Genomic DNA, 72,089 nt, shown 5'->3' on the forward strand with positions numbered 1-72,089 from the left:
CTCCAGCATATTGTGTGTTGTTCCAGACTCCAACGCTTGTATCTTTGGGGTCCGGTTGATATTAAATTGAAAGCCCAGTTTCCAAAAAACTACATTGGAAAGTCAATGAAAACTATGTGTCAAAATATATTTATAGAGAAACTTAATCGTATATCATTACTTTTAATGGAAGTTATAATATACTTATCATTAAGTTTTGAACTTGCATTAGGTTTTCATAATGAATACTTGAAACAAATCTGAAAGATGTTCCATTTGGATAAACTTCAGTATCTTGTTGTTCTTTCAGAAACTAACGGCTGGAAATATCACCTACACAAGAACCAGTAAAAAACTATAAAGTGGTTTGTCTTGAAGTGAACATACTTGTCTTGTGTGAGTCACTTCAAATAAAATGCAACGGTTTGGAAAATTCATTTTATGTTGTCATTTGTCAAAACTAGGGAGATGTTAATTTGGCTGCAGTAATAACTAAATGATTCCTAGCTATAGCTGTTCAAATCGTCATCTGGATGTAAATGTAATGGTTTGAACTCATAATTGTCAGCTTTTATCTCTGGTTGTGTGTGGAAGAAAACAGTGAAGAACTGGGCAAAAAAATACCTAAACAGTCAGACAGCAACTGTGGGAAATGAAACAGAATCAACAATTCAGCGCAAGGGGAAAAATGAGAAAACAAGCTTTAAGCTGCGGGGATGGTGGAAGAGCGACGGAAATGACAAAGGGAATCTATATATCAGGTTGAAGCCAGTATTCCTCTAGTTTTGTTGTTTCATATGTTTTTCTCTTCACACTCTAATTTTTTTTGTCAAGTGCCATGGGTGCACACAAGTGGGAAGGTTGGCTTGATTTATGATGAAGTCTGGTTCGCGAGGAGCAGACACGAGTCTGTTCGTTCGGGAGCCAGGGTTGGATCAATCTTCATCTGGTATCTCGTCCACAGCCGTTCCAACATGGGTGGCGTGAGCTGGCATTGCCTGATTGAGTCCTTGAAGCACGCAAGCCTCCGCACGACATCAACGTGTTGATCGAGGTCATGGAGGATTGCTCTGGGAATAACATGTTGAGGGAACCATCTGCTTAAAAAGTTTATGTGGATTGTTAGAGAGAGAATGTAAACTAAAGGACATCTGAAAGTTTTGAGCTGGAGGGCAGGTACACAGAGAAATAATGCAAAGCTGGCCTGTTCTGATGTAAACAGAAAGAGTGAGTTGTCTGTAGCAGAATTTGATATTGAGTCCAGAAGGTTATACGATCCCCAATTTAAAGATTAAATGCTTTCCTTCAGGTTACAAGATGCCCAAATGAAAGATTAAATTAAACCCTCAGGCTTACTTAGGGTCCTGTTATAAAAGTGCAAAGGTTACAGATAGATAAGTCAGAGTGAGAATGGGGTAAAGAATTAAAGTGACAGGCAGTAGGAAGCCCAGGATTATCCTCACAGACCGAGCGTAGGTAGTACACAGAGCATTCTCCTAACCAGCATCTTCCCAATGGAAAGCAGAACCAGTTCTGAGAACTGGATGCAATACATTAGATTGAAAGAATTGTTTTACTGTGGAAAGAAAGTTTGGGTCTGGGGTGGTGAAGTGATGTCACTTGAGATAAAACTCCTGTCTTTTACTTCTTCCTTTTTCTCATGTTGATTCTTTTTGTTCTTTTCTCAGTTGTTGCCTAACCTGCTGGATGTTTCCAGTATTATCTTTTCCAGATTGCCAGCATCTGCAGCTTTTTTTTTTATTTTCATGGTAACCAGTGGGCTGAGCATTGTTGACACCAATGCTAAAATATTTGTGGCATACAAAATATTTCAGGAAAGAGGTTCTTTCATTACAATAATAGGTTATTGGAATTGGCTGAGTTAGCCAGAAAGATAAAATCTTGAATTACCTACTTAGAACTTCAAAACTTTGTTTATTAGGACAGAATAACAAGTATTAAAACACTTATCTACACGTGCCTGGGCCCTCTGAAGCACCTTCAATAACTCCAAAAGACTGAGGTTTGGTAAAATACCGAAAGGCTTTTATTCGCTGTACAATACGACCTCCACAGTGAGTGTCTGCTCCTGGACTGAGGGGGAGGGGCAAGGTGAACACCTTTATACAAGACTCTGTGTGAGGAGCCACAGGGGCAGTCAGCAGAGGGGCGTGTCCAGACAGTTAACCCAGTTACAACATATACATATGGTTTACCACATTCACCCCTCCTTTTTTTAGAAAGAGTCCCGCGGGGTGAAGTGACTGACAATATTTACAAGAAGTATATTTACAGGTTAAGTCTATCAGGCGGTCGAGTCCGTCGCTGTGACCTACGTAGCGCCAGTGGTGATTGCACCGGCGATGGCGGTTGTGCTGGCTCCGGCCTGACTTGAGGTGCCAGCATGTTAGGTGTTGTTAATCCCTCGTGCGTGTGCGTCGTACCCGGTATGGGAGTGTCGTGTGGTGTCTGGGTAGGGTTTGGAGTGCGCGGTGTCTCGTGGGTACGTACATCGGTGGGTACGGGGTCAATAGTCACCATGGAGTGTTCAGGGTAGGGGCCCGGTGCTCCTGCGGGCGCCAGGTCGCGGATGGAGACCGTGTCCTCCCGCCCATCATAGGATATGGTTTACCACACCCTCTCACTGCAGCACCCCTCCCATTTGATTCATTGTGGTGATCACGATCAGCCCGTCGGAGTGGCCTTGTTGATCTAATCCCAAGGCCCAACCACTCTAATTTTATATCCTCTCCATTGATATGAAACACTGCACTGCTCAAACCACCGAACCCCAGCCAATCATTACTTGTTGCCACTCTTCGCAAGTCTCATCCCTGCGTTCACCTAACATTCACGTTCCCGTGCTTATACTCCCATAGTCATGCATTCTCCTGGTTGTATTGTATCCCATGGCCGTAACCAAAGCTCCTGCAGCCAGTTCTGGTATGTTCAAGGCCACAGTGGTGAGGCGTTTGACAAGCACAAAGATTAACCCTTTACAATACAACCATGGATCACAAAAACAGGAGTAGATCCTTGTCAATGATCCCCGATCATTCCCCTCTACATTCACCTTCAACAATACAATGTGCATTAGCCTACCCGCACCACCCACCCCTCTGCATGGGTGCAAAACTAAGCTAATCCAGCCTCATTATTGAAGGCAGCAATTCCCAAAAGTGGCCAATACTTTAAAGGTTCCCTGGAAATTAGCTGGAATATGCACTTTAATATTTACATTTATTGTACATCTTTGTTTATAAACATTTTTAGCTCAGCAGGATGTACCACACAATAGATCATAAGATATAGGAGCAGAAATAGGCTATTTGGCCCATCGAGTCTGCTCTGCCGTTCAATAATGAGCTGAAAACACAGAACATGGAACAGTACAGTACCTTCAGCCCACAATGTTGTGCCAAACTTTTAACCTACTCCAAGATCAATATAATCCTTTCCTCTCTCATAACCCTCCATTTATCTATTATCCCTGTGCCTATCTAAAAGTCTCTTAAATATCCCTAACGTATCTGCCTCTGCCACCACCCCTGGCAGTGTGTTCCATGCGCCTACCATTCTCTGCGTGAAAAAAACAATCTCTAACATCCTCACCTTCCCACAATCCTGATTGAGAAGTTACAGAACCTGGGCCTTTGTACCTCCCTCTGCAACTGGATCCTCAACTTCCTAACCAGAAGGCCACAGTCTGTGTGGATTGGTGATAACATCTCCTCCTCGCTGACGATCAACACTGGCATACCTCAGGGGTGTGTGCTTATCCCACTGCTCTGCTCTCTCTATACCCATGACTGTGAGGCTAGGCATAGCTCAAATACCATCTATAAATTTGCTGATGATACAACCATTGTTGGTAGAATCTCAAATGGAGATGAGAGCAGCACCCACAGCATGCCCTTTTCTCACTGTTACCATCAGGGAGGAGACACAGAAGCTTGAAGGCACACACTCAGTGATTCAGGAACAGCTTCTTCCCCTCTGCCTTCCAATTCTTAAATGGAAATTGAACCCATGAACACTACCTCACTTTTTTAACATATATTATTTCAGGGTTTTTTTGCACCACTTTTAAACTGTTCAATATCCGTATACTGCAGTTTATTTATTTGTTTATTTATTTATTTTCCCCTCTTCTATATTATGCATTGCATTGAACTGCTGCTGTTTTTTTTAACCAAAATATACTTTATTCAAAAATAAAATTACGTACAATAAACCTTTCAAAGTCTGTCAATCCTTTACAGATGTTTCCATTACGGTCTATACATTTCCACACTTTTAGCCACCCATGTGGCATTCTGTTGTTTCACCTTTCCACACCATTGTTCCACACCATTGAATCTGGGTGAGCATGTGGTTGAAGAGTCAGGGGGAAGCAGAGATCACAGGGGCGAGCAATAGGGGAGAGTGTCACTGAACTCCTGTGAAAGAGAAGATTAAATTTCTTCAGGGTAGGCATACCTCGAAGAGGTCCCCACCACCCAACCCCTCCTACTCCCACGGGAGAAGAACCCTAAACTGTGGTCCTTCCCCACCGGGCCCTTGCAGTGGCTGCACCAAGTTTGAGTGCGTCCCTCAGCACGTACTCCTACAGCTGAGAATGTGCCAGTCAGCAGCGTTCTCCCACTGACATCTCCAAGTTCTGGTAGATCAAGTTTCAGGCTGATCAAAGAGCGTCTTTCACCAAGCTGCTGAACTGCTGCTACTAAGTTAACAAATTTTACAATACATGCCAGTGATAATAAACCTGATTCTGATTCTAATTCTGACTATACTTTCTTCCCAACACCTTAAAGTTATGCCACACCTTCACACCGATGTCTTACATTGGAGTAAATAAGACCCAGGCAGCCGTGAATGAAACCAATACGATATCTCATACAAAGCCACATTAACCAGGCGTTTCAAGTGTGTAAGTAATTCCGGATCTCTGTTTTTATTACAAAATGCTATCCAAAGATTGATTAATTGACACAATTTGCAGTGGAAAAAATCCTGTCACTTACGCGAGGCAAAAACAGAGGTACATGGCTGCTTTTGTTCTTTATTCTGCCTGGTAACAGTTCCTCCATTAGATTCCGGCTCTTAAAACTGCCAACTTTTCATTTCACCTAAACAATTACTTTCCTCCATCTTGTCATGAAAGCATCTGAGTTATAGTCTTCATCTGAATCATCTGACTCAGCTTGTAGACATGGGCGGACTCACTCCATTCTTCCAGGAACACCATGCACAAGATTCACACACCCTGGAGCCAGAATACAACTTCATCCATAATAGGCAAAATACCTTTAGGAGCAAGGCTGTCATTTGTGGAGACTAGGGAGATGCTAAGGTTTCTGCAGTAATAACTTGCATGATCCCTCTTCGAGGTATGCCTACCCTGAAGAAGTTTAATCTTCTCTTTCACAGGAGTTCAGTGACACTCACCCCTATTGCTCGCCCCTGTGATCTCTGCTTCCCTCTGACTCTTCAACCACATGCTCACCCAGATTCGCCACTCTCCTCTTCTGTCAGATTCATTCTTCTCCAGCCCTTTGCCTTTTCCACTTATCACCTCCCAGATTCTTACTTAGTTCCTCCTCTATCGCCCTTCTAGCATCACCTAGCACCCTCCCCCTCTTATTCTTACCCCTTCCAGTCTTGATGAAAGGTCTCGGCCTGAAATGTCAGCCGTTAATTCTTTTCCATAGATGCTGCCCGACCTGTTGAGTTCCTCCATCATTTGGTGTGTGTTGCTCTGGATTTCCAGCACCTGCAGGACCTCTCGTGTTTATGACCCTAACTACAGCAGTTCAGACCTGCAGCTGGATATAAATAGAATGTTGTTAACTCATAATAAGGCATCAATAAAGTGTACAAAGACACATGCACCTTTTTAACCCAGTGGGAAATGGACAGATCAAGTTACACCTTAATTGTATATCCTACTCTCAACTTCACTCCAGATCAGACAGGGTGTAAAACTTGCATTTAGCCTGAGCCCAGTAGACTGGTCGGAAAAGAAAAGAACCCTCTTGATTTCCTAACTTCTGGTCAAGATGGGCTACGAAACGTGTGCGACAGCTCACAGGTAGTTATGGAGTTAAGAAATCTGACTAAAAACATCACTAAAACACCTTTGCTGAAATAAATTGAGCTAAATTATTGCCGCAGATAGTGAGGGGAAGAGCGACAGCAAGGTGAGTTCAGGGTTGAGCTGAGATGGCGTGTTGCAGAATCAATGCGGGGGAGTGAGCCATTCAAAGAGGAGGGATCAGGACAGTGGAGTTCCGATGCCCATACAACTGGGCCAGGTGCAAGACTGGATTGCTCTGGGTGCCGAGAGAAGTCGAGGCAGAGTTGATCTGATTCCCATACAACTGGCCTGGGTGCAAGGTTGGATCGTTTGGGAGCCTAAGCTGATTTGAAGAGCTTGAGAGCAGCTTTGGGCTGGGTGGCAAAATCTGAGCCCGGAGCGAGTCACTGGGCAGTGTAGTCCAGGCCCTGACCCCTTCACAGTAGATGGGTTCTAGTGCAAGGTATGATCCATTGTTTAGACAGTTTAAACACTGGTCCAGATCGAAGGCAAGAGCTGATTTCACTCGCACTCCATAATGTTCACATCTCTCTCCTGGGAACCAGAGCCTTTTGTTGTTCCGTCGTTTGGTCAATTTAAACACTGGCCCAGATAGACAAAAGACAAGGTATTGGGATCTGAGGCGAGAGCTGATATCTCTCGCTCTCCACAATGGTCACTCCTCTCTCCATAGTGCTGAGGCTATGAAGACTGCCCTGGCAGCTGTGCTCTGTGCCAACTAATATAAGTGAGGCTTTAGGCCTACTCTGGGCTGCTTTGGAGTTCAGATCTGAGGACTCAATTTGGTCCGAAATGTTGCTGTCACTTCAATTGTTTATAAGATTTGTGTTTTTTTTTCTTTCGTACATTGAGTGTTGGTCATGTATTTTCTTCCTTTAATTGGGTTCTTTCAGGTTTCTTGCTTTTTGGCTACCTATAAGCAAACAAATCTCAAGACTGTATAATTTTATACATTCTTTGATAATAAATGGACTTCAAATCTTTAATTATTTTCACTGTTGATTACACAGACGTTTCCCATCTGGACAGTTAGGTGTATATGAGTCCTTCCAGGTCTAGGGAAAAATGGGTATATTTGCAGTCCAGTGTCAAACACAATGCAAGTCCAGTGTTTCACTTCTTCTTAAAAGTCAGTTGTATTTGCCTTTGGGACATGGTAGAAAAGTAAATATATTTAGAGGATTGTAATTAATTTCACACAAGAAAGATCACAATGTCCATAACAAACGGTGTCAAAGAGCTTTTCTAGGTAGTGGTCCGGAAACATGGTGGGGAAAGTGGTGAAGGACTCCGGGTTCACGGGCATAATGAAGGAGATTCTGCAGGAACTTCTCAGGATGCTCTACCTTAAGTACAGAGGCCACCGGCGATTTCTTGCTCCTCTATGGAGTGTGCTGTGCAAATTTCACAAAGGCAGTCAATAAAGAATCAGTGGATTGAGAAGAACCCCTACCTTTTCTGAACTATCCTCACTGTGAAAAGTACTAGAAAAGTCTTGTCTTGTATAATGGGGGCTTAAATAGTGTGCTCATACTGTTTCCATGCAGTGTCGCTGGCCCAGGGAAACCAGCTTGTGTCGACTGTTGGAGACACAGAAGATGCTGCAGATGCTGGAAATCTGGAGCAATGCACACAGAATGCTGAAGGAACTCAGTGGGCCAGCCAGTATCTAAAGAAGGAGATGAACAGTCGGCACTTCAGACCAATATCTTCCATCAGCACAGGAAAGGAAGAGAGCAGAAGCTAGAATAAATGGTTGGGGGAAGGGGAAGGAGCACAAGCTGATGGACGATCGGTGAATCCAGGAGAGATGGTGGTCCTGGTGTGGCCTTTTCTATATCAATAAGGCAGGACACAGACTGGGCAATTGCATCTTCGAGCACCTCCATGCCATCTGCCCTAAAAACCAGAATCCCCTAGTGGGCAGCCATTTTAATTCTACTTCCCATTCCCACATTGAAGTTTCAGTCCATGACTTCCTCTACTGCTGAAGTAAGGCTAGCTGCAGAGGAATAATATCTCATATTCTGTCTTATTAGTCTCCAACCAAAAGGCATCAACATTAATTTCTCTAACTTCCAGTAAACACTTCCCATTGTTCCCACCCCTCCACTTTTGTTTTTCCTCATCCCTCTGGCCCTTTTACCCCTTCTTTCACCCTCTCTTGCTCTCATGACCTGCCTATCACCCATACCTTTCTTCCTGTGGTTCGGTACATCCCTTATTCCATGGTCTACTGTCTCTCTTGTCAGGTTCTATTTTTTTCAGCTCTTTTCCTCTTCCACCTATCACCTCCCAACATTTCACATCCTTCCCATTCCCTCACCCAACTCTCACCTGGATTCACCTGTCACTTGTGCTTGTGTTTCTCCCCCTCCTACTACATTTTCTTTACTCTGGCTTCTGCCCACTTTCTTTCCAGTCTTGATGAAGGGTCTCAACCTGAAATGTCAACTGTTCACTTCTCTCTATAAAAGCTGCAAGTCCTCCTGAGCTCCTTCAGCATTCTGTGTGTGTTGTGTCAGTTACTGTTTCTTCAGACAGTATTTTCAGACTTCCATCAAGTAATCTCATTTTTTTAAGTTTCCATAAGTTATTTTTGCTCCTCGCTTAAATGGGTGTATCTCTAACACTCTCTGTAAAGTAATTAAAGATATTTTTTAAAAGAATAGATCATTCTCTTTCCTGAACAATAACAGGAAATGCTGGAGGGACTCAGCAGGGCAGGCAGCTTCTATGGAGAGGAGAGGAATAAGCAGTCAATGTTTCGGGCTGAGCCCCTTTATCGGGACCTGCTTTGCTATTTCTCAGAATCCTTCAATCTGATTTGCTGCTCGGCGAGCTTGATGACCTACTGTTGTGAGACACCAAACTCTCCACTGCAGCTGTGTAATTGTCAAGAAAAGTAGAATGAAGGGCTCACTGTAATGGAGCATTTCAGGCAAGTTTATTTAAGGCCAATTTCTGTGACTTCACAACTCAGTATTTTTGGTATTCTGGCCCATTCCTCCAACTGAACAAAAATTAGAAATGTGCTCCTTTCAAAAGTACTCCCTTTCCAGATTTTCAATAATAATATGCCTGACAAACAACTGGGGAGGAATGGAGCCATAAAAAATATTTCATCAAGATTGTTTATCTGGAATCAGTGAAGGGAACATTACATTCCTGGCAAAAAAAATGAAATAATAAGTGAAAATTCAAGGGGTATTGAACAAACCAGGTAACTCTTGAGGGGGAAACGGACAAAAAGATACTTTCACAGCTTACATGATGAAATTTCTTGACCTGAAGTTTTAACTCATTAGCTCACTCTCCTCAGACACTGTCTACTCTGCTGAGAATTTCCTGCATTTTGATTGAAAGCTTGGCAATAATTGTATAATGGCATACTTTCTGATTTCCCCTTAAATCACAATCGTCTGGTAAATGGAACTAATTGTTTAATAAAACTATATCCTTTAACATTTCCTATTTACTCTTAGCAAACTAACGGCACTGTATTTCTGTCACATCTATAAGCAATCTTTATCCCGGAGGTATGGGACATTTTCCTTTGAAATACCAACTCCTATTAGTAATTTCTCTAAGGCATTACTGTGTACTTTTAAACAATACAAATGATCTGAAGAGCACAGTTTAACAAGGTTGGTTTTGCAATTACCTGAATAGAATAAAAATGAGTAACAGCAGGGTTAAGGATGGCTAAGTGCATTCATAAATAATTCAAATGTTAAGGTATAACTTAGTTAAAGATATCTTTAATTTACAAAATAAAAATAATTAATATTGTGTATGGATTAACATCATTAAACTAAAAAAGAGAACAATCTATTACACTAAAATAAAATACTATTTTGCATATTTTCCTTGAATAAATTCAGAATATAATAATAAAGTCCATTTTGCAAATACAATTAAAAGTGAGAATTATGCATTTAGATCATTTGCATCAAATAGTCTCATTACAGAGTGTGGAAGCTACAAAAGTAGCTCTAATAGGCCTTTGAAAATGGACATCCAGTTTCCACATTTTAAAAGGCAATTAAGTTAAAATAAAATGAACATTACAGAAATCTAGAGCTAATTAATTTGATTTCCGTGGTCCTTAATTGTTGTCATTATTCAAAAACAATTTTTAAGTTCCTATATTTCTAGTTTAATACATGAGCCATAATTTCTGGTTAGAAATTCAATAAAATGAATATAATAGTGAATATATTAATGATTGACCTCTTGATATATTTCACACTTTCTGTCATGATTTAATAGATTGTTTATTACGCTTGGATAAATATTCGAGTTTTAATTCTGATCAGCTTAAGTCATTCTACTTTGGAAGCAAAGTATATAAACTAGAAAGAACTTCCATATCAAATTTGGTTTCTTTTCCGCCCCCCTCTCCCCACTAGTGATGAATAGAGGCTATTCTAACCAGATAGTAAAATCATCTCCAACATTATCACTGTTGCTCCATAAGAGCTGCAGTGACTCGAACAGAGTATGTTGAATGATGATAGGTGCAGCATAAAGTACTTACAAAGCAAAAATTCCCCTCCTCCACTCCAAAATTTTGAGCTCTGCTCAGACTGCCCTTCAGAAAATTAGATGAGGTCATCTGATAGGATATTAGCAGGTTGTAATTATTGAAATAAACACTCTCCTTCAGCTATTAAGTTAGAATCAATGTAGGTGATTTATATCCTTTTTCATTTGGAGCTCTGAAGATTGTGTAGCCCATAGGTACAATTGCTCTCCTTTATCACGGTGCCACATAGGTCAATGAACAACGAATCTTCTTTGCATCTCAATTCATATGCAACTAAAAATACCTGAAACTTACTTACAAAACCACGAACAGTAGGTGTAAATTAGAGAGGAGAAACAGATAGTGTCAGAATATAACATCATGTGTTTTATTTCATATGTGGAATTAAAGAATCCTATTGCTATGTTGAGTTTTCTGAATGAAGTTTCTGGCTTGCATTCAGGAACTTCATTCTAACCTTTTAACTGTAAGAAAGTCATAATTTAAATAACATATACTGTATATAATATAAAGTCATATATTAAAATCTTATTCAACTGACAAGATAGCAAGTTGAAAAGTTAAATCATGATCCATTTTGACCCATAAGTTATAAGCAATGCCGTTAAATACAAAGATATTCACAAACTCTCATGAGAACTGCAATAACATCAACAAAAAGCTCTAATCATTAAAAATACAAATTAATATTCTAAGCCCATCATTAATTAAGTTGTAGGTTAAAACATCTCTAACGTAGAATCTGACTTATTGGTTATACGAGCCATATTATGATATAGAAATTCCCTGAGCATCTACTTTGACTTCTCCCATAATACATTTCCAAACCTGCCCCAAACAGACTTTTTGTCAGGATGTTTACAATCACAAACATGGACTTCAGAACATCTTCTGCTATAAATTCTGGTCACAGTCATAGAATAAAATCAGTTATAACTTGTAACAGGATCCAGGAACAAGCTGCCTCCCTTGATGTTTTCAGACAATGATCTGGAATATAATATTGACATGTGCAGTTCATGTCATCAAAATGTGATTGCATGTGATTCCTCCACAAACGGGAACCCAATCTCCTTAATTTATTCTGCTTATTAAATTATCCGTACTGCCTGTAGCAAAATGATTTTATTCTTAGCAATAAGATCCTCAAAGTCTAAAAAGACCAAGAGGATGTAACTCAGGAGCAATAGAATGTTGCTATGTGGTTTGCATAAAATGCTGATTTGAGGCATTAACAGTGGAAAAAAATACAGCAGCTGCTTAATATAATGACATTGAACAAACAAATGAAACAATTCAGCATTAATGAAGAAATAGAATGTCAGCAGAAGCTATTATAAAACTTGGGGGAAATTTGGAAAATTGGCAGAAAGAAGACAATGATGAAATGAAGTAATTGTGTATAACTGAATGCAGAAATGCACCCCTGCTAAAAGCCTGTGATGCTGTCTTCATGTCCAAGGACAGAACAGCTCTCAGCACAGACAGGAGAAACCTCAGCTTAAGCACTAAGAGGGCAAAGGCACCCGACGCACAAAAAATTCAGGAACACCTGATCGATAACAAACCCCGGCGTATGCGGCTTGGTATCAAGAGCATTACTGACTACATTAGGAAACTCAGCATTGACTGTACCAGTAGCGCCTCCCTCTCTGATGTTCCAAGCATCTTTTATGCTTGCTAACAGGCATGCAACACAATGCCAGGCATGAAAGCAACCCCCCCCTGCCCCCCAGGTGAGCAGCCAATGTTTGTAACAGCAGAATCAACACCCATAAGGTGGAGAGGCTAGACAACATTTCAGGCTGAGTACTCAGGAAGTGCGCACACTAGCTCACTGACGTCTTCGCAGACATCCTCAACACTTCACTTGTCCTGACTGCTGTTATCACATGCTTCAAATCAGCAACCATCACCCCTGTTCCAAAGAATTCTACACCTTCAGAACTAAACTCATGTCACCTGGTGGCATTGACACCAATCAAGTGCTTTGAATGGCTAGCATCAAAAACTCCATCCCTGCTGTAAAGGACACTCGCCAACATGCTTATTGACAGATCCGCTCTATAACAGATGTCGTAGCGTCTGTCATGCACCTGGGCCTGACGCACCTGGAAAACAAGGACACTTATGCAATGTTCCCTCTAATTTTTAGTAGTCAGTGTGCACAAAAATCTTATGTTGTGCAAATATTTTTCCTGTGGCAAAAGTATGTGCGCACTGAATGCACACATGGGATCGATTATGTAGGCTTACAAAATACTTGACATAAAACTGCACAGCATAACAACAAAATAACATACATATTTAAGTCACACACACCAAAATGCTGGTGAACATAGCAGGCCAGGCAGCATCTCTAGGAAGAGGTGCAGTCGACATTTCGGGCCGAGACCCTTCGTCAGGACTAACTGAAAGAAGAGATAGTAAGAGATTTGAAAGTGGGAGGGGGAGGGGGAGATCCGAAATGATAGGAGAAGACAGGAGGGGAGGGATGGAGCCAAGAGCTGGAAAGTTGATTGGCTAAAGGGATACGAAGCTGGAGAAGGGAGAGGATTATGGGACGGGAGGCCTAGGGAGAAAGAAAAGGGGGGGGCAGAAGATGGGCAAGGAGTTATTGTGAGAGGGACAGAGGGAGAAAAAAGAGAATAAAAGGGAAAGAAAAAAATCATAATAGTAAATAAATAGATAAATAAATAAATAAATAAATATGGGATGGGGTACGAAGGGGAGGAGGAGCATTAACAGAAGTTAGAGAAGTCAATGTTCATGCCATCAGGTTGGAGATATTTAATTTTTATCATATTTAAGTCACTCAGTTATTTTTTTCTCTCTCCTGTCTTTGGCATTTACCCATTCTTTGTAAACTCTATCTAGACTAATAGAACTTCCATCCCATTGATAGCTTTTGATTCCCATTAACATATCCAAATGACATTCACCTAAACAGTTTCTCAGCTTGTTTTTGAGTTGATTCATTAGGCTAAAACCTCGTTAACAGTCCGCACTAGACGCAAGGTTCCCCCAATGTCCATCAACTGTGTGAGGTTGCAAAATGCTTCATTTTGAAGTACAAATGCCACTTGAGCCAAGTTTGAAATCGGTTTGGATTTAATTTTTTCTTGCGCGGAAAATCTGACATCTTTAAACTGTCTAACTGTTACAATATTTTCAGCTAGAAGATCATGATATTTTAGACATAAGGCATTAATTTGTTCATCGCCAAATATGAAGTCACAATCTGCAGTTGTGGAGAAATCAAAAGCTGACCATTCTTGTACCTCAACTTTGATCTCCTCTGGGTTTGATCATTTTCACTCTCGCTCATCTGCACTCAACCGTAACATGCATAGCACTCCTGTAACAGGTAGTGACGGGTTCTGTTGCCTGAGCTTTTGTACACCGTCCAAATGCGATTTACTTGCCAAATGACGCTTCAAAAAGTCAAATTTCCAAAACTCATCCCATTTCTTTCCACTTGCAAATTCTCCAGCAACTTTTGCATCACAACAATACAAACAGATAACTCCAGTTTCGGAATCATTCATAAATATTTCTCGTAGATGAACATTCAGGACCTCATGAGCTTTCGGTGTAACAGTTTCTACTATTTTGTTAAGCAATTCAACTTTAAACAAATTTGCTGTTCTTTTGCGCTTCACGCCCTTCACTTCTTTTGAATTCGACATAGTGAATCAATACTTTTTCCAATAAAAACTTAGTAAGCTATCTACAGGATTTGAAACAGATCTTTGTAAACTTTACGATATGAACACTGTTCGCCAAACATGGCTGCTGGCGTGATGCAGCTGTACAAACCGGAACAGGATAGGTGAGGTGACGTACATTAGTGACGTGCATTGTGGTATTTGAAATACCGACTAACTAGTTAACAGAAACATTTAGCTAAAAGATTATTTTCAATAAGTGTAATTATTGATTATTACATTATTTTAGATAACTAACCTTTTGTGCGCACATTAATTTCCTTTGTGTGCTGGTTGAAAAACGTGTGTGCCGCACACACACACACAGCTTAAAGGGAACTATGCACTTATGTCAGAATGCTGTTTCTGGATTTCAGTTTGGCATTGTCCCACAGACCTTGGTGAACAAACTCCTACTCCTTGCTCTAAATACGCCACTGTGCAACTGGGTGTTAAACTTCCTAGCGAACAGACCTCAGATAGTCAGGATGCACGACCACTTTTCCCTCCCCATCACCCTCAACAACGGGTGTCCCCCAGGGCTGTGTGCTGAACCCATTGCTGGACACTCTGCTCACACATGACTGCACAGCCAAACACCTGATCAATCACATCGTTAAGTTCACCGACGATACGACAGCCATGGGCTCATCACCAATATTGACACGACCTCCAGAGGGGAGGTGGAAGAGCTCAAGGCCTGGTGCCAGGCAAGTAGCCTCTTCTTCAATGTCAAGAAGACTAAGGAGATGGTTATCAACATCAGGAGAGCTTGCATCACTCAAGCTCCTCTTTACATTGGTGGCACGGCAGTGGAAACTACAAGTAATTTCAAACGCCTGGGAGTGCACATCACACACAACCTCTCATGGCCCCAGAACGCATCCTACACAGTCTAGAAAGCTCACCAATGCCTCTACTTTCTGAGGAGGCTGAAGAGAGCTGGAATTTCCATATCCATACTCACGTCATTCTACAGATGTGCAGTAGAGAGCATCCTAACCAGTTGTATCACCGCTTGATACAGAAACCGCACTGTGGTGAACAGAAAGGCTCTATAACGGGTAGTCAAAACTGCCCAACACATCACTGGCACTAGCCTACCTGCCATCAAGGACATATATACAGAAAGAGAGGTGCCGGAAAATGGCCAATGAGATCATGAAGGAACCCAACCCCTCTGCACATGGACTTTGTCCCACTCCCATCAGGAAGGAGGTTATGCATTCACGCCAGGAACATCGGGTTCAAAAACAGTTACTTTCCCCAAGCAGTAAAACTGATCAACACCTCCACCCACTAACTCCACCACTACTACATTACTTCCTGTAAGTTACTTCATGTACAGCTTAGCATCACTTTATGGACATACAATCAATCTATGTGTATAATCTATCTTATATATTAATATGTATTGTGTTTATCATTATCGTTTTCTACATCTTTTGTGTTTTTTATGCTGCATGGGATCTGGAGCAAAAATTATTTCATTCTCCTTTATACTTGCATATTGGAAATGACATTAAACAATCTTGAATCTTGATTGTTTTGATAGTGAGGAGATCATCAAAAATCTATTGTGAAATGACTGCAGGATTTAAAAGGTCAGCCTTTTATGATTCCAGGATGCCATAGCCAGGTGATTATAGTTCAGACATAGTTTATTGAAGTAAATTAGGATGGTACTTATTATATGATTGATATATATATGTATATTACTTGTATGACGGAGAGGAAAGTGACCTATCAGATCACAAGCAATGCAAGTCAAGAAGGTCCCAGTTGTAATTTTTATACTGAACTCTACCCCAAAGTCAATTTTCATGATGACATTCAGCAGTGCTCCATCATAGTTTTCTTAAGTTTCATCAGCAACACTACCACTATAACTCATGTCCCCCACTCACCACCACAAACAACCACTTATTTCCATTCCCCACATTACTCATAGTCCAAGGACTCTCTACGTTATCTTAACAATGTTTGGGTCATGTGGGTCAGCATATTTCCAGTCCAGCTATTTGTCTGGTTTACCATGCCAGGGCAAACGTCTGAAATGTACGGGATCAAATTCCAAACAGTTTGATAAGATAAAACACAAGGCATACTGTAGATGCTGGAAATCCAGAGCAAACATGCACAGAATGCGGGTCTTCAATAAGGATCTCAGCCTGGAATGTTTTTCCTCACCACAGATACTGCCTGACCTGCTGAGTTCCTCCAGCCTTTTGTGTGGTGGTGTTAAGATAAAAGTCACTTTCCTTTGCAATGACTGTAAGATTGTACTTGAACTGATTGAGAGCTGAGTGCTGTTGATGCAGCAGAGAGTGTATTCCATCGCGGGGATTAAGTGATAGTGTTGAAATTGAGCAGCGTCTATCACTAATCCTGTAGTATAAGTGACATAGGGGTGTGCGAATGCTTAAAACAGATTCCTAGAATGGAAAATCATCTACTCCCAATAATGGTGTAAATTATTGTCATTTTCACAAAAAAAATTCAAATGCTGTGCACTGATCTTGCTGTTGTTTATTTTTTTGTGTAAACAATTCCAAATTAACAATGGCAACAAAATTCAGGATGCAGAGTGCATATTTGCAGTTTGTATTTGACCAAAAACATATCATGAAATCAGCAATACACAAATACAATTTTATAACTTTTGTGATAATTACCTTTGTTTTTCTATAAACTGCATCAGTGAAGCATTTAAAATGTCAAAGCAGATGTCAAGATTGTTTCAAGCCTTGATTAAAGTTGGAGCTACTTACCATGAGAAGCAATATTCAGTACTACCCGATTATTCTACAGGAACTGATATTTAAGATTCAATAGTACTCACTCCCATTTCATCAGTCACTATTTCTATAAATTGCTTATTTCACATATTATGGTAAAACCATATTAGCTGGTTCATCCAAATGTTGCCTCTTTATTATTGCTACAATAAAATGCCTATAGGTTTGACCAAAAGTCAGAAGGTTTAGCAACTGCACCTGCCCATTCACCAGTTCCTCGTGCAATTTCTAAAACCGAAAGCAAAAATCAAAACAAAACTGAAGGAGAAAGAGAAATAGAAAATGCTGGAGACACTCAAACAGGTCAGGCAGCATCTGTGGAAAGTGAAAACCAGAGTCAAGGTTTCAGGTTAAAGATTTGTCAAAACTAGGAAATTGAGAAAACAAGTTAGATTTAAAGTTGCAAGTAAAATGGAGAGGATGGATATGACAAAAGAATGGTGATGGTGTCTCTTCATCTTAAAAACTGAAGTGTTTTCTCACATTCCCAGTCCTGACAAAAGGCCCTCAACTTGAAACATTAATTCTGCTTCCTTTTCTACAGATGCAGTCTGACCAGCTGAGTATTGGAGGCATCTTCTGCCTTTAATTCTAAAGCGCCAGGCATTCTAACTAAGGAAAAATTCAATTAAGAAAGGCAAGGTAAGAAATCAAAAGAAGCCATGGAATGTAAATAGTTAGCAAGGTTGCGCAAAATAACTACCTGCATGGATTCTGTAAAACGGACAGCAATTCACAATAACATTTAACTCCATTATGTTTCCTTGGCTAATTGAAAATTTTAAAACTGCAGGTGATAGAAATCTGAAGTAAAGACATGAAGTGCTAGAAATATTTAGCAGATCTCAGTGCTGATCAGGGCATCTACTGTGCATCTCTGCAGATGTTGCTTGATCTGCTGAGCATCCTCTGTGTTTTCTATTTTTATTTCATTTTGCTTTTAGCTGACACAGCCAGGTCACTGACAGCTAAAATTTCCCTGTTCTCTTAAAGAATCAATGGGCTATGGACTGCCATTGTTTTTTACTGCTTTGAATTTCATAACTTTATCCCTACTTCTCATATGAAATAATTTTTAAAGCACAGGCTCATTTTGTTCACAAACAACAGGAATTCTGCAGATGCTGGAAATTCAAGCAACATACATCAAAGTTGCTGGTGAACACAGCAGGCCAAGCAGCATCTACAGAAAGAGGTGCAGTCGACGTTTCAGGCCGAGACCCTTCGTCAGGACTAACTGAAGGAAGAGTGAGTAAGGGATTTGAAAGTTGGAGGGGGAGGGGGAGATCCAAAATGATAGGAGAAGACAGGAGGGGGAGGGATAGAGCCGAGAGCTGGACAAGTGATAGGCAAAAGGGGATACGAGAGGATCATGGGACAGGAGGTCCGGGAAGAAAGACGGGGGGGGTGACCCAGAGGATGGGCAAGAGGTATATTCAGAGGGACAGAGGGAGAAAAAGGAGAGTGAGAGAAAGAATGTGTGCATAAAAATGAGTAATAGATGGGGTACGAGGGGGAGGTGGGGCCTTAGCGGAAGTTAGAGAAGTCGATGTTCATGCCATCAGGTTGGAGGCTACCCAGACGGAATATAAGGTGTTGTTCCTCCAACCTGAGTGTGGCTTCATCTCCACAGTAGAGGAGGCCGTGGACAGACATGTCAGAATGGGAATGGGATGTGGAATTAAAATGTGTGGCCACTGGGAGATCCTGCTTTCTCTGGCGGACAGAGCATAGATGTTCAGCAAAGCGGTCTCCCAGTCTGCGTCGGGTCTCACCAATATATAAAAGGCCACATCGGGAGCACCGGACGCAGTATATCACCCCAGTCAACTCACAGGTGAAGTGATGCCTCACCTGGAAGGACTGTTTGAGGCCTTGAATGGTGGTAAGGGAGGAAGTGTAAGGGCATGTGTAGCACTTGTTCCGCTTACACGGATAAGTGCCAGGAGGGAGATCAGTGGGGAGGGATGGGGGGGACGAATGGACAAGGGAGTTGTGTAGGGAGCGATCCTTGCGGAATGCAGAGAGACGGGAGGAGGGAAAGATGTGCTTAGTGGTGGGATCCCGTTGGAGGTGGCGGAAGTTACGGAGAATAATATGCAGGACCCTTACTCACTCTTCCTTCAGTTAGTCCTGACGAAGGATTTCGGCCTGAAACGTCGACTGCACCTCTTTCTATAGATGCTGCTTGGCCTGCTGCGTTCACCAGCAACTTTGATGTATGTGGCTCATTTTTTTACTCATTTGAGGATCTGTGGGCCAAAATAATTAAATAGTCACAACAGAACTCATGGAGAATGAGAGGCAACCTTATGGGAATGTTCAGAATTATGAGAGGTATAGATAGTAACAGTCTTTTCCCTAGGGTAGGGAAACTACAATCAGAGGGCATAGATTTAGGGTGAGGTGGGAAAGAATTAAAAGGGATCTGATGGGAACTACTTCACACAAAGGGTGGTGAGTATATGGAACAAGCTGCCAGAAGAGTGGTTGAGACGATAGAATAGTATAATTCAAGAAGCACCCTTAGATACGTATAAGGAGGGATACGGGCCGAATGCAGGGAATTGGGACTAGCATGGTGGGAGCCATGGTTGATTTGGGCTGGAGAGCCTGTATCCTTTGTGTATTGTGTTATGACTCCATGACTCTAACATTTATCTTGAAATGTGAGAGGAAATGCAACAAAAGCTGAATTTATTGAAAAACTGACAAATAGGAAAGAAATCAATTTAATTAAACTGCATGTGCCATAGACAAAAACAGATTACTCATGTTAGCTTCATGTTCTGTTCTACTTTCATCATCATTAACTTCAGTAGAACTGAATTTCATAGCCAGAGTAAAATGCTGTGCTCCTACTCTGTAACCTATTTAGTCCATGTCTAGGCAGCCAGCTTAATTTTTTCCCCTTCCAGATAAACACAGAGTAGAGGCTTTTCTGTAATTTTCAACATCGTCTCAAAATATAATGTTTTTTAATTCTTCTGCAATACAACTCAGACATTTCCGAACTATAGTTTACAACTTCAAAACCTGTTTCACATCTTGGCAGCACAATGCCAATTGTACAAACACATTTTATGAAAGCAGATTGATTGAGTGAATGCAAAGGAATATCACAGCACTTATCTTAAAACACATAATATCAGATACAGGAAAGTGAGTGTTTGTGACATTAAATGGAAGGCATGGAACTTCTTGAAGGAAAATATAGGGAAACAAATCAGAAAAGAACAAACAGAATATTACTTTGGCAAGGATAGCTGAATGCTATTAAACATTGAGATTAAACAGTATTTACAAAGTAACCAGGATGATTTTATTCACTGCAAATCAAGAAAGAAGATTTTTTTTAATCTTTTAAAGCAGAAACCTGTAGTTTTTATGTTTTTTTGTAACTGTCCATCAGATGTTCTGTTAGTTCTCACTGCTTGCTTTTATCAAGAAACCATTAAAGGTGATATAGGTATCAAACCCATCACTGAAAATGGCATTCTCTCGATCTCCTTTGAACAAGCGAACCCAGACTTCATCATTCTGATCCAGATCCATCATAATACTTTGACTTTGCATGATGCTGCGATCACTGGGTTGTGCATATAGGATAACAACCTCCTCATCATTTTTCATGATGTGCATGTAGGTTTCTTTCTGATTCCAGGTGTGTACGTTTAGGCTAAAGTGATAAACACCTGGGATGGAGCAATAAAACTTCCCTGTGAACATATTAAACTGATCATACAGATTGACATAGACAGTATCAAACACCAATATCTGATAATAATTATCACTGTGTAGTTCCTTCTTTCGGCCCACTGAGAAAGCAGCATAGTATAATTTGCAAGGATCTCCAAACCTCCCTGTATTTCCCTTTGCACCTTTTAAACCTGCTGGCCCTGGAGGTCCAGGAATTCCAGCTCTTCCATTCTTTCCATAAGTACCTCGTGTCCCTCTTTCACCCTTATCACCTAAAAGAGAACAAAGCAGCGTGTTAATAATTAGCTCATTGTTGTTGATCTCCAGCTTACTGAAGTCACGTTTGCAAGTCTAACGATTGCTTGAATTAAAAGTTGTGTATAATTCAAACTCTTCGCTTTGCTTCACTTAAAACTTTGACAATCTTCTATAGACTCCAGCATTTACAGTTTTGTTTGCTTTCAATTACTAGTATGGCTTCTTTTCCTGGCTGGCTGCAATTCAGCAATGTAGAATGTAACAAAGCAAGGACTACTGCACAGTTGGAACAACTGAGAAGAGCTATTGGAATGATGCTTTCAAAGCCAATTTAAAGCTATATCTAGGCAATGAAGAGTTCAAAGAACTCAATTGCATTTTTGATCGCATAACACACAGACAGACAACAGAAATGGGCTAAAATCCAAAAATAACTGATGACAAAAAATTCCAATTAAGAATTCATTGAAGACATGATAAGTGCATATATCACACCACATTTGTAGTGTCTCAGGTCATGTTATTTTGCAGCTTTCTCGCTATAAAGCGCAAGGACTTTGAGCTCCAGGATTGAGGATATAATCTTCACTGACATATTAGCATATTACTGAGGTTTTAGAGCCGTTACCTATCGAATGAGATTTTAAATCAAAATCCTATCCTTCAGTGGTTTAATTGGAGGTCAGGACAGTTATGAGTCAACCATACTGGTGGCTCTGGGATCCTATAATGGACTACCAGAAGGATGGCAGCTTTCCAATATATATATACTATAATCTGCAACATACTGGTAAACCAAATGGGTTTTTAAGATAACCCAATGAATCAAATCAGTATCTTTGTGGTCACTGTTATTGTGGCTAGCTTGTTAAAACAGATCCATATTTATTTATTGCTTGTATTCCCCAGCTGCCATGCTAGGAATTAAGCTCATTTCTCTGGATCAAAGGTCCAGGCAGCCTGATAGTACTTCAGTAACAACCATTAATGTAACTCATTTTAGTCATTGTACTTTATAAGCACCTCTCAATTCGTATATCCAAAGTAGATGAAAATGATAACCTGGAAACATCCACATCAAATCATATGCCATGCCTAATTGGACAAGTAATATTATTCCCTCATGATCAGTCCTCACTGACATTGTTATGCCAGACTTTAGTATCCTAAAAAGATCCACACCCCAATTTTCGCAGGGCAAATTGGATAGAGAAAATAACTGCTTCAATTCATCAGTTCAGTCCAATCATCAAATGAATCATCAATTCAATATATTTTATTTTAGGAAGTGATTGAGGATGGCAAATCTCTGAAATTCTCTGCCCCAGAATGCTACATAGGTAATATCATTGGGGATATTTAAGGGAAGGTGTTTGAAAGAATGAATTGGTAGCTATGGCGGACTAGTACCGAAAAGGAAATGAAACAATAGCAGGCAGTAGGAAATGCAACTAATTTTATTTTTGCGAATTTTTTTCCCTCAAGGTCACTTTAAGGAGTTGTGAAAATTACTGAAGCAATGTAATTAAATCAAAATAATCTTCATCAATGTGGAGATATAAAACATCTCAAGTCAGAGATGATAATAGGCATTTCATTTCTTTATAACACAAGGATAAATTGGCTGAAGGTTGTGGAAACTAGATCAACACACACAAAATTCTGGAGGAACTCGGCAGGCCAGGCCGCATCTAAGGAAAAGAGTACAGCATGGGCCGAAACGTTGACTGTACTCTTTTCTGTGGATGCTGCCTGGCCTGCTGAGTTCCTCCAGCATTTTGTTTGTGTGTTGCTCAGATTTCCAGCATCTGCAGATTTTCTCTTGTTTGTGAGTCAATTAGATCAATTAAATTTCAGATTGTAAAAATAATGTAAATTCCTTCCAAACCCTGTCCCTCCTGCTCCTATTTCTTTATGTTCTTTGGCAGGTAAAATAAAATACAGAGAACACTTTCCTTTATAACTTGAGGGAAACAGAGTTTGGAAGGGATTTACATTATTTTTACAAGCTAAAATTTAGTTGATCTAGTTGAACTAAATTCTACAACTATCAACCATTTATCCTTGTGTTATAAGGAAATGAAATGCCCATTATCACCTTTGACTTGAGATGGTTTTTATCTCCTCATTCATGAAGATGGTTGAAGTTTATTTTGATTTAACTGGGTTGCTTCAGAAATTTGTACAACTCCTTAAAGTGACCTTGAAGGGGAAAAAAATCACAAAAATAAAATTAGTTGCATTTCTTACTTCCTGCTATTGCTCCTTCAAGCATTATTGGAAGGAGAAGAATTCTAAGAACTTTGCTAAGTACAGAGGTATGCTCATTATTCATATTTTACCATTTTCATCTCCAACTATGCTACGTGAAAGAAGTAGGGTCTCCTTTCTTGCTTAAAAATGAGCAAGTAACTGAAGCTTAAGTGATTCCATTCTTTCCAATGATCAGACACAGGGCTTAAGCAACAGGCTGGAAATAAAACATTGAAATATGTAGCTCTGGAAAAACGCTTTCTGCCAACACGCATCAACTTTATAAAAGATGCCTGGCACTTAAGTTAAAGTGCATTTCCCAACTCTGTTGGGGAAAAAATGTTAAGTCTGAAAGAAAGTGAACACAACTGTCTGCCTTTTGAACTGTGAGAAATCAAAATCACCTCTGATCCCATGTGCCAATGAAATATAAAATAGCATCTGGGTCAATCAGTCAAGTATGAAACAATAAAACGGCAGATCAACATTGTGCTCCTTCAGACAAAATTGAGAAATGCTTAATAGAGAATATTTTTTAACTTGTTTTTCTGGGGAAAGGGGAAAGAAATTCACCTTGCTTGGTTGTTCTAAATGCACAATATGCAGTAGATGCAACTGAATCTTGTTCTGCTAAAACTGAATTCTACTGCAATCAAAAACGAAATACAGCTCAAAAAGAAATAGAATACTGAATTTAAAACAGAATATAATATGCTGCAATTACTTAACTGTGCATTTATTAAAACTTTCCTCAACCAAATAGCTTCTTTATTCACTCATAGTCACAGCCAAACAGCTGAATAATAATTATACATTTAACAAAACATTTAAATAAAGCCTCACAGAGTAGTGAACTAAAAACTGGTCTGGCCCTCACTCTCAGCCTCAATATCTTACTCTTTTTAATTTGACTGGCTTGGTGCTTAAGTCAGCTCTTGGTCTCAGGCCATGCCACATCAATCCTGCCCAAAGTTTCATGAGAACAAGTTCGTCCCTTATACATTTATGCCACTGTTTTACTTTCAGGATCTGGTGAAGAATCGAAAATTGTGCCTCTCTAGAGAGGCAGTACAAGTACTTTGTTCCATTTGTTTCTCTCTCCAGACATACATTATTGGTTATCCAGAAAAGAGTCATATTTCTAAATTTGGATGCTAGCTTTCAGCCTGTATTTTTATTGGCAAGCTAAGCTAAAGAATAGGCGATGTAAGGGGAGACACTGGCAAAAGCGAGGGTTGCGTTCATTTCTCACTTTCCAAATTGCTTTGTAGCTGGTGCATTACTTCTGAAGAGTAAAAACCCGTAGATGCTGAACGTCTGATGAAAGTGGTTTGTGAAAGATCAGTCTGAAACATTAAGTTTGTTTCTCTCTCCACGTATACTGACTGCTCTGCTGAATATCACCAGCAATTTCAGTTTCTCTTTCAGGACTTTTGAAATTCTGTCTCCACACTTAGTGGCCTCTTTATTAGGTAACTCATATATACCTGATAAAATCAGCACCGTCTGTATGTTTTGTGGATGTAGGCTATCCAAAGTTCAACATACTGTCCATTCAGAGATGCTCTTCTGTATATCACTGTTGTAACATGTGGTTATTTGAGTTTATTGTTTTTTTATTTATTGAGCCACAGGGCAGAATAGACCCTTCCGGCCCTTTGAGCCACACCGCCCAGCAATCTCCTGATTTAATCCCAGCCTAATCATGGGGCAATTTGCAATGACTAATTAACCCACCAACCAGAACATCTTTGGACTGTGGGAGGAAACCGGAGCACCCGGAGAAAACCCACACAGTCACAGGGAGAACGTACAAACTCCTTACAGGCAGCAGCGGGAATTCAATCCGGGTCACCTATACTATAAAGCGTTGTGCTAACCACTACACTACCATGCTGCCTTTAAGTCTGCTTTGTCATTACTGTATTTCATTTTATCCTACAGAATACCTTTGTATCCCTTTCTCCCTCATGCACCACAGAACTGCCACTCACTGGATACTTTTTGTTTTTCACACCGTTCTCTGCAAACTCTAGAGGCTGTTATGCAAGAAAATCTCAAGAGATCAGCAGTTTCTGAAATACTAAAATATCCCATCCGGCAAAACAATTATTCCACAATCAAAGTCATTTAGGTCACACTTCTTCTCAATTCTGATGTTTGGTCTGAACGACAGCTGAACCTCTTGACTATGTCTACATGTTTTTATGCATTGCGTTGCAGCCACATAATTGGCTGATTATACATTTACATTAACAAGCAGGTGTACAGATGCACATAAGAAAGAACCAATGGCTGTATATCAAAGACAGTCCCAACAAGGAAATAGGTGATAGGTTGGTTACCTTGTTAACTATGCCAGGACATATTGCCCTATATTCTTTTTTTTTCTGCAAAGGAACATCATTACTATTCTGTATGTACAGAGTACAACACAGAAATCAAATGTCAAACCAGCGTAAATTGTGCGCTGAAGACAGGAACTAGCCAAGCAGTTGCCAAGGTGCTTAAAACAAAACAGTTCCCCTCTGCTCCCTTTCTTTGAGATCCATATTAACCTGCCCTTTAGAGCAGAGAAACTTCAACAAACTCCAACCTCTCATTTCGGCAGTCTGCGGTACCCACCTGCTTCAATCGGGCATCAATCATGCCAGTGCCTCAGAAGAGCATGATAATCTGCCTCAATGACTATTTGCCAACAGCACCTGCAACCACCATGATGAAGTGCTTGAAGAGGTTGGTTACGAAGCATTTCAGCACCTGCCTGAAGGACAACCTGGATCTGCTCCAACTGACCAACCATGGCAACAGGTCAACAGCAGATACCATTTCATTGGCTCTTCACTCGGTTCTGGTACAGCTGGATCATGCATACATCAGAGTGTTCTTCATTGACAACAACTCAGCATCCAACCTCATGAAACTCAATACTAAGCTCCAAAACTGGACCTCGGTACCACACTCTACAACTGGCTCTCAAATTCTTCACTGTCAGACAGTACAATTGGCAGGAACATCTTTTCCACAGTCACCATCAGCACAGTTGTATGACAGGGATATGTGTTTACCCCATTGTTGTGTTCACTTTATACTTATGATTGTGTGGCTAAATGCAGCCCCAATTTTCATATTTAAGTTTACTGATGACACTGATGTTGTTGGCTGAGTCAATATATAGGAGAGGTATACAACTACAACCTCTCACTCAACATCAGCAAAATGAAAGAGCTGATTATCAACCACAGGAGGAAGAAACCAGAGGTCCATAAGCCAGTCCTCATGAGGGGAACAGAGGTGGAGAGGAACAGCAGCTTTAAGTTCCTTGGTGTCAACATATCAGAGGATCTGTCCTGGGACCAGCACATGAGTGTCATCACAAATAAGGCACAATAGCACCTCTAATCTCTTAGAAGTTTGTGTAGATTTGGCACGCCACTGAAAACTTTGACAGACTCCTACAGATGCACAGTGGAAAGTATCCTTACTGATTGCACCACGGCCTAGTATGGAAACACCAATTCCCAGGCATGGAGAAGACAGCAGAGGGTGGTGGATGCAGCCCAGTCCATCACAGGTGAAGCCCTCCCCTCTACTGAGTACATTTACACGGAGCGCTGCAGCAGGAAAGCAGCCTCCATCATCAAAGACCCCTCACATCCAGGCCATGCTCTGCATGCGCTCTTCTTGCTCCTACCATCAGGCAGGAGGTACACAAGCCTTAGATCCAATGTCACCAGGTTGAGGAACATTTATTACCCTACAACCATGAAGCTCCTAAACTGGTGTGGATAACTTAATTTTCCACTATTCTGGATTGATTCTATGGCCTACAGACTCACTTACAAGGACTCTTTACAACTCATGTTCTCTGTATTATTTTAGTTGGACAATTTGTCTTCCTTTGCACACTGGCATTTGTCAGTTTTTGTTTATGCGTAGTTTTTCATAAAATTGTATAGTACTTCTGTTTTCTGTAATGTCTGCAAGAAAATGAGTCTTAAAGTAGTAAACTTTGACAATGAAATTATCTTGAACTTTCAACTGGGAAACTGCAAGTGAAGCCCGGTTTTAAATAATTTGATCAACTCCAGTATCATAAGGGCCTGATTCATAATGTTTTAAGGGGATATCTGGTTCCTTACATAGAACATAGAACAGTTTAACATATAACAGGCCCTTCAAACCATGATATCTGTACCAATATGATACGAATTCAAATTCTACATCAGCCTGAACATCATCTATATCCATCCATGTTCTACCAGTCTGTTGTCGCCATTGCAATCTTCTATGTGGTGGTGTGCTGGGGCAATGGCATCAATATAGTAAGATTAGAAAGGCTGGCTCTGTTATAGCAGTCAAACTGGACACACTGGAGGCTGTGATAGAACAATCGACACTTCCCCCCCCACCCCGAAAATCCCGATGATCCTTGACAATGTTTCTCACCCTCCGCATGCCACCTTGGTTGAACAGAGGAGCACTTTCAGTAATAGACTACAACAACTGTGATGCTCCAAAGAGCGCTTTATGAGGTTATTCTTAACCTCGGCCATCAGGCGCGATAATGAGTCAACCTATATCCGGGGAAATGATTGTGTAATCTTTCACTTGTAAATCTTGTACATCTTTTTTTTAAGGTAACTTATTTTTATCTTTTCTTACTTCTTCTTTAATATTTGTATATCTGTGCACTTGAAAAGCTACTGTGGCACTGTAATTTCCTTTGGGATCAATAAAGTATTTATCTCTCTATCTATCTATCTTTACTACCTGTGCATGAAGCTGTCCAAATGCCTCTTAAAAATTCACTCTCATATCTGGTTCCAGTACTTTCCCCAACAAGGCATCCAGGCACTTAGTCCAGCCTCTGTAAAAAAAATTTCCCCTGCAAGTCTCCTTTAAACTTTCCCTTTCTTGCCTTAAAGCTACACCCACTAATGCCTAATGTTTCCACACTGGGAAAAAAGACTATCTACATTAGCTCTGCCTCTCATAGTTTTATATACTTCAGCAGGTCACCCCTCCATCTCTGTCACTCAGAGAAAATAATCCAAGTTTGTCCAACCTCCCCTGATGACTAATACTCTCTAATCCAGACAATATCCTGCTGACACAAGATGCTGGAATCTGGAGCAGCACAGAGGGTGATATGGTAGAATAATAGTGTAATACCCTACAGCACCAACGACTGGGGTTCAATTCCTAATGCGGTCTGTAAGGAGCCTGTATATTCTCCCTATGATCATGTTGGTTTCCTCCAAGTCCTCTGGTTTCTTCCCACATTCCCAAGTTAGGATTAGTAATTTGTGGGTATGCTATGTTAGTGCTGGAAGCATGGCAACACTCCTAGCACATCCTCGGACTACACTGGTCGTTGACACATTGATGCATTTCAATGTTTCAAGATAAAACTATTCTTTCAAATCTTTTAAGTGGTGGAGGAGCTGAGGCAGCATCTATGGAGGCAAATTTACAATCAATATTTCTGGTCAAGTCCCTTCATCTTTTTGAACTTTTTCTGCCATCTCTCCAGAGCCTCACTGTACAGCAGCAACAAGAACTGCACCAAATGTTCCAAATGTGGCCTAATCAAAGCCTCATACAGCTGCATTACGACTTCACTATTTTTTTAATACTCAAAGCCCCAACCAATGACGGCAAGTATCCCTTCTAGGGGTAGAGCTGGGAAGAAGAAAATGCTTAGTTGAGGGTACAATAGTACGATCTCTGGCTTTACAATTAATGCACCATCAATAACTCCAAAAGACTAGAAGTAGAGTAAGTACTGAAAGGCTTTTATTAGCAGTAAAATGTGACCTCTGGCATGCTGAGTGTCTGCCCCTGGACTGAGAGGAGGAGCCATGGTCCAATCTCCTTCATTCAGGGATCTGTGGGAGGAGCCACAGGGTCAGTCAGCAGAGGGGCATGTCCAGACAGGTAACCCAGTTACAACATATATACATGGTTTACCACAACAATGAAACATGGTGACTTCTGGATAGAAGCTATCACCTCCTGCACTCCCCATCTCCCACCAAGACATGAACCACAACTCTTGCCCCAGGCGCAATCATGACATGAGAATGCAGCCAACACATTTTCACAACCAATACAAAACACACTATAACTACAAGACTTCCCCTTGCCACTGATGTAAGCCCTGAACTTTCAGTTTTAGCTCTTACACCCTCTGTCATCATTACTGTTTGCCACCCAAAATCCAGAACCCCAACTCTCTCCCTATTTTATTATTTGCACTTTTGGTCAGTCTTTCTACCAATCTACATCAAGCCCTCTATTTTCACTTAAATCCATTAAGTTTTCCTTAATTATTGTCAGTAAAGTTTGGAGGAGCTCCATGAATATTGTTGTTGCTGCTCTTCCTTTTTGTGTCCTATGGTGCTCTGGGGTGGAGGGGATTTTTACCATTTTCATTGCATTTGTCTGCGTTTTATGAGGCTGAGTTGCTAGCCTGATGCTCAACCCAGCACGGATAGAAAGTGTGCAAGGAGCCAGCCCGATTCGAACTCGGGACCATTCACCTCAAAGTCGGGTGCTGATGCCTCTACACCACCAGCCAGCTCCATTAATATTGGGGCCTCTGTATATCAGGTAATACGAAATCAAATTATAATGTAATTACACTGCACAATTGAAGCTGTTAACTTGTCTTTTTTTTTCATTTCAGACACAGATAAACTGTTTTAAATAATCAGTAATTCCTGTTTTATTTCAATCACTTATAAAGATTCATATTTGGCCATAGATCAACCAGGATGCTGCAAAATCTGTTTTAAGAACTGTCTGATTCCTATTTCTTTCCCTAAACTCCTAATTCTGCATTACCCAATTCATTTCCTTTTATGGTAGTTTATTTATCCACGTATCCTCTCATAAACCAAGTTGACCTACTTAGGAACAGAAAACGAGCTGTTAATTCCACTTTCCCCACAGGATAGCTTCACTCTAATTCCTTCCTTCTACCCCCAAGGCTGGAAGACTCTGTACACTGAGTCAGTGACACTCATGTGTGATTTTTAATCTTACCTTTGAGAATAGTAAGGTTGATCTGAGGAACTACTTCAAACTTCAGCGGTTCGTCATTATGGTAACGGTAACGATGCCTGCGGTATGTGGAAGGGTCAATACGATCACAACACTGGACACAGTGGCCAGTGCTGCCTTCCGCTGCCTTGCTTGGAGGCTGACTTGTACCTGTTTGACCAAAGTCGTGCTTCGGTCTGTATGGACTTGCGTAGGAGTCTTCTTCCCTTTGTTGATGTCCGGGTAGATGAACGTACGGGTGCCTATTTATGAATCCATCCACACGCATTGGGAATACACAAACTTCAATGATGAGGAAGAAAGTAAAAAGGAGATCCATGGTCAACCACCTATCATTAATAAACAAAAACAATTATGATTATACAAAGAAAATAGTAAAATTGAAAGTAAACACACAATTCACTCTAGAATAGGGGTTCCCAACCTGGGATCCATAGACCCCTTGCTTATTGGTCCAGGACATAAAACGGGTTTGGAACCCCTGCTCCAGAAGGAAAACAACAAATATTACATTCAATACATAACAAAGGTGAGAGAGGTGGAACTGGGTGCTAGGATGAAACTAGATACACACTTCATGACTTTGGATGATGACACGAATGACATCATACAGATGACAAAGGAGGGACCTTTCTCATGGGCCGAATGGCCTACTATTGCATTTTGCTGCTGCTGGGCAGGAAATGATTTTTGATCAAAGGATGCTGAAGGGATAGAGATGGAGTTCAACCCAGATAAGTGTCAGGTGGTTCATTTTGGTAGGTCAAATATAATGGCAGAATGTAGCATCAATGGTAAGTCTCTTGGCAGTGTGGAGGATCAGAGGGATCTTGGGGTCTGTGTCCACAGGACACTCAAAGCTGCTGCGCAGGTTGACTCTGTGGTTAAGAAGGCATACGGTACATTGGCCTTCATCAATCGTGGGATTGAGTTTAAGAGCCGAGAGGTAATATTGCAGCTATATAGAACCCTGGTCAGACCCCACTTGGAGTACTGTGCTCAGTTCTGGTCGCCTCACTACATGAAGGACGTGGAAACCATAGAAAGGGTGCAGGGGAGATTTACAAGGATGTTGCCTGGATTGGGGAGCATGTGAATAGGTTGAATGAACTTGGCCTTTTCTCATTGGACGACAGAGGATGAAAGGTGACCTGAGAGAGGTGTACAAGATAATGAGAGGCATTGATCGTGTGGATAGTCAGAGGCCTTTTTTTCCAGGGCTGAAATGGCTAACATGAGAGGGCGTAGTTTTAAGGTGCTTGGAAGTAGGTACAGAGGAAACATCAGGGGTAAGTTTTTTACGCAGAGAGTGGTGAGTGCGTGGAATGGGCTGCCGGCGGCGGTGGTGGAGGCGGAAACAATAGGGTCTTTTAAGAGACTCCTGGATGGGTACATGGAGCTTAGAAAAATAGAGGGCTATGGGTAAGCCAAGGTAGTTCTAAGGTAAGGACATGTTCAGCACAGCTTTGAGGGTCGAAGGGCCTGTATTGTGCTGTAGGTTTTCTATGTTTCTATGTTTCTATATTTTAAGAATCAGGATGGTGTGTGACTTAAAGGGAAGCTCAAATGTGCCTGTGCCCTTGCCTATTTTTTGATGAAGGAAAGGTTTCGGAGAAGGATGGTGAGGACATATTAATGATAATTGAAGCTGGAGATGACAATTCCTGTATTCACAGCCGCACAGTAGTTCTCCCTTGGTAAAGCTAATATGGAGCAAATTCATAGTCTAATTCACATTTTATCCTGAATTAACCAGTTTCAGTTGAAAAAGCAGAAAAAATAATACACAGTCACAGGATTGCGGAGTAAAAAACATGTCAGGATCACTACTCCTGTTCTTATCACCATAAGATGATGCACTAATGTGGAGAATTGGTGAAGGGAAATTTGGGCAGAACTGGAAAGCATCCACTTTTAAATAGTCCATTAGTACTCTTTGTCTAGAGCCAACTCAAAATTCGCTCTGATGAGCAATCTGCGGGTGCCTGAAGCCCTTTCGTAATTTTCCTTAACATGGCTGAGGAGGAACCTGGCAAGCCAAATTGACTTTATGATTAAAAATTCCACCTGTTATATGCATTGTGCCATTTTCCAGTATTGGTGTTCCTTCAGGGGAGGAGATTGAATAACTTCGTCATTGAAATATGACAATAGTATAAAAACGTGAGACAATTTGTTCATTATTATTCTTGCTGGAGAAACATTCACATAGTACCATGTTTTTGCTTGGGGGAAGAAAACAGATAAGTTATGATCATTTCAAGAGTTTGATTTTCTCCATATTTCATACTGGGTCAGTATCATAAAGCTCATTTGGGACACATCACATACACATCTCTGTTATTGTTTACCAAAGTAATTTGATTCATTATTGGATTTATAGGTTTCCTTGTTATTCCACATGATACACAACCATGGCCTCTATTCAAGGAAAAAGAAGAAGACCCTCAGAATATCTCAGCATTGCCCCATTATTTTAGCCTACACCTGCTCCACTGAACTTATTTCTTCCTACCTTGACTCCATTCTTTCTTCCGCAGCTCAGCCCCTTCTTACTTATATCCATGACACCTCTGAAATCCTCTACTAATCAGCAGTTTTCCACTTCCCTGGTCTTAAGCAGCTCATATTTACCATAGGTGCACTTTACACCTCTGTCCTATGCCAGGATAACCTGAAGGCCCCTTATTTTTACTTCCAACATATCAATAAGACTAAACCCAGCCTACCCATCTGCCCTCCATTCCAGGCAATATCCTGGTGAATCTCTTCTGCACTCTCTCTATTACTACCACATCTCCTTGCAGCTTGTTGAGCTGAACTGTACTCTAAGTGGATCTAATGATGCTTTGTTCAACTTCAACATGATGTCCCTACTGTTGTTCTCAATGCCTTGGCCCACAAAGACAAGCAGACCAAATGTTTTCTTTTCAGCGCCCTATCCACTTGTGTCACCAATTTTCAGGGAGCTATAGACTTGAACCCTAAGCTCCCCCTCTGTTCATCAATGCCCCCGAGGTTCCTGCCGTACACTCTATATGTTCTACCAGAATTTATTTTCCTTAAGTGCATTACTTCAAACTTGCTTGGATTACATCCTCAGTCATATGCCCATCAATTCCATCCTGAATAATCTATCAACCATATAAATTACTTTATAACATCCCTACTGTAGGTGGCTGCTCATAAAATCATTCTCTTTGAAATGCAGGAGGAAACCATAGTTCCCAATGTGAACCAGTATAGTAAATACATGAAATAGGTCATTAACAAAGTTCAGTGGATTAGTTGCCAGGTCTTCAAACCAGATTGATGGTGCAGTAATAGTGGAAAAGAGATCAATTATAGAAATCAATCATTTGCAATATTTGATTAGAATTAGAGTGGAGTATATGATGAGCAGGGAAAAAAATTACAGCAAAAATATTGGGAACCTCTAACTAAGTTGAAAGCTAACTGAAAAAGACACATGGCAGTGAAGCAAAAACTCTTGTTTTCAAAGTTAATATAAACAACTGATTGCACAAGAGCCGTAAACAATCATCCTCCAGAACCATATGGTCTGTGAGCAGCAACCAAATGTCATATGTGGAGATGGCAGCGTCCAACTGTGAAAATTTTCATTATATTTACAACAGCATAAGGAAAAATGGATGGTGTAGGAGGGAATCAAATCTGCCATGATAAATAAATTGTGGGTAAGCTTGTTTATTATTTTGGAGGAAATCTTTAGAAAACCGTCCTTCACTAAACTCTCTGACAGTGCATTTTAAAATAGAATTGCTGGTAAAACTTCTGTGGAAGATATAAACACAGGTTAGCAATATATTTATATAATAGCTTGATTTGATACTAGGGATGTTGTATGTTGCTTTAAAAATTGTTGACTCTGCTCTGACCAATTTCAACAGCAGTCGAACCCAGAGCCACTATTTCTGTGATGTGTTTGAATTCACTATTCAAACACACACAGTTCAGAGGGAGGCTGCAAATCCCCCCAGATACCCTGTCTAATGCACATACAGGGTGTATTAGCTGTGGCTCAGTGGGAGCATTCTCATCTCAGTCAGAAATAGATCTGCATGTTGTACCATTGTATCATTGGGTTAATCAACCATGGCACCTACTCATTATTGTCCAAAGACTCAAGTATAGGTCAAAGAGCCTGCCAGGCCTCGAGGCAATGCAATCTTAGGCTTCTAAAGAGGAGTATACATATGTGTCAAATGCATTAATAAGGCTTCCAAATAGAATTGCTGCGCTTCATGCCTTGTTAGAGTATCTCTAGCAAGATGGCACTGATAATATAGGGCAACATTTTGTGGACAGCTCACAGAACTGCTTTCTATGAACTACTATCTCTGCTCTCTGCAGCCAGAAATTTTCCTTTTTATGGACAGATTCTCTTTCATATTGTCTAAAAAACTATCACTAAATAATATCTAGATTAGAAAGGCAGCGATTATTTCAAGAATATTTTTGGACACTGCTGAAAGAATGAAGATATTCAATGGTAATGTAGTCCATCATTTGCACTGGATATCCACAGACACAATCAGGCATTTGTCTCATTCCACACCACAGCTCTCCCATGAAATGTTCTGACCTCTTTCTGATCCTATCAAAAGAGTTGATATCTTTGTGCAAATTAATATCATTAACCAGCCTCAGGCCTCATGTGAAAATTAACTGAATAAGATGTAGATTTTTCATCCTATAATCACAAATGCACTACCCTTTTTTTAATTTGTCAGGAATATGCACAGTGGGTTCTACAATTAATTTTTCTAGCAGTGGTGTCAAAATGCCCTGATAAAGCATGTTTCATATAACTAGTTGTTAATTCTGACAGAAGGATTGCAGTAGTCCATCAGGATAGCTGTTTGGGTTGGGCTGGCCACTTATTCTATTCATGTGCAATTTAGGTCCCAAGTTCACTCCAGCCTTTTCATTAAAGGCTGTCTAAAATTTAGAATTTAATACTGCAACCTACAGCCAAAAGAATCAGTGTGATGATCATATTTAAATAATATTAGTAAATAGCTTACTTTCTGGAATAGTCAATAGCTTTATCCTGCCACCATGTTCAACTAGAAGAGTACAGTATACATGTGTGACACATCAAGCTCCCATTTCCCACGGCCTTACTGCTTACGTGTACTTGTATTGGAAGAGACTTTCTATTTTATGTCTGAGCAAAGTCAAAATGATGCAAGCCCTCTTTGAGCAATCATCACTGAGAATATTTTCATTTTATTGCCAGCAATAACCAGCTGACAATTTCACCATGAGTCAAAGTTCTAATGTAGTGCAAAAGCAGCAACAGATAGAAAATTAATTATTTCACCAATAAGTTTCAGACTTCCTCAGGCAAGAATGGTGAAAAGCATCCCCTTTCTAATAGAATGTATACAGATATTTTCTAATTAACCTAATTTCTATGGACTTTAACCCAAGTCATTAAAATAATTTGCCAGTGACATCTCTGTCAAAGTTTGCTGAGATTTCTTTGCTGTTCAAAACATGGCTCCAACTGAGCACTGGAGATGCTGCAGGCTGTGTGGGAAATGGTCAAGTGCATTTCCTGACATTTTGAGAAAATTTCCCACTGATAATTTGCTTGTGACTTAGAGAAGAGCTTCCTCTTGCCAAAATAACATGAATCCCCCAGGGAGAAATAGTCAGTTATCTTTCTAATTGGTTCCTGGAAACAGAAACACCCATACTATGCGAGGCTAACAACTTACAATGAACTGCTGCCATTACTGCTGCAGCAGATTTCCGATGATGATATTTTAAGGGGGCCATCTCAGAGTGTAGAACATAGAACAGTACAGCATAGTTGAGGCCCTTCACCCCACAGTGTTGTGCTAACATTTTAACCTACTCCAAAATCAAACCAACCCTTCGCTTCTACATCGGTCACCATTTTTCTTTCAGCCATCTGCCTGCCTTAAAGGTTAAGAGTGAAGGTTGGAAAGTTGAAGAGGAACATGAAAGGAAGCTTCCTCAGTCAGAGGGTCATAAGAGTGTGGAACAAGCTGTCAGCATAAGTGGTGCATGAGAGCTCGACTTCAACGTTTAAACAAAGTTTGGATAGGAAGATGCTTCGAGAGGCTGGTTAAAGACTACACCTGCAGGATGCTACCACCCACAACTGGACCCCTACAATTCATCTAGCAACGGAACTGGTCTACCGATGACGCCATAGACACAGCACTACACACTGTCCTCTCTCACCTGGAGAAGAGGGATGCATACGTTAGAATGCTGTTCCTGGACTACAGTTCAGCATTCAACACTATAGTTCCGTCCAACCTTGACAGGAAGCTCAGAGACCTTGGCCTGCACCCCACCTTGTGCAGCTGGATCCTGGACTTCCTATCGGATCACTAACAGTTGGTAAGGATGGGCTCCTTCACCTCTGCCCCTCTGACCCTCAACACAGGTGCCCCCAAGTTTGTGTCCTGAGTCCCCTCCTCTATTCCCTTTACACCCATGACTGTGCTGCCACACACAGCTCTAATCTGCTGATCAAATTCGCAGATGACACAACATTGTTCAGCCTTATTTCTAGCAGTGACGAGACAGGCTACACAGTGGTGCCAAGATAACAACCTCTCCCTCAACGTCCAAAAAACAAGAGAGCTGACCGTGGAATACAGAAGGAACAGAGACAGGCTCACACCGATCAACCTCAATGGGACTGCAGTTGAGACGGTGAGTAGCTTCAAATTCCTCAGTATACACATCACCAAAGATCTCACCGGCCGTTTGCCGCTATCTTGTGCTGGGAACCATCTCTGTGTCCTCACCTTCGCTAGGTAGGTCCAGCCGTTTGCCACTACCTTGTTTTGGGAACCGTCTCATCGTGCTCAATATTCTGTGTATGAGTCCTGGCCCTACGTCCTGTTCCCAAGGAGGGGTCCCAGCTCTGTGTTTCATGTTCCTGTCTCCCAAGTTTACCAAGGCTCTGTGTTCTGCGTTCCTGTCTCCCAAGTTTACCAAGGCTCTGTGTTCTCCGTTCCTGTCTCTCAAGTTTACCAAGGCTCTGTGTTCTGCATTCCTGTCTCCCAAGTTTACCAAGGCTCTGTGTTCCGCGTTCCTGTCTCCCAAGACCAAGGCTCTATGTTCCGCGTTCCTGTCTCCCAAGACCAAGGCTCTGTGTTCCAGTCTCCCAAGTCCAAGTCTTAGCTTCATGTCCTCATCCAGTTATGGTCCTGCGTCCTGCCCAGGAGTCCCGCGTCCTGCCGCCACGTCCAGTCCTGTTGCTTACCATGTCTTGTCCTGGCCTAGATCCGGAGTCCGAGCCCGAGTCAAGACCCAGGTTCCGGATCCCTGTCCAGTCTCTGGCTCGGAGTCCTTGTCCAGGTTCCAAGCTCCTTGTTCCTCGTCCAGGTCCCGCTTTCTTAGTCTAGTCCTAGCCCAGGCCCTGTATCCTAGTCTCGTCCAGGGCCTGTGTCTTGTCCAGCATCGTTTCTTCCCCACTTCCCTTGCTTTCTTGACACACCTAGTCCAGTTCCTAGTACTTCAGTGTCTGTGTCTTGCATTTGGGTCTGCCACCAATGCCCCCCCCCATGACAAATTCAAATACATGAATGGCAGGTGTATGGAGGGCAGGTCGATGGGAGTACACAGGTTAAATAGCTTTGGCATGGATTAGATGGGCTGAAGGGCCTGTTTATGTACTGTACTTTTCTATGACTCTGTCTAAGAGTCTCTTAAATGCTCCTAATATATCCACCCCTACCATAGCCCCTGATAGTGGGTTCCATGCACACACAACTCTCAGTATAAAAACCCTACCTCTGACAACTCCTCTATACTTTCCTCCACTCATCTTAAAATTATGCCCTCTTGTATTAGGGATTTCCACCCTGGAAATAAGTGCTGATTTCCCACTCTTATGTGCTCTTTATTATTTTATACATCTCTATCAAGTGACCTTGCATCCTCCTTCAACTCAAAGAGAAAAGTTCCAGCTCATTCAATCTTTCCTCATAAGATATGCTCTCTAATCTAGGCAGTATCCTGGTAAATCTCCTCTTCACTCTCTGTAGAGCTTCCAGATCCTTCCTATAATGAGGAAACCAGAAGTGAACCAAAGCTCTAACCAAAGTTTTATAGATGTAAAACGTGACCCTGCTGAGCTCAATCACCAACTACTGAAGGCCACACCATATGCCTTCTTAACCACCCTACCAATATGTACAAAAACTTTAAGAAATCTATAGATCTGGATCCCAAGATCTCTCTGTTCCTCCACGCTACTAAGAATCTTACCATTAACCCTCTACTCGACCTTCAGGTTCGTCCTTCTAAGCTGTGTCCCTTCACACTTTTCTAGACTGAACTCCATCTGCCACCTGTCTGCCCAGCTCTGCATCCCAACAATGTCCTGTTGTAAGTTATGACGAATTTCAACACTAATCTTTAGTGACATGTTGTACTTAATGGTTTTGTATGCTTGAAATATGCTGCCAACCAGCTGCAAGTAGTTTGGTGCTCTGTTGTTGCCAAGAAAATTTTCAACCACATCCTTCTAGCATCTATAGAAAAAAAAGTATAGTCAACATTTCAGCCAGAAACACCGATGGTACTTTTCTCCATAGATACTGCTTTGCCTGCTGAGCTCCTCCAGCATTTTGTGTGTGTTGCTCGGATTTCCAGCTTCTGCAGATTTTCTCTTGTTGGTGAATGCCTTCCATTTCATTTTCTTCAGTTCACTAGAAGTTCCTTGAATTACCTATCATTAATGACTTGTTTGATTTGTGGACCAACAAAAATGCCTTGTTAATCTTGGCATCAGTTATTCTGGGAAATATTTGCCTCAAATATTGAAACCCTGCACAGAAATGGTTGTGGCTGGGGACAGCAGATTCTATCCTTGCAGTTTTGAATCCAGTAATCCTGTTTTTGCCTTTGACAAACCCAAGTCTCAGATCAGGTCATTTAACTCAGAATGAGTTATCAGATAAGGCTTACTCGACATAAAGGGTTCAAAATCTGTATCAGTATCGGTGTCATTTTCTATTCCTAGATCGTGCATCATGACATCTTCACCTGCCTCCTGTAGACTTCATGTCTCTGTTGACTTTGGTACTGGAAGACTATCATTATGTAGCATAGGATACATGGTTGAAGGGAGATTGGGATATTCAACGGATTTATTGTTTTTAGCAGAGAAACTAGACACACTGGTCAAACAGAAGAAGCAGTCTGTCACATGATCCTTCTGCTCCCACCATAACATCAGGACAGCGAATGGCATTGTCTTCTGAAAACTTCTGAGCCAAACTCTGAGATCGACAACGCATGTTGCGCATGTGAGGAGCCCAGGTTTTGGCTTGGTCACCAATTTTTTCACCCAAAGAGGAGCTCATAGGCTTCCTTAATAAGATGAGTCATGCTCCATCTTTGAGATTCAAGCGTAGACGCGCCACAAATATAACACAAAGTATCTCTGCCGTTGCAACATTGGTGAGACATTTTGCTATCACAAGCACTTTATTATAATGAATACACACAATATGCTATGTGTGTAAAGCATGCACGTCAACATGATTGCAAACCAAAATACATGTAAATGCAGTGCAAAAAACGGTGTGTGCGTGATACTTTTACAACCTGTCCTGCTATGCAGTATCCATCCTCCCTAAGCATGCTCCAGCATGCCTAGACAAGATAGAAAACATTTCAGCTTACGTTGTGGAAACATTTTCATTGACAAATTACGAATTGAAATAACAAATATAGACGATTACAAAAAACTGGTGTATAATAGGAAATTTTCATGGTGTGTTTCACGATTAGTAGCCAAAAATCCATAAGACACACCCAAATGTGTTCAGAAAGCAAAATCTTAGTCTTCCAGTGCAATTCACTACATGTTATATGTAAAAGTCAGTGAATGGTATACGTCACCATGCCAACACGTCATGCGTGCATGCCTCACTTAAAGTAAAAATAAAACTAAGCCACACATTCCCAGCTCTGTGTTTTCTTTCAATTAACTTTATGTTTTAGAGTTACAAAATGTAAACTGTCACTTATAACATATGTTTATTCTCCTCTTTCTATGGCTTCTCTAAGAATTTTCCATATATAGTGTTCTCTTATTTTCCCTCAGTAGGCCTGTAATGGAAAAAAATACATTCTTGATAGTGAAGGAGTGTTCATATTTAATTTCCTTTTCCTCATTGTATTTCATGTTATCATCACTTTATCATAACTGTCAAACAAAAGTACACTTCAGAGAAACGTTGCGTAATTACAAAAGGATGCTCCTGGACCAGACACAGCAAAATCCTTAGAGGCAGATGTCATAAATCACACTACATTAGAACACCCCTAGCTACTAGTCAATGTTGTCATTTTAAAAATGTATTTATACAAGTCAAAGCAAGTCCCTACATCCCTCTCTGGAAACATTTCAAAGATTCTTTACCAAGAACAGCATCATAGTACACTGAAAAGTTAATCGACACCAAAACAGTCTCTATATCCAAGTTAGTTATTTCTATTTTTAACCATTTTGAAAATGTTAAGAATTGTAAAATATGTGTTCAAACTATATACAGAATATATAAAATTTGAATGTCAATACATCCATTACAAATTGTGAAATATTTACAGTTCATTTATTAATAATGAACTGCAAATATGAACATTAATTTATTTTATATAATGCATACATTCTATAGGCTGCCATTTGTTCCTGTCCTAAATATAATTTCAGAATCTCTAATTTTGGTCTGATTTTGCGGGATTTGCCATTCTCTTACAGGTACAATGCAGATTCATTACAATTAGTACAATTATTTAAATATTTTGAATTTCAAGTATCATTCAGCAGCTAATTGCCTTAATATAAACAAAAACAGAGAACTGAGTACAGCTTTACAGAGTTTAACTGTAAGTCTACTGTAAGAAAATAGCAACTGAACTGACCTGCCTACACACTTGTATCAAGTGAACTAATACAAACAAATCCTCTGTATTCTGTCCTACATATTTCTATAGAGTCTCTGTAGCTCAGTATGTTCTGATATTTACAGACAATGCTTACCTCAATCTGAATACTCAACGTGGCAAAAAAAAATCTTTGCTTCTTCCTCCGGTGTGAGTGTTTGCTCAGAATATTCTGCAACTCCTTCTCATCCTTTTGTCCCCAGACACTCTACTGGCTCCATTTCCTGATTTCTGAGTCAGAGTCCGGATTACAGAGGCTGAAGCTGTGACTTAGATTTCCTTCAAAACATAACATCTGTCTGAGCTCTCCAGAATGTCAACAAGAAGGCGGAAACCATCAGAAAACAGAATGATCAACACATGGAACAAGATAGCAGAGGCAGAAAGAGTGAAACGACGAGACTAAAGAAAGCAGAAGCACTAAGGAACATCGGAAGTGAGCAGAAACTGAGGGCACGTAACATAAACAGAAAAAGGTAAACAAAAATCTTTTGAGTTGTAGAAGGTGCCAAATGAGAAAAGGGATAAAATATGAAGAGGGAAACTAAATGTTTCGAAATTATATACTGCAAGTTAAAGCAAGATAAGCATTCCGGATTTAAGAAGCAACTATGGCAAGTGAAGTAATTTGGAATGAGCATCGACCTATTTAGCTTGGCTGAACTGATTTCCAACCATGATAAAGTAGGAACTTAGGCCATCTATCCTGTGTGGTCTATGATGGAATACTACATAATCCAAACCCACTGTGTCACATGGTGTTTTAAAAGAACCCAGCACACCCACTGGACCTTCTGCATTAGTCAAAACTGTTCTTAAAAGTTATTCAATTTTAGGACGGTGCAAGTGCTGCTGCCCAGTCGCTTGCAACGATTAAAGCTGGCCAGGAAATTCCTGGAAATTCACAGTAAGACAGGAAAAAACAAAAATGTTTCACATCCAAATCCTTCCTTGGAATTAGAAAGTAAGTGAAATCATCACAAACACAAGAGTTTCTACAGATGCTGAAAACATTTTGCAACAGGCACAAAATACTGAGGAACTCAACAAGTCAGGTAGCATCACTGGACAGGAATATACACATTGGCAATACACATTTATCCTTAATTATGTTAGCCTGCATTGCTATTTTATAACTTCAGTTTTATAGACTGCACAACTGAGTCCTAATGAAGGGTCTTGGCATGAGATGTCACCTGTCTATTCCCTTCCACAGATGCTGCCTGCCTTTCTGAGTTCCTCCAGCATGTTTTGTGTGTTGCTCAAGTCAAGTTTTCTGTTATTATATCAGATTACATAAGAAGTCACTAGTGATAGCAGCAGTAGTAGTTTACAATTACTTGAGTAAGATGTTTTCCTAAAAGAGTTGTCTATTGATAGGTCCTCAGGTTGCTGTAGAGGACAATCCGGAATCCACATATTCTGGTGCAGTGTGGGTATGAGTAAGTGATGGCTGTGGTTAGTGTTTAAGTCATTTGGTTGTTCATTCTCTCCTTTTGCAGCTGCTGCTTTTTCTCTGCAGTACAACGGAGGTCCCTCTTGAACAGATTTCCTCTGGATGTATCTATTGAGTGCAATGTCCTCTCAATTTTTAGATGTGAGGTTGAATTTCTTCAGGATGATTTTGATGCTATCTTTGAAATGTTTCCTTCACCCACCAGAGGTTTGTTGACCTTCCTTCAACTGGGAGTAAAGAATCTGTTTGAGGAGACATGATTTAGGCATCCAAATGACATGAGGTATCCATCGGAGTTGTTTTATCATGGTGGAAATGCTGTCCATGTTGGCCTCCATCAGTACACTGGTGTTAGTGCAACTGTCCTTCCAGCTGATCCTCTAAATCTTTCACAAGCGTCTTTGGTGATATTGCTACAGAGTTTCCAGGGGTCGATTGTAGGTGGTTCATGACTCAGCTCCGTTCAGTAATGTAGGAAGTATAACTGCTCTATAGACCGAAAGTTTTGTTTGGATGTATAGTTCGCGGTCTTCAACAACTCTTTTCCTTAACCTTGCATAGGTTACATTAGCATTACTCAGGCAGTGGCTGATTTTTGAGTCAATGTCTGCTTTTGAGGAGAGAATGCTGCCAAGGTAGGGAAGGTGGATTACTTTTTCAATGGTGGTATCGTCAACTTTTACAGAGAGCTAGATAAATGGCTAGTTGGGTGGTGGCTTGTATAGGACCAGCATCTTTTTTATATTCAAAACAAGACCTAGGGCTCTATATGCCTTAGCAAAAGCATTCAGGATACATTGGAGGTCTTCTTCGGGGCCACTTTTGGAAGACTGGAGGAGCACCATTCACCTCTTCAAAGGTACAAAGCTCAATGCAAGAACTTTGAGTGGCCACTTTATTAGGTACAGGAGGTTCAACGTGTTGTGTATTCATAGATGCCTTCCTGCACACCACTGCTGTAGCACATGGTTATTTAAGTTACTGTTGCCCTCCTGTCAACTTGAATAAATCTGCCATTCTTCTCTGTCCTCTTTCATTATCAAGGCATGTTCACCCACAGAACTGCTGCTCACTGAATTTTTTTTTGTTTTCTCGCAGAATTCCCTGTAAACTCAAGAGATTGTTGTGTGTGAAAATCCCAAGAGATCAGCAGGTCTTGAGATACTCAAGTCACCCCATCTGGCACCACCAGTCATTCTACAGTCAAAGCCACTTCGATCCCATTTCTTCCCCATTCCAATGTTTGGTCTAAACAATAACTGAACCTCTTGACCATGTCTGCAGGCTCTTATACATTGAGGTACTGTCACATGATTGACTGATTCGATATATGCATTAACAAGCAGGCAGACAGATGTACCTAATAAATTGGCCACAGAGTGTAAAGCCATATAACACAGAGCTGAAAGTTAAGTCATGTGTTTGAAATATGACAACTTGAGACTGGCATTGAATCTACAGAAAAGCTGAAATCTTAAAAGTTGTGTGTGTTTTGAAGACAAACTGTGAGCATTGCATTCTAACTTCCTACAGAATTATTCCATCCCATTTTCTTTCCTAGAAAAGCGACATTCAAAAAAGATAAGGATTTTACTGACAACAAAAAAACTCTTCCTGTTAGAAATGCAATGCACACCATCTGTCATGCCTGTTTTTAAATATAACTTACAATCAACATCCTGCAATCTGCAAAGATTCTCGTTTGATTTTTGAGAAGTGAGGAAGCTGCTTGGGATTTGGGAATTTACTGATCTCCAGAGACAACCGGAGGAAACAATAATAAAGCAAACCAAAATTATTTGAGTTAACATGTGCAGCTAAACAGGATGCAGAAATTCTGTTTTTTTTTACTTGAGTTTTTTTTCAAATTCAGGGATAGTATTGTGCCTCCCTTAAGTTCATGTTTTGAGCAATCCTCTCTCTGGATTGCATTCACAATGTTACTAGGTTTAGCAGAGAACTTTCTACTGTGCTAAATGAGATATCTTTTCTCTCTGTTCATTGTGTAGTCTATAAAACTTGAATGATAAAATAGCATTAAAGGCAAACATAATAGGAGATAAATCTGTACTGTCGATGTGTAGCCATAGAAGAGTGCTTGGTCTTTAATTCTAATTTTTGAATGGCGCCTCTATCTATTTTAGGAAAAAGAAAGTTTTTATAGTTTACTCATGCACTAAACGCTGATTCAACTGCACACTGTTGTGTTTAGAAAGGATCTGCTGAATTACACACTTTTTCCACTAGAGGACTCCATGTCATCATGGTACAGCCTTGCTACAAAGCTTTCAATAGGAAGTTACCATCAGTGTAATGGATCTTAATTTTCCCACACTCCTTTAGCTCAGTGAGGATTTAACAATACCCTTGTGATTTTCTCTTAAAGCTTCCAAAAGACTGTTGCTTGAGTATCAGCGTTGTTATGTTTCATAATCAGGCCAGGCAGCATCTATAGGAAGAGGTACAGTCAATGTTTCGGGCCGTCAAGTCTAACTTTGTTTTTTACTTTATGTGAGGTGTGCATATATCATGAAGTATACAATTTACATATTTTTACATATAACCCATAAATGAACAAGAGTGATTTTTCAAACAATTTATTTACGATATTAATCAAATACTAGAGAAATGTTAATCACACAACACTCCCCCTACTTGGCTATAAACTCCAACTCAACATAGAATGCATCTCAATTATATACACAGTATACTATATAACTACTATATACAGTCATCCACAGAATAATCACTTTTTAAATTGGCCTAAAGATTTAATCACTATGGAGGCTTTCTTACTCTTGTCGGATAACATCTTTCCTGACCAGGGGGTTCACTCTGCTTGGTAGGTGAGACTTGTGGCTACGAACTAATCTCAGTTCTCCTCTGTGGCAATTGCAGGAGTTGACTCTAGGAATGTAGGAAGAGGTTCCGATTGCTCAGGACCCCCTTCTTCTCCTTTTCGTTGTTTTTCTCTCTGACCTACTTCGATCCTTTCCTTTTTCTTTCTTATGTTCCTTTCTTTCACACCTTTCTATTTCTTGCTTACATTCTTTCTATCTCTTCTTTCATTTTCAAATTCTTGTCTTTCTTTTCATCTTCTTCCTTTTTCTTCTTTCTAGGATGTGCACCTTGATCTTAAGGAGGTGCATTTAGTTCAATGGAGTATTCACCTATTAATCCTATTTGTCGCTTTACAATCTGATCTTTCCTCTTGGTTTCCTCATCCACAACATCATCTGATGATCGTCTGTTTTTGTATCTCCTTTGACTCCTTTCTTTTTGGTCTTCCATTCATCAAGCTGGAGTTTGGGCTTGGCATGTATTTTGCAAGCAGCTTTTGTCTCCCACTTGAAGTTCATGCAATAATCTTAATGCATGCAGAGTAGATTCTGTTTCTGTATACGCACCAAAGCCGAATTCTTGCAATTTTCCTGAAGGTCCTTGAACTCCCTTCCTGCTTAAGACCAAGCCACGTTTCACAAGCAACTGTCCAATTAACATATCAGAGGCTTGCATAACCTACAGAAACTCTTGTAGTCAGACCACTGCTATTGTCACTTTCACGCTTCCTCGAAGCAGCATAGTCCTTCCTTGGTCCAATATGCTTTCCAATAAGAGGCACAAAAGTTGGCACCAACACCTGTTTCCCATCTGTTGGGCAATGATTCACTGTGTACAGCTTGGAGACTGTTGTGGCATCATCCAGCATCTTTCTTAATTTGCTTTCATTTGCTTTTCTATGTTATGTTTGTTCTTCATAAAGACAAAAGTTAGCATGGGTAAATGCTAGAAGACTTTATTTACAGAATGGCTTCAGCCCAACACTGAGCGTGCATGACCAGGTCACTATCGAAGCTTCTGGTTCCAGGGTGAACCACCCACATTGCCCACTGGGAACTGAAGTTCTTTATTATGTACACACATGACAACACATCTTCCCCCTGTAAAGAAAAAAAAACACAATACCATGTTTTCATAAACCTACAAGGAACAATAAAAGATATGTACTTGAACTTCAATAGTAATGAGCAAATACAGGCCCTTATTCACTTAATGACTTTCAATCAGTCTCTGAGGTGGTTTGATGATCCTTTTTGATCTACTACTTGTCTCCATGGATGTATTGCTTACACTTGCTGCATTAATAATGTCTTTCTGAGAACTCTGAGCAACATGCTCAATTTTTACATCTGCTGGTCCTTTTGGTGTACTAACAGGTGAAGTGTCACAGCTATGGATTGGAAATTGTGATCGTAAATCCACACGGTCCCTTCTCAGAAGTGTCCCTCGCTTCATATGGATCTGGTAAGAATATGAAGCTACTTCTTCTTACACATATCCCTGCATGGACCATGTGCTGAAATCGTGATCTCAGATTTGCAGCTGATCCCTGGGCTTCAGGACTGGTAGGCTGAAGCCTGGGGATCAGTATCTTATTGTGATGCTGTTTCTGTTTTACTTTTCCTTTCACCTTAGCCAATTTGACCTTGTGTGCTGCTTCAGGAGTCAGCAGGTTTTCATGCATTAGAAGGTTAGTGCATATGTATCAGCCCATCAGCATCTGGGCTGGTGAAAGGTCATTCTGCAGTGGCACACTTCTGTAAATCATTCGATTTTTGTGGAAATCCTCTCATCTGTCTTGCGCTTTCTTCGTGAGCCCCTTCGCTGCCTTGACCAAACTCTCTGCTAGGCCATTAGATTTTGGGTGACTCATTTAAGTCCCTGTCTTCCAGTAACTCTCTCCTTACATTTTAATTTTTCTTTAAAACTACCTCTTTTCCCAACCATTCTTCATTATTTGTCCCATTATATTATTACGTGGCTTCATGCCACATTTCATTTGATTAAAATATTCATGAAATGTCTTGAAACATTTTACCATGTAAAGGGTGCTACAAAAATGCTCTGATTGCTGCTGCTGTTTATAGTAGACCCAGTTTTTATCTCTATACTCCATTGTATGAGAGCTCAGCGTGTGATCATTGGTAGAATGTGATGACAAAATATCGAAAGCACAGTCGCCCTGCCCTCTTCCTACAGATTGGTAGTGAAAGGCACACATTTGAGCTGGTTTAATTCTATCTGGGTCCATTTTGAAATTATCCTATCTGGAAAGATAATACCAAGCTCTGGTGAAAGATTCCGGGCAGTGCTGAAATGGGGAAGGAGTATGGCAGAAAGTTCGTGGGCAGGAGTTGTCCCATCAGTTTTCCTTTCTCCATCATAAGCTTTGAACCAGCTGGGCAGAACCACAGTCTATGTCAGTCCCAGAACTGAGCAGAAGAAAGTTTGTGAGGGGACAAATTGAGAGAGGGGGCTGATCAGTACAATTAACTTGCTTCCTATTCTGACCGGTAGCTCCTGTTGAAATTGTGCAGTGATCTATTTAGGTAACAACAGAATTCAATGCTTCCTGAGGTTGAGCAGCCATCGGCAGTGAAGCCTGGGACCTTTCTTCACCATTTAGCTCAGCTTTACATCGCTTGGGACTCTGAACTGTCGTGGAGGTGCAAGGTCCTACATTCAATGTTCTGAATAAGGATAAATATGTAGGAAGTCCATCAGCAGCCCCCATTCTCAATGAAACCTGAAATCCATTGTTTCTCATGTCCAAACCAATGAAACAGCTTTAATATCGCACTTTGCAGCCTGATGTCAAATGCAGTTGATAACACTGGGGTTTTGAAACATGGTGTTGTACTTCCTCTTCATTTTGTGAGGCAGAGCATTGGGAAGGGTTGAGTAAGATAGCAAGCTAACCTCACATTAACAATATGATCACTGAAAACAAAAAATTAAGGTCCATCAGTTTAAAAATGGCCCTGGGGAAAGGTATCAAAATATTCAACTGGGATTTTCATTTTCCTTCTTTTTGGTAAACAGAATAATGTTCTTCAAAATGGGTTGTTTTTTCTCATTCCATTTTTAATATTCACATCTAATTCTTGCCTCCTTTGACTCTAACCTCTGAAGTTTTAGTTGTTATACCACTGCAGGTTTAAATGAAGAAGAAAGTGTAATTTTCCATAAGACCGAGGAGCAGAATTAGGCCATTCGGCACATCATGTCTGCTCTGCTATTTTATTATGTCTGATCTATTCCCCTCTAATCCCCAGAATTTTCCTTACCCCATAATTTTCATTTCCCTAAAATCAGGAGAAGGTTTGTGCTTTTTGCATTTTTTACAATATATTGATCTCAATATAGAGCAACTGGAGAATTCAAGCATTTGCAAATAATTATTTTCTTTTATGGGTTAAACTGGGCTTTGTGTGCTTAACAGCATTTCTTCTTTTAACTTAAAAGAAGCAACAATGAATTTATATCAGATTTTTACCAAGGCTGTTAATTAAAATTTAACATGAAGTCATATAAGAAAATATTTGTGCAGATAGCCAAAAGTTTGGTTAGGAAGAAAAGAACGTAGAAACTAGAGAAATTTGGAGAAAGAATCCCAGAGCTACAAACATACAGCTCATGACAGAAGGATTGAATTTGGAAATGCTCATGAAGCCAGAAGAGGAAGAGGACAGACATCTTAGAGGATAGGAGTACTGATTTGATGTATAACAGCAGCCTCGCAACATCTCTACAAAGTGATCATAGTTTGCATGAGAATCCTTACAGAAGTTTGCACATCAGTTCTAAACCTGTTTCTATTGTCACGCCAATATCCATCCTCATGAATCCCAGGATTGTAATTAAAAGCAATAATTCACTCATCTGCTTCAAGCTTCGAAGACAAATCATTGACCCGGATTTTGGGATAGTGGATAGCTAAACCATCCATGTTCATTGCAATTACTCAGTGAAGCGGACAGCAACTTCATAAATTACTTTAGAAATGATTTTCTGGAAGGGCCTCGGTTTCATTTGCACAGTGCCCAAGAGAACTGACACTGCACAGATTTCTTAACTGATTTTGTGAATGCTTCTAATTTAATGCCATTTATTAATCTGGTATAAAGACGCTTTGACACTGCCCTCCATTTACTGTTTTACACTGGCAATCTTTCCTGTTCCCTTTCAGTCCAGCAGAATCATAACCTTCAAGGTCGATTTACATCTTTTGTCTCCACAGATGGAGATTGGCCACCAAGTTCTCTTTTTGTTCTGCTCATAAAGTCCATCACCTTTTGGTGCAAGAATGCCATGTACCCTAACTCTGACATCTTACCCACCCAAATGTTGCTAACAATTGTGCAACACTCCAAATTGTCTTCTGGTGATACTTTCAGTCACATTGGTGTAAACAATGACTGATGCTGTTCACTTATAGAGGAATCAACTTTAGCTAACAATGAAGGCTCACAATGAATGATATTTAAGGGGACAGGCACCATTTGTTGGATCTATGACAAACAAACCGCAAATGAACCCAAGTGGCAGCATTTTTAATGGGGAACGGGAGGTAGTGGTGGTGTGGGATTACATAAGGTGACTTGCACTGTTAACACGACTGAAGGAAACGGTCCGATTGTGCTGCTGGCTTCCTGCTACTGTAAACCATTAAAATACTTGTGATGATCAACTGAATTTAAATAATTAAGAAGAAGAATATTTCATCATCAGAAACTTTAAGACATTTTTGGAGTATGTTTAAGAGCCGGAGATAAATTAAGAACAATAATGTCAAGCAAAGTAAATAAAAAACACTTATCTATACTTATTCTTTCTATCATGATTGGTAACTTCATTCAAATGAACAGGATCACATGACACGAATTGGTTGCCATAAAGCTGAGGGTCTGGGTATGAAAGACATCCATCCCCTGGGCACAGTAGTTGACCTCCACCTCATCTCTGACATTTGTATGGGTGTGGATAACAGGAACAGGCTGACCTGCACTCTCATCTTAGCTGGTGGATCACTACAGAACTGCCAACTAAAATAAGTTAGTCCTAGCTGATTGGTCTGACAAATATCAGACAACCTTTGAAGGTGAGGAAATTCAGACCCTGTGTTTCATTACTGGCAAATAATGGAAAGCAAGAAATAAGACTGCCCTGTTTTTATGGCATTATTTCATAGCAAACAGGCTCAGTGCACTACATGCTACAGTACAGTAGGTGGTGATATCTTTCCACACACAGAAGCATTCTTGTTGTCATTTGAATTTTTAGCACATAAGAACAAATTATGACCCTCAGGCTGAAATAACACTAAAAACAAAACACAGTTCACAACTTTGAGATTTAAGACGCCTAGATCTCCTTTTCATAACTAAATATGATGAAATACGAATCAATCAAATGCAAAACAGGACCAGCAGGTTCACAATTGGCACTCCATCCACTGTTTCCTGAACAATAGATCATTCCAGAACACAAAATGCACTTTGGTTGCATATACAAAATGCATCAAATTTACCCTGACAGCATAAGAACATAAGAAATAGGAGCAGGAGTAGACATCCGGCCCATCGAGCCTGCCCCGCCATTCAATAAGATCATGGCTGATCTGTCTGTAAACTCAGCTCCATCTACCTGCCTTTTCCCCATAACCCTTAATTCCCTTACAATGTAAAAACCTATCTAACTATATCTTAAATATATTTAGTGAAGAAGCCTCAACTGCTTCCCTGGGCAGAGAATTCCACAGATTCACCACTCTCTGGGAAAAACAGTTTGTCCTCATCTCCATCCTAAATCTTCTCCCCTGAATCTTGAGGCAATGTCCCCTAGTTCTCGTCTCACCTATCAATGGAAACAACTTTCCTACTTCTATCTCATCTATCCCTTTCAAAATTATGTATGTTTCTATAAGATCCCCTCTCATTCTTCTGAATTCCTAGAGCATAGTCCCGGGCGACTCAATCTCTCCTCATAGATCCCTTCATCCCTGGAATCAACCTGGTGAATCTCCTCTGCACTGCCTCCAAAGCCAGTATATCCTTCCTCAAGTATGGAGACCAGAACTGCATACAGTACTCCAGGTGCAGCCTCACCAGTACCCTGTATAGTTGCAGCATGACCTCCCTGCTCTTGAATTCAATCCCTCTAACAATGAAGGCCAACATTCCGTTTGCCTTCTTCATAACCTGTTGTACCTGCAAGCCCACTTTTTGTGATTCATGAACAAACACTACCAAGTCCCTCTGCATAACAGCATGCTGCAATCTTTCACCATTTAAATAATAATCTGCTCTTCTATTATTCTTTCCAAAGTGGATGATCTCGCATTTACCAACATTGTATTCCATCTGCCAGACCTTTTGCTATGCTATACTCAGTCCCCTCTTCCAAATCATCAATGTAAATGGTAAACAGCCGCAGGCCCAGCACCGACCCCTGCGGCACCCCACTCACCACTGACTGCCAACCGGAGAAACACCCATTTATACCAACTCTCTGACTTCTACTGGTTAACCAATCCACTATCTATGCCAATACACTTCCTCCGACTCCATGCATCCGTATCTTATTTATAAGTCTCTTGTGCGGCTCCTTATCGAACGCCTTCTGGAAATCCAAGTATATGACATCCGCCTGTTCCCCTCTATCCACTGCACTCATTATGTCCTCAAAGAACTCTAGTAAGTTTGTCAAACAGGACCTGCCCTTTCTGAATCCATGCTGCGTCTGTCTAATGGAATCATTCCTTTCTAAATGTTTCGCTATTTCTTCCTTAACAACAGCTTCAAGCATTTTCCTGACAACCAATGTTAAGCTAACTGGCCTATAGTTACCCATCTTTTGCTTGCATCCTTTTTTAAAAAGTGGCGTGACATTTGCTGTCTTCCAATCTACCGGGACCTGCTCAGAGTCTAGAGAGTTTTGATAAATGATTACCAACGCGCCTACTATAACTTCTGCCAATTCCTTCACTTCAAAAATCCATAAGACCATAAGACATGGGAACAGGATTAGGCCAGTTGGCCCAATAAGTCTGCTCCACCATTCCATCATGGCTGATTTATTATCCCTCTCAGCTCTTTTCTTCTTTCTCACTGTAATCTTTGATGCCCTGACTAATCAAGAACCTACCCAGTCCTGATGAAGGGTCTCAGCCCAAAACATCAACTATTTACTTTGCCAGGCCTGCTGAATTCCTGCATATTTTCTCTTGTTTGTGTAAGAACCTATCAAAGCCTGTTTTAGATATACCCAGTGACATGGCCTCCACTACATTCTGTGGCAATGGATTCCAGATTCTAATGCCAGCCAATGGTGTGGTGGCATCCGCACCGGACTTTGAGGTGGGTGGTCCTGGGTTCATATCTGACTGCCCTCTTGCACTCTTTCATCTGTGTAAGGTTGAGCAATGAGCTAACTACTCAGCCTTGCAAAACAAAACAGACAAAAATGCTAAAGAAACAGCTAGGTTGCTGCCAGATGCACCACAAGAACAACAACTCTGACTCTGACTAAGAAATTCCTCTTCACCTCTTTTCCAAAGGAAAGTCCTTTTATTCTGAGGTTCTGCCCTTTGATCCTACACTCCCTGACTACTGTATACATGCTCGCTGCAACCACTCTATCCAAGCCTTTCAATATTCAGTGGGTTTTAATGAGATCACACCCTCATTCTTCTAAAACAGTAAATAAAGGCCCAGAGCCATCAAAAGTGCCTCATATGTTAACCCTTTCATCCCTGGGATCATTCCCATAAACCAGGGATGGCCAACCTTTTACATTCCATGCATCAACTTTTTCCCTCACGAGTTCAGATGCGCCATACAACTCTTGTACCCCCATTCAATTCTTGTAAAAATATGTTAATATAGAGGAAGATGTATATATAGAGCACAAGAATGGGGAATGAAAAAAGAGAGAATGGGGGTTGAGAGAAGTTACCAGAAGTTTGAGAAATCAATGTTCATGCCATCGGGCTGGAGACTACCTAGTCTGAATATGTGGTGTTGCTCCTTCAACTTAAGTGTGCCCTCGTCATGATAGTAGAGCAGGCCATGGACCTCAGCAGGGAGCCCAGGAAAATGCTGAAAAAAATCTATATACCTTGCAACATTGGACAGGGAGACATAAGACTTTATTCAGGTGATCACAAATATTCAGGACCTTTCTCTACCCATTAGCCAAAAAAAATGAATCTCACAACCAGATGCCTCAATCCATCAATCTACTTCTTTTGCTGGAAAGTCTAATACTTGGGAAGTGTTTCAGGATGAGCAGTTGCTACTTCAAGTCGAGATAAGGCAAAATTTCTTCATGTGGACAGTTGCAAGTCTTGGGAATTCTCTACATTAACTGTCTGAATTGACTATTTTCAAGAGGGAGAACGATAATGTTTTTGACAGTAAAGGGATCCGAGGTTATGTGCCTGTTCTTAAGTAATTCCTCTATATGGAGATAACTTGTTTCTACTCTGGTTTTGCGAGAGCTAGGTGACCAATGACCTCAAAGTAGAAACCCCATATCAGAGGATATAAGGATCAAGTAGTTTGAGGCATAAAGTCTGTCATGACCCCATCATGAGGCGGTGTCGGTCCAAGGAGCCTAATATCCAACTCTTGCTTCTTATGTTATAATGCCCCCATTGACTAGTATCCTAATTCCTCCTGTCAGGATGCAGAGTAGCCTCATAACTATGTGTAGGAGTGAACAACCTCATGCAATTTAGATGATCATACATCCAAATATGTAATGACTTCACACACTTAAACACACGTAACTTTAATCATGCAACAGCTTCACGAAATGCCTTGTGAATTTATGTCTACATTTATGGAAGTTTCCCATAAGACGCAGAATTTTAGCGTAGTGATTAGCACCACACTGTTACAGCTCAAGGTTCAGCGTTCGGAGTTCATTTCCGGCACCTTCCGTAAGCGTGTTTGCACGTTCCTTCCCACGTGCGCATAGGTTTCCTCCAGATGTTCCGTTTTCGTACCACAGTCCAAAGACATACTGGCTAGTAGGCTAATTGGTCATTGTAAATTGTCCTGTGATTAGGGTAGGGCTAAAGCCCAATTTATACTTCTGCATCAAATGTATGCCGTAGGTACCGCGTACCCTACGCCGTACCCTACGTCGTAGGGTGACGTGCACCTCCCCAAAAATGTAACGCACGCAACGTGGCGACGCAGACCACAACAACTGTGATTGGTCTGCTTGGTAGCATCGCATTTCCTCCTACGCATTTCCCGTTGCTTTTCTCTGCCATGTCTGTACACTGATGCGAAATAAATGGTTGAAGACGATGAACCAAATCTTCAAATCCACCTGCCGACATCCGAAAGTATTTGAAATGCATTTCCTCGTCCATGTCTCTCACGAAGAAACTCAACACAATGGCATGGAAACCCCACCGCCAACTAGCGATGCAGACACAACTACGCATGCTCACTACGGCGTAGGGCTACACAAAAGTATAAATCAGGCCCACGGCATAGCCCGTATGCACAAGTATAAATCAGCCTTAAAATGGTGAGTTGCTGGGCAGCACAGCTGGATGTGCCGGAAGAGGGAAAAAAATTAAAGAGCAAATTAAAAAGTATTGTGTTAAAAAGAGTAATACTGTATATCTCAACAGACATGAGAGATTTTGTTTATCTGTCTCCTGTGCTTTTTCTGTTCTTTGTAAATTTCTATCACAGTCAAAGATCCCACACAAACACTGTGGTTTGCTGTTGTGTGAAATAGAGCCAAACTTGCATGGGATAAATGATTTAATGGATACATTTACCATTATTTAAATGTAAAACCACTGCATAAAGCATCATCTTAAATTCCATCAAGAAACTGTTTGGAAGGTTTTGGCCTGTTGCTGGATTGCGACACACACCGAGTCTATCTATGTCACTGCAGAAACAGAAGAACACAACATGGCTATCCAAATTACTTTTGTACATCTGGAACTTTGGCATTTATGACTGAGTACAAGAACTATTCTATTCATTTCAATGTAAAATATCAACATCTTTACGAGAAAGTCTATGTGTTGTGTTATGTTTTGTATACATATAACCGATAATGAATTATTTAAACAATCAAGAATTCTTAATCAACCAATACATATACAAGATTATTCAAATATTACTGAGATATTAAATACTTATGTTGGGTAGCATTACTGCCTGCAACATAAATATAACAAATCTGTGAGTGTCATTGGCTGCTTTGATAATTGGAGATGCTGGAAACTTGAAATATAGCAGAAAATACTGAAGACACTCAGGAAGCATCTAAGTCTTTTAGTACAGAGTCCACCGGGTGTCAGAGGTTGTGCTGCATTTTTCAGCCTATGAACAGAAATTCAAAGAATCCAGACGAGTTATCACAGCCATTTTGGGATGTCCTCCAGGCACCTGATGGGAAACCCTAACTTCAGAAAAAATTAGCTTTCCAGCTGAACGTGCAGAAAGGTTTTGGATGTATGGGACCAGGTAATAATTGGGGGTACTGGCCGTGTTAAGGTGTTGGTAATTGCCACATGGATGGCAACGACCATTGGACTTGGGAAATTATGGAAGGGTGAAACCCAGGGCTCTTTAACTAGCACACAATGCCAAGTCTTTCTATGTAGGCAAACTCAGCCTTTGCAGGTTCCAGCTATTCTGGGTCCAGTCTACGCACACAGGCATGGACTGGCAGGCCAGCTGTAGAAATGAGACCGTATGGAGAATGTGGAGTTTGTGAGGTTTGGGAATTTGCCTAGCAGTCTAGGAAACTCACATGCAGTGGTGCATGCACTTGACAGAGTCGTTGTGGGGAACTTACTGGGGGAGCAGGTGAACAACCCAAAGTCCTTGACATCCACAAGTCAGCAGTTCTTAAGATTGACTAATAGTCCTTGGGCACACGAGAAATCTGCACCAAACAGAGGTCTAGCCACTTTAGCCAGGACGAAGTCCCGTGTGTAAAGTCACGCACTGAGGCAGCATGTCACCTGTCATGTCCCGTAAGTCTGGATCCTGCTGTCATTGGTGGCGTCCAGCAAGGTTTTGTCACTCTTTGCCTTCTCATCAATAGGCGATGCTGGCACCACACTCACTTGATCACCCGTGTCACAGAGGAAGTGTCGCTCTGAAAGCCTGTCTGCAATGAACAGTGGACAACCCTGGCAGCTGGAACCCACCGTGTTCACAGGCTTCTGATGTCCCAGTGCACTGGCACTGTTGAAGCTGTAGGGCGGTCGGCACTTCCTAGCATTCATACCAAAGCAAGTGCAGCAAAAACACAGGCCTGGCATCGTTTGTTTCGTAGCCGTGGGCAGCCTTAAGTTGAGGACCTTGAGGACTGGGTTTATTGAGGTAGAGGAAGGAGGAGGAATTATACACCTCTGATTGGATGAGTGTAGGCTATCAGCCATTTTAGCAAGCTGCCTATAGTCCTTCACAGGTGCATTAGAGAGGGCTATGCGAATTTGATCAAGTAATTGCTGCAGAAAGAATTCTTTAAAAATCAAACAAGGATGGTGATTTTCCAGGAGAGACACCATGTGGTCCATTAGCCCCATTGGGTTAGCGTTGCCAAGGCCGAGCAAGGCAAGCAACTGTTTCATGTGCTCAGACTCCGATAATCCAAAAATCTGCAAAAGGTGAGATTTCAGTGATCAGTATTTATCATGTTCAGGTGGGTGTTCTAGTAGACTCATCACTCTCACGGCCATAGAGTCGCTGAGCAACACATAGAAATATTTGGTGTTGTCAGCAGTGATTCCGTGCAGCTCTAATTGGACCTCAGCCTGTACGAACCAAGCTGTACAGCATTTTGCTCCCAGAACTCTGGGAGTTTCAAAGCAACTACGTTGGCCGATATGTTCAATAACACTGGAATCATCCTAGAGCATCAGGGTCACTAGTGTAGGTTTCCGCAAATAAAAATGGTAGATGTATTTCTCATTTATTGTACTCTATAACCTGAACATAAAGCACAGTGACAGTACTTTACATAATTACGTCATCACGTCAGACCAGCCTCATAAAGTGAAACCCCAACTCAATGTTGTTGGTTGTGAATTATGTACATTTCCACCAAATACATTACCCTACAAGAGAACTTTCACTTCCGGGATGGAAGGATTCAAAAAAGTAGCTCACCACCGCCCTCTCAAAGGCAATCAGAGATGGGCAATAAATACTGGTCTGTCAGCCAAAGTCAACATCTGTAAATTATTAAAAGAAAGAATATGGTGATCAGAGCTAATTTTGGGTGAAAACCAAAAGGATAGCAGAGCATAGTTTGTGGAAAATAGCAATTAATCCTCAGTAGATAGCAAATGCTGATAGGAAAAACTAGAGTTAAGTTACAACTTCTGGTATATTCAGCATAAAATAATCCAGTTAAATCAGCAGTTAAGTTTTAATTAGCCATCAATGAGCCCATTCTCGGGAACTTGGGACTGGACTCTACCGTTTACAATAGAATAACAACTCTGAATCAATAATGCACTTCAACCTGAAACACCAATCTGAATGTTCCAGAACAATGATTTAAATCCAATGGAACCCATGCAAGATAAAGAGAAAAAAGCAAGTATAAAGGAGGTGCAGAGAGTGATAAGAAGCAAATGCAACAGGTGAGGCAAGGGGGAGAATGCGAGGGAGAAGTAGAGAAAGGGGAGAATAGAAAGCGGTTCAGCAAATTGAATTTGGCCTGAATGTAACCTGTCACTGGCCAATAGTGCTCAGGAAGTCAGGATCAGAAGCAGCCCATCCAGCAATCACAAAAAGCAGGAAAGTGAGGCTGAGGTGGGAGATTGTGGAGGATTTTGGCCAGCTGGGTAGGGTCAAGTAAATGCCTTTGCGAGACTATAAATTGTATGTTTGTATTGCTTAATGCCTGGATCAGCAGAAAATCGTGGAGCTGCCCTCTGGCCTACTTTTGTAGACATAAGACTACGTGATGTTGCCCACCAGCCTATAGTTGTACAACACAAGGCGATGTGTTTTCCCTCTAGCTTGCTGAGAACAATACCAAGTATGGAAATGTTAAACAAACCATACCTATTAGAATCAACCATAAAGAGGGTGCGTGTATCGACTGTAAGCGGAGTCATTGCTCTCCGGAGGGAAGGCTCATCATGTCACGTAAATAAAGAGTCTCCTCATGAACACCTGGCTCTGAGTCTTATGTGGAAAAGGAAATTCTCTCACAGAGATCAACTAGGATCTGGTGGAGGAGGCTCGAGGAGCCAAATGGTCTATTCTTTTTCTTATTTCTATCAGCTTCTATAAAATAAATCATATTAATGATGAGGCGAGGTGCAAAAGAGCTCCACTGAGATCCAACTTAAAGCCAGTAAAGACCCATTCATTGGTTCTTTCTCCCCCACCCCCCACCTTTGGTTTATTCACTGTCCATTAGCTCAATCCACCATCAGCCATTGTGTAAGTCTGTGCTGAAGACCACAGCCGGAAAGAGTCATGATGTATGCTGTGTGACACATCCTGTAATTATTCATTCGTCCCTCCCTGTGAAGGAGTGAACTTGTCTCTGTCAACAGTGGCTGAAACTTTGGTCAGCTTGTAGCTTTGGCATGTCAGTATAGAGCAACTTGATCTGCTGAGGCAGTTAAAAGACTTCTTATGGAGCATGGACTGAATAACTAATAGTGACACAACATGATACTGTTTAGAAAAACCATCTCATGCATTGTGGATTATTTCAACTGCAAAAGAAGTGTGCTCACATTTCTCAATAGGATTTCAAGATTAGAACTAAACCATGAAACTTCAACTGTTGATGAAAGAAAAGAAACAGCAATTCCAACAGTATCTCATTTTGAATTTGACTCTCACATCGTGACTTCATCCAACAAAGAAAACAATCTGACCAATTTTTCACTCCCAAGCAACACACTCAAAATGCTGGAGGAACTCAGCAGGCCAGGCAGCTTCTATGGAAAAGAGTTCAGTCAACATTTCAGGGTGAGGCCTTTCAGCAGGACTGGAAAAAAAGATGGGTAGAGTTCAAAGGTGCGGGGGAGGGGACGGAGATACACAAGGTGATAGGTGAAACGAGGCGGGGGAGGGGTGAAGTAAAAAGCTGGGAAGTTGATTGGTGAAAGAGATACAGGGTTGGAGAAGGGGGAGTTTGATAGAAGAGGACAGCAGGGCATGGAAGAAAGAAAAGGTGGGAGGAGCACCAGAGGGAGGCGATGGGCAGGCAAGGAGATAAGGTGACAGAGGGAAAAAGGGATGAGCAATGGTGAAGGAGAGGAGGAGCATTGCCGGAAATTCGAGACTCCCTGTCACTGTGTGTGATTGTGTGTGTGTGTGTGTGTGTGTGTGTGTGTGTGTGTGTGTGTGTGTGCGCGCGCGGGCGTGCATGCACACACCTATGCGTGCATGAGACACAAATGAACATTTTGATCATGAATCACAGGACTTCAAATGACAGAACTTTGGGGATTTTTAGAGATTGAAAGTTTGCCATTGGGAATGACTTAGACGAGAGAATTAAATGCAGCATCTCCAAGTTTGCGGATGACGCAAAGCTGGGCGGCAGTGTTAGCTGTGAGGAGGATGCTAAGAGGATGCAGGGTGACTTGGATAGGTTGGGTGAGTGGGCAAATTCATGGCGGATGCAATTTAATATGGATAAATGTGAGGTTATCCACTTTGGTGGCAAGAACAAGAAAAAAGATTATTATCTGAATGGTGTCCGATTAGGAATAGGGGAGGTGCAATGAGACCTGGGTGTCATTGTACACCAGTCATTGAAAGTGGGCATGCAGGTACAGCAGGCAGTGAAAAAGGCAAATGGTATGCTGGCATTCATAGCAAGAGGATTCGAGTACAGGAGCAGGGAGGTACTACTGCAGTTGTACAAGGCCTTGGCGAGACCACACCCAGAGTATTGTGTGCAGTTTTGGTCCCCTAATCTGAGGAAAGACATTTTTGCCATAGAGTGGGTACAAAGAAGGTTCACCAGATTGATTCCTGGGATGGCAGGACTTTCATATGATGAAAGATTGGATCGGCAAGGCTTATACTCTCTGGAATTTAGAAGATTGAGGGGAGATCTTATTGAAATATATAAAATTCTAAAGGGATTGGACAGGCTAGATGCAGGAAGATTGTTCCCAATGTTGGGGAAGTCCAGAACGAGGGGTCACAGTTTGAAGATAAAGGGGAAGCCTTTTAGGACCAAGATGAGGAAAAAATTCTTCACACAGAGAGTGGTGAATCTGTGGAACTCTCTGCCACAGGAAACAGTTGAGGCCAGTTCATTGGCTATATTTAAGAGGGAGTTAGATAAGGCCCTTGTGGCTAAAGGGATCGGGGGTATGGAGAGAAGGCAGGTACAGGGTTCTGAGTTGAATGATCAGCCATGATCGTACTGAATGGCTGTGCAGGCTTGAAGGGCCGAACGGCCTATTCCTGCACTTATTTTCTATATTTCTATGTTTCTATGAGGCGGAGTTTAGCGACTGTAGTGGTGGGCCAGCGGCCATGATTCCAATTAGGCAAGGTGGGCGAGGGAAGTATTGGTGAGGATCAACCAAAACCTTTGGTCAAGATGTGGAGGGAGATGGATGGGCAAGGGGATAGTGGTGAACATCATCTGGATGTGGTCAGATGTGGGTTGGAAAACTGCAAAAATCAGGAAGTGTGTTTGTAAGCAAGTAGAGGGAATCTGGGAGGATTATGGTCTACAAGTAGAAATATCAGTGATGTACAAGAATTGGATAGTTGTGAGAGTAGAGCCTAAGTCTTACACTTCTGGAAGTGGAATCCGTAGGTCATGGGAGAGAGTTTATGCCATTTTTGTTCAGCAACAGCTGAAAGAGGAAAGGTTATAAAGAACCTACAATGCAAATTTCACAATCCAGCACCGCTCTACTAAAACTTGGTTATCCCAGGAGTGCCAAACAATTGTCCCACACAGAACAAATGAACTTGAGCTTCCTCACAATAATCAGAGCATGGCATGATCCCAGGAGCAACCTAATTAAATCTGCGTTGGGGTTCCTAAAGTTGCCTATACATATTGGCACCCAGCTAGCTTCTGAAATGATGCAAAATGAACCAGAAATAGTTATTTCATCCAGGAATTATTGACTTGCAACTGCGTGATGATAGTAAAACTATTGGGATAAATTGGGTTAGACTCAACCTGCTGCCCAGAACCACAACACAATTCCTGCCTATCTGCACTTATCTTTCCTGGAGTTACAGACTTGAGTGGCCTGATGTTCCATACATAACAGATCTCACCACAATTCCCTTACAGCCAAACTGTCTAGTTGATTGAGTCAAGCTTAACTACTACAAACTAATATTACATTTAGCCATTAAAGGGCAGAAGATCCAAGGTTTGGCACTCACTGTGGTACTGAAGGAGTGCCACACTATCAGAAGTGTCCTCTTTCAGATGAGGGAGGTTTTCTATTCGCCTGCACCACTGCCTGATATGAAGTTCTAAAGCACAAGATCATAAGAAATTATGAAACTAAAGAAGGAGCAGTGCTGCCAGGATAATCAAGGACACGACCCACCCAGCCAACAGACTTTCTGTCCCTCTTCCCTCCAGGAGAAGGTTCAGGAGCTTGAAGACTCGTGTGGCCAGATTTGGGAACAGCTTCTTTCCAACTGTGATAAGACTGCTGAACGGATCTTGACCCGGATCTGGGCTGTACCCTCCAAATATCCGGACCTGCCTCTCGGTTTTTTTGCACTACCTTACTTCCCATTTTTCTATTTTCTAATTATGATTTATAATTTAATTTTTAAATATTTACTAATGTTAACTATTTTTAATATGTTTAATATATAATATTTGTAATCCAGAGAGTGTGAAGCGCAGAATCAAATATCGCTGTGATGATTGTACATTCTAGTACCAATTGTTCGGTGACAATAAAGTATAAAGTATAAATTTGGCCTGTCCCCTAAAACCCTCACTAATTTTTATAGGTGCACCGTAGAAAGCATTTTTCTAGGGTGCATCACAACCTGGTACGGAAGTTGTCCTGTCCAAGTCCAGAAGAAGCTGCAGAAGATCGTGAACACGGTGCAGCGCATCACACAAACCAATCTTCCATCCTTGGACTCACTTTACACCACACGCTGTCGGAGCAGTGCTGCCAAGATAATCAAGGTCACAACCCACCCAGCCAACACACTTTTCGTCCCTCTTCCCTCCGGGAGAAGTTTCAGGAGCTTGAAGACTCACACGGCCAGATTTGAGAACAGCTTCTTTCCAACTGTGATAAGACTGCTGAATGAATCCTGACCTGGATCTGGGCCGTACCCTCCAAATATCCGGACCTGCCTCTCGGTTTTTTTGCACTACCTTACTTTCCATTTTTCTATTTTCTATTTATGATTTATAATTTAATTTTTTAATATTTACTATCGATTTGTAATCCAAGGAGCGGGAAGTGCAGAATCAAATATCACTGTGATGATTATACGTTCTAGTATCAATTGTTTGGCGACAATAAAGTATAAAGTAAGAGGCTTCAGAGGATTGTAGACTCAAGCGGCCCCATCACGACCTTAAGTCGCCCCACCATTGAGGACATTTTCAAAAGGCGGCATCCACCATCAAGAATCCCCACCACCCATGGAATGCCCTCTTCTCATCAGAGAGGAGGTACAGAAGCCCTAAGACACACACTCAATGTTTTAGGAACAATTTCTTCCCCTCCATTATCAGAGTTCTGAACAGACAATGAACACTATCTCACTATTAGAGTTACGAAGCTGATGAGAGTTTTATACAGGCCTCCAAGCAGTGGCCAGAATGTGAGATAAATTACAATAGGAGATTGAAAAGGAACGTAACAAGGGCAATGTTGTGACGGTCATGGGAGATTTCAATATGTAGGTACTGTAGATTGGGAGAATCAGGTTGGTACTGGACCCCAAGAGGGGATTTGTAGAATGCCTACAAAATGGCTGTTTAGAGTAGCTTGTAGTTGAGTCTACTAGGGGGGAAAGCAATTCTGGATTGGGTGTTGTGTAAAGAACCAGATTTGAGTAGAGAGCTAAAGGTAAAAGAACCCTTAGCAGACAGAAATCATTAGATGATAGAATTCACCCTGCAGTTTGAGAGAAAGAAGATAAAATCAGATGTATCGATACTACAGTGGTGTAAAGAGAATTACAGAGGCATGACAGAGGAGCTGGCCAAAATGGATTGGAAAGGAATACTAGCAGGGATGACAGCCAATGCGGAAGGCAGAAGATAGATACATCCCAAAGATGAAGAAACATTCTAAAGAGAAGATGAGGCAACCGTGGTCGACAAAGGAACTCAAAGACAGCATAAAAGCAAAACAGAGGGCATATAATATAGCAAAAATCAGTGGGAAATTAGAGGATTGGGAAGCCTTTATAAACCAACAGAGGGCAACTAATAAAGCCATAAGGAGAGAAAAGATTAAATACGAAGTTAAGCTACAGTATCCAATAATATGAGATATCAGAATCAGGTTTATTATCACCGGCATGTGCTGCGAAATTTGTTAACTTAGCAGCAGTGGTTCAATGCAATACATAATATAAAGAAAAATAAAATAATATTAAATTTAAAAAATAAACGAATTACAGTATACATGTATTGAATAGATTAAAAATCATGCAAAAAACAGAAATAACATATATTAAAAAAGTGAGGTAAAGTTCAAGGATTCAATGTCCATTTCGGAATCGGATGGCAGAGGGGAAGAAGCTGTTCTTGAATCGCAGAGTTTGTACTTTCAGGCCTCCTACCTCCTACCTCCTACCTCCTGCCTCAGTACCTCCTACCTGGTGGTAATAGTGAGAAAACGGCATGCCGTGGGTGTTGGGGGTCCTTAATAATGGATGCTGTATTTCTGTGACACCGTTCCTTGAAGATGTCCTGGGTACTTTGTAGGCTGGCCTAGTACCCAAGATGAAGCTGACTAAATTTAAAATCATCTGCAGGTCTGAAGGTAGAGAAATCACCTGAACCAGATGAACTACACCCCAGGCAGAGTCTATTATTAAGGATAAGGATTTGGGGTACTTGGATGCACGTAATAAAATAGGCCAAAGTGTTCTATAGTGGTCTAGGTCCTAGTGTGAGATACAATGCGCTGTTCAGATAATTTAAACGTCGGCCCAGATTGGAGGCGAGAGGCGATTTTGCTCGCTCTCCATGATATTCACTGCTCTCTCCAGGGTGCCAGAACCTTCCGCTGTTCCATCTTTGAGTCAACATAAATGCTGGCCCAGATAGACTGAAAAGACAGGGTGTCGGTTGGGACTGAGAGCCAATTTTGCTTGTTCTCCGTGATGGTCATCTCCATGGTGCTGAGGTTATGAAGACTGCCCCAGCTGTGGTGCTCTATGCAAGCTAATATGATAAACTGATACATGAGGCTTTGGGCCTACTGCAGGCTGCTCCAGGGTTCAGAACTAAAGACTCATTTTTGGTTCAGAATGCTATTGTCCGCTTCAATTGTTTGCATGACTTGTATTTTTTTCTTTTTCTTGCGCATTGAGTGTTGGTAATTTATTTTGATTTTTTTTATTCTTTTTTCTTCAATTGGGTTCTTTCGGGTTTCTTGCTTTGTGGCTACCTGTGAGAAAGCAAATCTCGAGGTTATATAATTGATATATTCTTTGATAATAAATGTACTTGAATCTTGAATCTTGAATTATGAATCATGAAATCAGCATGGCTTCCTTAAGGGGAAAACTTGCCTGACAAATCTGTTGCAAATCTTTGAAAAATTACAGGCATGATAGACAAAGGAGAGTCAATGGATGTAGTTTACTTGGATTTTCAGAAGGCTGTTAATGAGATGTCACACATGAGGCTGCTTACGAAGTCAACAGCCCGTGGTATTACCAGAAAGATAGCAGCCTGATGGAAGATTGACTGACTGGCAGGAACCAAAGAGTGGGAATAAAGGAGGTCTTTTCTGGTGGGCTTCCGGTGACTAGTGGTGTTCCGCAGGGAGTCAGTATTGGGACCACTTCTTTTTACATTATATGTCAATGATTTGGATGAAGGAATTGATGGTTTTGTGGTCAATTTTGTGAACAATATGAAGGGAGGTGGAGGGGCAGGTAGTGTTGAGGAGGCAGGAAAACAATCAGATTGGGAGAATGGGCAAAGAAGTGACAGATCATATATAATGTCAGGAAAATGCACTTTGGTATAAGGAATAAAGGCGTAGACTTTTTTCTGAATGGAGAGAAAATTCAAAACTCAGAGGTGCAAAGGGACTTGGGAGTGTCTATAGGTTATCTTGCAGGTTGCTTCGGTAGAAAGGAAGGCAAATGCAATGTTAGCATTCATTTCGAGAGAATTAGAATATAAGAGCAAGGATGCAGCAGCTTTATAAGGCACTGGTCAGACCACACTTGGAGTATTGTGAGCTGTGTTGGACCCCTTATCTAAGAAATGATATGCTGGCACTGGAGAGGGCCAAGAGGAGATTTGCAATAATAATTCTGGGATGAAAGTGTTAATAAATGAGGAGCGTTTACTCAGCCTGTACTCGCTGGAATTTAGAAAAATAAGGAGAGATCTCATTGAATCCTATTGAATATTGAAAAGCCTAGATGAAGTAGCTGTTTCCTACAGTGGGGTAGTCTAGGACCACTGGACACAGCCTCAAAATAGTGGGACATCCATTTACAACAGAGTTGAGGAGAAATTTCTTTAGCCAGAGCGTGGAAAATCTGTGGAATTCATTGCCACAGATGGTTGTGGAGGCCAAATCATTGACCTTCACTAATCCGGCACCATTGGGACCTGAGGAGTGCTGGATTAGTGAAAATACCAAATTACAGAAGGATAACATTAAGCATAATCAGTGCTGGATTTTCGAAGGAACCAGATTACAGGTAGTTGGATTAGTGAAGGTCGACCTGTATTTGAACCGGAGGTTGATAAATTCTGAGCAACACATACCAAATGCAGAAAGAACTCTGCAGGTCAGGCAGCATCTATGGAAAAGAGAAAACAGGACCTGAAGAAGGGTCTCAGTCTAAAACTTTGGCTATTTATTCATTTCCATTGATGGTGCCTATCCTGCTGAATTCCTCCAGCACTGTGCATGTGTGGCTTTGGATTTCCAGCAACTGCAGATTTTCTTGTGATTTTGCAAGGATCTTGATTAATCAAAGTGTCAAAGGTATGGAAAGAAGGAGGAGAATAGGGTTGAGAGGGATAATAAATCAGCCATGATGGAATGGCGGAGCAGACTCCATCGGCTGATTGGCCCAATTCTGCTTTTATGTCTCATAGTCTTATTTTTGCTCTCTTTTTGTACTACAGTGGATCCCGGTTAAATAGGCCATTGGTTAATCGGGGGCCGCTGTTTATTTGGGCCAACTCTTAAAGAACAAAAATAAATTGAGAAAGTAGCTGGGATTCCCTTAATTTATTTGAGAGACTATGCCGCTTAATTGGGGCAAGAGCTGATGACAAGCATTTTCTAACTATTGTTAGTCACGTGCACATCATGTGGCTGTTAGACACTGCACCGTGCATAGAGTGAACAGTTTTTAAATAACATCACTTGCATGTTCATGTTCAAAAAGCAGTGATTTTTGTCACTGAATGTTGGCGAGTAATAAACAGTAAGACAATTCAGAACCGTTTTGCTCTCTGCAGTTTCAAGCAATCAGGCTTAGAGATGCCGGAAATGACCATGAGTGAAAATTAAGTGATTTCACTGTTTCAACTCTAAATGAAGAATTTGAAGGTATCAACAATGATCTTGCACGTTATAATGAAAATGAAGATTTGGAGGATGCAATTGTCAACAGCATTGTCTGAAGGCAGTCCATTATCTGCACTAGGTGTCTGTGCCAATTTGTTCATTTATAGTCAATCAAAAAAACACAACCGCTTACACTTAATTGAATTCCTCCGTAGAGAACTATTAGGAACTAACTCAAATTTTTTAGTATTGTAGTCATATTGCTAATGTAATAAGTTGTTCTGTAATTCACTTAAATACATAATTGGTTACTCAGTTAAACTGTAGTTTGTTTTCTTTCAGAATTAGAATCAGGTTTATTATCACCAGCATGTGTTGTGAAATTTGTTAACTTAGCAACAGCAGTTCAATGCAATACACAATATAGAAGAAAAAAATAATAAATATATAAGTAAATCTTATTCAGTATTCTTTATACAGTGTACATATATTGAATAGACTAAAAATCATGCAAAAAACAGAAATACTATATATTTTAAAAAAGTGAGGTAGTGTCCAACAGTTCAATGTTCATTTAGTAATCGGATGGCAGAGGGGAAGAAGCTGATCCTGAATTGCTGAGTGTGTGCCTTCAGGTTTCTGTACCTCCTACCTGACGGTAACAGTGAGAAAAGGGCATGCCCTGGGTGCTGGACGTCCTTAATAATGAACGCTGCCTTTCTGAGACACTGCTCCTTGAAGACGTCCTGGGTACTTTGTAGGCTAGTGCCCAAGATGGAGCTGACTAAATTTACAACACTCTGCAGCTTCTGTCAGTCCTGTGCAGTAGCCCCCACCCCTCCAGACCAGACAGTGATGCAGCCTGTCAGAATGCTCTCCACGGTAGAACTATAGAAGTTTCTGAGTGTATTTGTTGACATGCCAAATCCCTTCAAACTCCTAGTGAAGTATAGCCACTGTCTTGCCTTCTTTATAACTTCATCGATATGTTGGGACCAGCTTAGATCCTCAGAGATCCTGACAGCCAGAACTTGAAACTGCTCACTCTCTCCACTTCTGATCCTTCTGAGGATTCGTATGTGTTCCTTCGTCTTACCCTTCCTGAAATCCACAATCAGTTATTTCGTCTTACTGATGTTGAGTGCCGGGTTGTTGCTGTGACACCACTCCACTAGTTGGCATATCTCACTCCTGTACGTCCTCTCGTCACCACCTGATATTCTACCAACAATGGTTGCATTGTCAGCAAATTTATAGATGGTGTTTGAGCTATGCCTAGCCACACAGTCATGGGTATAGAGAGAGTAGAGCAGTGGGCTACGCACACATCCCTGAGGTGCGCCAGTGTTGATCATCAACAAGGAAGAAATGTTATTTAATACATTTTTAGCTATTTCCATGTAACTTTGGCTAATTGGGGCAGCCACTTAATTGGGCCAAATTGTTCTGGTCCCAATGTGATTTTTATATATATATTTTGTAGTTCTTACTATAATTTATAGTATATTTTATGTATTGCACTGTACTGCTGCCACAAAATAACAAATTTTGCAATATATATCAGAGATAATAAATTTGATTCTGATTTTGATTCTGGGGATTAACCCTGTCTGCTCTCCAATGTGAAAATAACACACAAAATATGCTGGAGTAACTCAGCAAGTCAGGTAGGATTTATGGAAAGGAATAAATAGTCAATGTCTCAGGCCGAAGGAAGAGTGAAGAAGTCAGAAGAGAATTCAAAAAATATTCTTTCCAAGCACAGAGGAGTTGTCCCCAGTATTACTCTGCAGGAGGGCCTAGTGGCCTCAGTCTATGCTGTAACAATCACGTATAATAATGGCCTGACTATTTTTCGTTCTGTGACCAATTGCACAAAAATAGAATGCCTGGCAATGATCACATTACTGCTTCTGCGATCTTGCCCTGCACAAATTAATTGCCATATTTCTCACATTACAATAGTGCCTACATTTCAAAATACACTTTATTGATTGAAAAGGACATGAAAATAACTGCATATATGCAACTTGTTCTTTCTTTTAAGCAACAACTTTTTTAAAAAGTTGACTAGTTTGTATTAAGCAGCTTTGCATCTTTCACATCAAAAGTGAAATATTGCAAATCAAGAAACTTGGTATCAAGAAATGCATCCAGCAGCATTTCTAGCGAGAAAAACTATTTAGCATTTCAAGTCAATGACCATTCGTCAGCAGTAATCATTGATGTGGACAACATGTGTGCAAGAGTTCTGATGAAAGGTCACCAGACTGAAATACTAACCCAGTCTCTTTCTCCAGCATTAGTCCCAGACCTCTTAACGTACCAGTACTTTTCTCCCAATTGTCATAAATAAATAAATACTTGTTTAATTTGAAGTTTATTATCATCTGACTGCACATATATATGAGCAAACAAAACTATGCTCCTCTGGACCACACAGCACCCACAAAATATATATCACACACAGTTCATATTACCATAAATAAGTTAATAAAATATAATTAAATGTGTGTAGTACTCAGCACAGGTAAACAGTACAGTAAATAGTAAACAGGTTACGTTTCCGTGCTGTAATTGTTATATGGTTATATGGTTACTGTCTTAGTGACAAGACCTCAGTGATGGCAGGGTAGTCACTAGTTTCACAGTTTGAGGGAAGAAACTGTTAAGTCTGGCAGTCCTAGTCCTGATGCTTCTGTTCTTCCTCCTGACAGTAGTGGATCAGAGATTGTGGGATGGGTGGGAGGGATCTTCAACAATGCTTTTGGCCCTTGGTCTACAACATTCCTGGTAAATGCCACAAGTAGTGGGAAGGGAAAGCCCGAAGATCCTCTCAGCGGTCTTTACTATCCTCTGTATGATCTTGTGGTCTAACGCCTTACAGCTTCTGTACCACACAATGACATAGCCAGGCAGGACACTCTCGATGGTACTCCAGGAGAAAGTTGTTAGAATTCAGACAGTGAGTCTTGCATGCCTCAATCTCCTCAGAAAGTGTAGATGCTACTCTGCCTTCTTGACGACTGTGGAGCTGTTGTGGATCTAGGTTAGATTATCCCTTATGTGAACACCAAGCAACCTTTACTTTTTACTCTCTCCACAGCAGAGCCATTGGTGTGCAATGGGGAGTGGACAACCTGTGCCTTCCTGAAGTCCACAGTCATCTCTTTTGTCTTGTACATGTTGAGACTCAGGCTGTTGTTCTCACAGAACTTGACTTGAACTACCTTCCTTCTGTATGCCGGCCCACCATTGTTGCTGATGAGGGCAAACACTGTTATATCATCAGCGAACTTGATGTAGTTTGAGCTGAATCTGGCAGTGGGGTCATGAGCCAGCAGTGGGCTGAGGACACGGCCCTGCTGGGGGGGTGGGGGGCACCAGTGCTCAGCATGATGGAGCTTGAAGTGTTGCTGCCAACTCAGACTGACTGAGGTCTTTCCATCAAGAAGTCCAAGAGAGGAGTGTTGAGTCCCAACAAGGACAGTTTACCCTTCAGCTTCTGAGGGATGATTGTGCTAAAGGCCAAGCTGAAGTCGATGAACAACATCCTGGCGTATGAGGCATCATTTTCTAGGTGAGACCGGAGGGACTGGAAGGCCGAGGCAATGACATCATCAGTGGACTGGTTGGAGCGGTAGGCAAACTGGGAAAAGTTCAATGTAGCTGGAAGGTGCGATTTTATAAGATCCATTACCAGCTGCTCAGAGCATTTTTTGATTATTGAAGTCAGTGCCACTGGGTGGTAGTCATTTAGGCCAGTTCCCGTTGCTCTCTTGGGCACTAGAGTTATGGTGGCTGCCCTGAAACCTACAGGAACGTTTCAGAGAGATACTAAAAAGTGGCCATCATTCCATCCTGGATACCTTAATATTATAATCCCAATAACTCACGAGCTGGTCATACAATCCCATAGGTTTCTAGCTCAGTCCTCATGCCCAGCAAGAGAGAAAAGAATAACTTATATTAGGTAGGATATTTCATATCTTTAGATCAGTTTGTGTATCACAATTGCACAATGGACCATGTGTGGAAAGAGAAACAGGTCCTTCAGGTTTGAAGGCCAGCAACGTGGACATGGTTGGATGTCAAGCCTTTAGACCAGTGAGGTAGGGAGTTGGTGACCGCTGTCAAAGTCATCGGGGTGTTCCGGATTGAAGTTCCGTGTGGGCAGGAGGCAAGAGGACCGGTAGCTCCCTAGGTATGCAAGGAGGCAGGACCAGGGATCAAGGCCTAGTGCTTGGCGTCTTATCATCAGCAAGTCTGAAGCTTGACCCCTGAAGTTTGGGTCCTCATTCATCGTCATTGGCCAGTCCTGGTTATATACTGAATATCAAAGTCTGGAAGTCAATCGGAAGTCCAGAAGTCAAGGTCTGATGGCGAGAAGACCTAATCTGCAAATCTCCACAAATCCGCTGGGGAAGTTGAAGCCCCAGTGTCTGCGAATCCACAAACCCGCTGGAGATGGCCTGAGCTGGGATTAGAGGACTGTGTGTGTGTGTGTGTGTGTGTGTGTATGTTGGGAGATAGGAAGAGAGGTTGTTCTGCTGCTTTTGCTCTGTTGCTCAGTATCTTGTCTTCTGTTTCATTCTGTGTTGTTCCACCGAGCATGGTGGGTATGCTATGCTGGCGTTGGAATGTGTGGCAACACTTGCGGGCAGCCCTGAGCACATCCTTGGGTGTGTTGTTTGTTAG

The 72,089-nt window shown here is 41.1% G+C and overlaps 2 protein-coding genes and 1 long non-coding RNA gene across 4 annotated transcripts in view; 2 read left to right on the forward strand and 1 right to left on the reverse strand.

Annotated features, from left to right (window-relative positions):
• LOC134360262 (fatty acid-binding protein 1, liver-like) overlaps positions 1-416 on the forward strand; it is a 5,589-nt gene extending 5,173 nt beyond the window's left edge. Inside the window, exon 4 of the mRNA XM_063074408.1 lies at positions 290-416. Within this exon, the coding sequence (XP_062930478.1) occupies positions 290-340 (51 nt within the window). The 3' untranslated portion in view covers positions 341-416. The remainder of the gene's footprint in view (positions 1-289) is intronic.
• An 18,895-nt stretch (positions 417-19,311) lies between these two features.
• Positions 19,312-41,606, reverse strand: LOC134360259 (complement C1q tumor necrosis factor-related protein 1-like). Of its 2 annotated transcripts, none has more exons than XM_063074405.1 (3): positions 41,477-41,606; positions 30,391-30,737; positions 19,312-21,101 (listed from the first exon to the last, which is right to left on the reverse strand). In XM_063074405.1, exons 2-3 carry the CDS (start codon positions 30,725-30,727, stop codon positions 20,551-20,553), a joined length of 888 nt encoding a protein of 295 aa, XP_062930475.1. In that variant the 5' UTR covers positions 30,728-30,737; positions 41,477-41,606; the 3' UTR covers positions 19,312-20,550. The 2 variants fall into 2 exon arrangements, with proteins under 2 accessions (XP_062930475.1, XP_062930476.1); XM_063074406.1 differs by lacking the exon at positions 41,477-41,606 and adding an exon at positions 35,457-35,580.
• Positions 36,265-44,036, forward strand: LOC134360263 (uncharacterized). The gene is made up of 3 exons (XR_010021296.1): positions 36,265-37,128; positions 41,583-41,855; positions 43,934-44,036. It is a non-coding gene; the product is annotated as an uncharacterized LOC134360263 (long non-coding RNA).
• The last annotated feature ends 28,053 nt before the right edge of the window (positions 44,037-72,089 follow it).

Source organism: Mobula hypostoma, chromosome 22, assembly GCF_963921235.1.
Source record: "Mobula hypostoma chromosome 22, sMobHyp1.1, whole genome shotgun sequence".
Classification (NCBI taxonomy): domain Eukaryota; kingdom Metazoa; phylum Chordata; class Chondrichthyes; order Myliobatiformes; family Myliobatidae; genus Mobula; species Mobula hypostoma.

Bases quoted from the DNA above. Each gene is read 5' to 3' on its own strand.
- LOC134360259 (XM_063074405.1), bottom strand. From the start codon at position 30,727: ATGGATCTCCTTTTTACTTTCTTCCTCATCATTGAAGTTTGTGTATTC. The intron at 21,102-30,390 runs GTAAGATTAAAA...GTTCTCTTTTAG, and splicing joins CAACCTTACTATTCTCAAAG to GTGATAAGGGTGAAAGAGGG.